At 42.0% G+C, this 72,089-nt stretch overlaps 1 protein-coding gene across 2 annotated transcripts; it reads right to left on the bottom strand.

The window, feature by feature from the left end:
• Positions 1 to 30,219: 30,219 nt before the first annotated feature.
• Positions 30,220 to 47,131, bottom strand: LOC147895359 (uncharacterized). Of its 2 annotated transcripts, none has more exons than XM_087383583.1 (7): positions 46,827 to 47,131; positions 46,493 to 46,730; positions 46,072 to 46,262; positions 45,660 to 45,895; positions 44,953 to 45,196; positions 44,713 to 44,820; positions 30,220 to 30,609 (listed from the first exon to the last, which is right to left on the bottom strand). In XM_087383583.1, exons 1-7 carry the CDS (start codon positions 47,043 to 47,045, stop codon positions 30,493 to 30,495), a joined length of 1,353 nt encoding a protein of 450 aa, XP_087239709.1. In that variant the 5' UTR covers positions 47,046 to 47,131; the 3' UTR covers positions 30,220 to 30,492. The 2 variants fall into 2 exon arrangements, with proteins under 2 accessions (XP_087239709.1, XP_087239710.1); XM_087383584.1 differs by lacking the exon at positions 30,220 to 30,609 and adding an exon at positions 33,659 to 34,036.
• Between the last annotated feature and the right edge of the window lie 24,958 nt (positions 47,132 to 72,089).

Below are 72,089 nucleotides of genomic sequence, written 5' to 3'. Positions count from 1 at the left end.
TAGATAACTCAAAATCAATCGCCTTATGCTTAGATCCTTCCATCCCTAAACCATATGTAGGATCAAAACAAAAGAGCATTCAAAAATAGTTCTAAATCTAAGAAATGGAACAACTTTATCATAGCCCACCATACATGAAATTGATATTAACTTATTAAAAAAAGAATAATCACATCACATCATGCATACCAAACAATAATGCTAGCTACATATTCACAACAGAAACTTTTAAAAAATAAATAAGCATATATTTCTGCCAGTTGTCAGCTACAACTAAGGAACTTGGTCCTAGGTCGTGGTGCCTCTTAGCCCCCTGCCTTGTGAGCACAGGAACCAGACACCACTTCCTGAACCAAGCCCTTATTTCATGTTTAACATCATAATACTACACTACATAAAGCATGCCAAACCAATTTCAACTTACTCTATACAATGCACCAATAAATACATTAAAAAAGAAAGAGCACATCACAGGCAATGATGCATATGCATATTCACAACAGAAACTTTTAAAAAATATATAAGCATACATTTCTTCAGCTTGTCAACTAGATCTAAGAAACTTGGTCCTAGGTCGTGGTGCCTCTTAGACCCCTGCCTTGTGAGTGCAGGAACCAGACACCACTTCCTGAACCAAGCCCTTATTTCATGTTTGAAATCATAATACTACACTACATAAAGCATAGATTTCTTCAGCTTGTCAACTAGATCTAAGAAACTTGGTCCTAGGTCATGGTGCCTCTTAGCCCCCTGCCTTGTGAGCGCACGAACTAGACACCACTTCCTGAACCAAGCCCTTATTTCATGTTTGAAATCATAATACTACACTACATAAGCATACATTTCTTCAGCTTGTCAACTAGATCTAAGGAACTTGGTCCTAGGTTGTGGTGCCTCTTAGCCCCCTGCCTTGTGAGTGCAGGAACCAGACACCACTTCCTAAACCAAGCCCTTATTTCATGTTTGAAATCATAATACTACACTACATAAAGCATACATTTCTTCAGCTTGTCAACTATATCTAAGAAACTTGGTCCTAGGTCGTGGTGCCTCTTAGCCCCCTGCCTTGTGAGCGCAGGAACTAGACACCACTTCCTGAACCAAGCCCTTATTTCATGTTTGAAATTATAATACTACACTACATAAGCATACATTTCTTCAGCTTGTCAACTAGATCTAAGGAACTTGGTCCTAGGTCGTGGTGCCTCTTAGCCCCCTGCCTTGTGAGCACAGGAACCAGACACCACTTCCTGAACCAAGCCCTTATTTCATGTTTAACATCATAATACTACACTACATAAAGCATGCCAAACCAATTTCAACTTACTCTATACAATGCACCAATAAATACATTAAAAAAGAAAGAGCACATCACAGGCAATGATGCATATGCATATTCACAACAGAAACTTTTAAAAAATATATAAGCATACATTTCTTCAGCTTGTCAACTAGATCTAAGAAACTTGGTCCTAGGTCGTGGTGCCTCTTAGACCCCTGCCTTGTGAGTGCAGGAACCAGACACCACTTCCTGAACCAAGCCCTTATTTCATGTTTGAAATCATAATACTACACTACATAAAGCATACATTTCTTCAGCTTGTCAACTAGATCTAAGAAACTTGGTCCTAGGTCATGGTGCCTCTTAGCCCCCTGCCTTGTGAGCGCACGAACTAGACACCACTTCCTGAACCAAGCCCTTATTTCATGTTTGAAATCATAATACTACACTACATAAGCATACATTTCTTCAGCTTGTCAACTAGATCTAAGGAACTTGGTCCTAGGTCGTGGTGCCTCTTAGTCCCTGGCCTTGTGAGTGCAGGAACCAGACACCACTTCCTGAACCAAGCCCTTATTTCATGTTTGAAATCATAATACTACACTACATAAAGCATACATTTCTTCAGCTTGTCAACTATATCTAAGAAACTTGGTCCTAGGTCGTGGTGCCTCTTAGCCCCCTGCCTTGTGAGCACAGGAACTAGACACCACTTCCTGAACCAAGCCCTAATTTCATGTTTGAAATTATAATACTACACTACATAAGCATACATTTCTTCAGCTTGTCAACTAGATCTAAGGAACTTGGTCCTAGGTCGTGGTGCCTCTTAGCCCCCTGCCTTGTGAGCACAGGAACCAGACACCACTTCCTGAACCAAGCCCTTATTTCATGTTTGAAATCATAATACTACACTACATAAAGCATGCCAAACCAATTTCAACTTACTCTATACAATGCACTAATAAATACATTAAAAAAGAAAGAGCACATCACAGGCAATGATGCATATGCATATTCACAATAGAAACTTTTAAAAAATATATAAGCATACATTTCTTCAGCTTGTTAACTAGATCTAAGAAACTTGGTCCTAGGTCGTGGTGCCTCTTAGCCCCCTGCCTTGTGAGCGCAGGAACCAGACATCACTTCCTGAACCAAGCCCTTATTTCATGTTTGAAATCATAATACTACACTACATAAAGCATGCCAAACCAATTTCAACTTACTCTATACAATGCACCAATAAATACATTAAAAAAGAAAGAGCACATCACAGACAATGATGCATATGCATATTGACAATAGAAACTTTTAAAAAATATATAAGCATACATTTCTTCAGCTTGTCAACTAGATCTAAGAAACTTGGTCCTAGGTCGTGATGCCTCTTAGCCCCCTGCCTTGTGAGCACAAGAACCAGACACCACTTCCTGAACCAAGCCCTTATTTCATGTTTAAAATCATAATACTACACTACATAAAGCATGCCAAACTAATTTTAACTTACTCTATACAATGCACCAATAAATACATTAAAAAAGACTTGCTACCTATGTGGCAGCAGATCTGCTGCCTATATGTCAGCCTTAATTCTTTTCCTACTGTAGTCAATCCTCTACAGCTACTGGCTATGGTGTATGAAAGACCAAAATTCAAATAGACATAGATAAGGGTCTATTGGGAAAGGTTCCTCTTCATCAAAGACTGCAGATTGAATTCCATTTTATGTCTTTAGAGGATGCTGCACGATGCTAGCTTATGCAGATGTATGCTTTTATTCCTATGTACTTTAAGAGTGGCTACTTTTTGCGAGTATTTTTTCTCGTTTCTTTTTTCTAGACTTCTGAGCATGTTGAGCAATGAAGGTGCTTCCTTCTACTCCAGATTTTAAGAATCACATCTGGTAAGCTTCATGCTTGATCGTTAAGCTTTGCCATGGCTCACACACCTATTTCTTAAGGAAGGATAATGCCCATTCTTTCCAGGGAATCACATGAATGTTATTGTGTATTACCCCCTTCCGTAGTATGTACGAAAGAGTTTGTATTTCTTTTATGCATAATGAGTTTGTATTTCTACAAGCAGCCTACAACTATGCAGATGAAGAGAGAACGTCACCAAGCTACAACATAGATTAAGAGAGAATTTTGTCAACGTGTCTCTACAAATATGCGAATTAATAGAGAACGTCATCATTGGAGGGTAGAGAAAAAACTTCAATCGCTAAGGGCATCCGTGAGCTTGTAGAACGAACCAAGAAAGAGGCAATGATCTGAGTTCTCACCAGATTTTGCCTGGCACAACCAACAACCAACAGTAGCTGATTTCAACACGTCAACAGCCCCTAATCTCCCTCAAAGCTCGACCTGTTGGCAGCCACGAATTCAGATTTATGTATCTGAATACATCTTCAATGCACTGATCAGTACTTTGGAGACTACCAAGCAACTTTACATACACTGCCACATAGAAACATAGCAGCCCCAACACTTGGATTATACAGTGAATTAACGACTCAAAGAATCAAAGAACTAGCTCAAAAAAAAACACGAATCGGACGAGAAAACTACACGTCTAAAATTAGAGGGAGAGATGCCTGAGTGGGACACTCATATACGAGAAATTGTGACGCTGCCAATCGAAAGATGCAGAAAAGATCGTCACTGCTTGATCACGAGAGAGAGAGAGAAGAAGGGTACCGGCCCTTCTACTGAGAGCAAGATTCGGGCTGCATCGATCAACGGGGCTGTGATCAGTAGTGGATGATCGATGGAGGGAGTCGATTGTCTGGATATATTATTATATAAAAAAGAAAAGCTCTGCGCAGTGCGGATTGTGCTCTCAATCAAAGGTGGTGTCAATGAAAGGTGGTGCACGATCAAGTTAATCTCATAGGGAAACCTCGATGTACTACTATTGACATATAACGTAATCCACAAAAGGAGATGCCAACAATGACTAAGTTTCGGTCTCGACACATAGTAATGCAGGGAGCAGTGCACCCAATGAAGGCAGTCTGAGAAATCCCTCAGTGCTTACTGCAGGAAATAATTGCAGAGGGGAAGGACAACAGTTGTTTTGGTCGATAGTTTTCAAGCCGACGTCCACACTGTGTTGAGTAGCTTCAACACCCTTAGTGTCAGTATCGATGCTGTTTCTTCCAAGCTCATCATGACGCTGGGCTTGAGGATCCATCAACCCCTTGTACTCAGATGTTTTGGGTTTACTGGTGCAACCACCCATGGTGCCTGCAGCTCGGTCCTTGGAGATGAACAAAACAATGGTCACACGGTGTATGGTGTGATTCCCTGAGAGGGAATGCTATTGAGCAAAAGCAAGCAGACGTGCGGAGAAGCTGAGGAAGCAAGCACTGCAATGCAGAGTGCGGAGAAGCTGAGGAAGCAAGCGCTGCAATGCAGATGAGCGAACTTCTGCCATCTGCGAACTTTCAGCACACAACGTAACTACGAACTACTAACGTGAATCGTGATTCGTGATCACGCCCATATTTTATGACACAGAAAACTACGAGTAACGAGACCATAAAACCACCTCCAGGCTCCAACTTACACAAAATGGCGAAGCGTCACGATAGAAAGGTGAAGCATCATGACTCACGATAGCTGTTTGTCCCAACTCAAGGATCCAAGAACAAGGTGTCGAGCATGGGAGACGAGAGGAAGGCAATCTACGAGAGCAAAGGCCAAGCTGCACTCTGTCACAACCTAATATCTCATAACGGCCTACATTATGACCACCTAAGTGGTAGCGCCGTTGGCTTTAACCCATTCCTTTAAAAATAATCAAATTAATTAATACACCTTAGAAAAAGGAATGCCCTCCTCCCCACCTCTAGAATTTGATACCATAGGTGGTCTCCTTTAAGATCTAGTGGGTAGCTCGTGGCAAGCCACCATGGTCTCATATTATATATATAATTCCACAGCTTTGCAACTACTTGTTTTTCAGAATTGTCAAATATAAATCGTTACGTAGTTTGAATTTATGAGCTTCTGTAATACAATTGAATGGACCCGAATCAGTTTCACTGGCAATGGATTCCGGGTGCCGTTACTACTCTATCCATGAAGATCCATGTACTTCTTCAAATCTGTGTCCATGTATTCAAATACCAGGTTCAGAAGCAGCTCACTCTTCTTCTGAACATGCTCTATGCATAGCAGGCTGCAAACAATGGAAGGGTTGCTCAATGTGCAAATGGAAGTAACAGGACACCACAGTTAGCGAGGAATTAGTGAGCAAAAGGAGACAGAAGAGAAGCTAAAAGTAAAAGAGGAGTTGTTACGACAAAAAGCTCCAACGGAAAGCCGTAGCTACTATATCAACACACAGAAAAGGGACAGCAGCACCAAGGTACTAGTGGATAGCCTAGCTGCCTATGAGAGCCATAGTGCTAGTAGTTGCAAGAGAGGGAAGAACGAGACCTTGCGAGTTGAGTAACGACCTTGAATGTGGAGTAAGTAGTAGAATTACAGAGGAGATAAGGCTGCAACATAGAAAATAAAGCCCACAGGAAGTTGGCGCGCTGATAGCCGAGCTACAAGTGGACACAAATAGAGGCTTGAATGAAGGGATGGGTTGTTTGTAGAAGGAGAGAACCTGTTTGAAGGAGGCATGGTAGGGAAGGCACTTGAGATGGTAAGAAGGAGGAGGAGGAGAGCAAGTCGGTTGATGAAGTTGGGATGTAGTGAAGCATAACCAAAGGAGTCGGGAGCTTAATAGAGATGGAGGAATTTCAAAAAAGGAGGCAAAGAGTAGGATGGAGTGCTCAGTGCACCAAAAAATAGGGGTTACAGAGGTGAGGCGCAAGTGCGAGGATGTAAGGATAAGAGCTAGAAGGTGGCAGTGCATAACGGTGCATAATGGCTCCAAGATGGCGGTGTATAACGGTTAGGGGGTGTGGTTTGGTGGGTGTTGTGTGTAACTAAAGGTGCATGTGGAGATAGATAGCACCTTTCATTTGCACTGAGTCCAAATGAGTAAGAAGGTACAACGATAAATTAAAAAGTTACATGGTAAACAACCATAGGAAATTAAGAAGGAAGCAAGTAAAGGAAAATAATCACTATATAAGTATATATATAGGGAAAGTATCTAAAGACTCAAATGCAAGTTTAAAATCACATATACCATAGGAGCTCATTAATCATGTATTTTAGATTACGGATTGCATTTACATTTTATGCAATATCAAACGGCTTCATGTTCAAATAGATAAAACCTCTACATTATTATCATTCTAGCAAGCATTAACTGTTAACACTAGATTATACTTGATTGCACAAGTCTTCTTTTGGTGCTTAATTCTATAGATCTACCCAAATTTTTAAATTGCGTATATAATATGTTGGCGAAAGTTTCCAAATAAATTTATCTATTATATAAAACTTTGGCGAATTTTCATGGACTTTATTTATAATTTTATAATCTTAAAGGCTAAACCTAGCTCTTTTTTTAATTTTAGTTTCAAATTCTGGCGAATATACTAAGCTCTTATTTTTATAAAAGCATATAAACTTTCACAAGCCATATAAAACTTTCGCTTATTAACGAAACTAATGCGAAAAAATCATCCATGATGGATACCGAATCTTTTGTGATGTATGGATTGATAGTTTGCATGACCATTATAGTAACCAGGTTGTTACATCAATCATGAAAGCAATAAGAAAGGTCAGAGATGCTTGCGGATGTTTATCTAACACATTGCGAATACAAGCTAATAATTGTTGGAGAGAGAACAAGAATAAATATATACATGCTTTATGCTCTATGCTGGTTGGTTTGAAAATATTTGAAGAAGTGGAAGTTGGCTTTCTTCTTGTCGGCCATACACGTGAAGACATAGATCAAATCTTCAGTGTTATCTCTGGTGAGTTGAAGTCAATGGATGTTTTGACAATGGAGGATATGCTATTTCGAATTGGGAAAAAAATTGGATAGTCTCGCAAGGAAGAATCAGAAGTGGCTATCTTAGAGAGGATGGTAGATTGGAGAGCATTCATAGAGCCACATTTACGAACAGGAGATGATGCCCTAATAGGACACACAAATCCACACTACTTTTGGTTTCACATGCATAACAATATTCCAGTGATGCAATGGAAGCACTACTCAGTAGATGGAGATCATTGATGGAGTGATTCATATGCTTTATTACAACAAATAATTCCATTGGAGGAAACTAGATTTGTTCTTGCAAAACACAAATCACTTGACATAGATAAAATGAAAGGCTCGAAAGCCTTCATTAAACATCTTCAAAGTATGATGCAAAAATATCCTGAGCAATCAACTAAGAATTTGGAGACAATTAAATCAACTGAAGCACTTATCCAATCTTTAGAAAGACAAGAAAACTTAATGAGCATTGAATACTATGAATCCTTTTGGGTGGAACAAGCTAGGTCACCAAGTTTTCCTTTGGATATAAATATGTTAGTAGATATGGAGGAAGCAAAGGAATGCCTTTTACCTTAAAAATATTGTGGCAGGAAGGGAGACAAACCCTTACTAGAGTTTATACCATCTAATGAGATTGAGAGGGTCTATTTATTGCAGTTTGGGCATCTGATCCAAATTCTGAGTTGGATGACCAAGGTGGCCCAATTTGGGTTGCAAAGGTTGCCAAGATAGAAAGAGATGACAAGGGAACTCCTATAACATTCACAGCTTTATGGTATGAACTAAAGCCATTGAAAAATCTCCCGAGAAGATATACAATAAAACAACTCTATGAGGGGTGCTTGCAAAAGAAACATGAATGGGTTCCAAATAATGAGGGATTAATAGAGGTGGAAGTCAATAGCATTATTCATTGCTGGAAATCAAGGACACAAAGTTTTAAAAAGAAGCATGGATACAATGTTGAAAAATGTATCACAATCCCTGATCCAAGTCGTGTCCATATTAAACATCATTTGACAAGACTTGACCCATCAAGCGCAAATACATTACATGAATCTGATGACTCTGAACGAGATTTAGATGCATAATATAATCTTTTTTATGATTTTTTCCATAAAAATGGTGTATCTATACACCACCAATAAGATAATGTATTGTATGCTTTGTTTTTCAAAAAAAGGGTGTATCTATACACCACTTATATATTGAATTCAACAAACTCTTTTCATATGGTGTCATATTTTCACTTCATAGTGTTAAAATTGAACTAGAGTTAGGAGACTACTATTATTATTATTATAGTTATTGGATGGGGGCACCATGCACAAGTTTGGGAATTATAGCTTCATTGAGCCTTGTTTTTAAAAATTAGAGGTCACCACTTGACTTTTTAGCTTAATAAGGCCATATTTGTATATAAGTGACCATTTAGTGCTCTAAAAAACCCAATTTTTGAGCTCACTAAGTGAAGTTGAGTGGAGAGGATTTGCTCCAAAAAAAGTCCAAACTAGGACATAAAATTGTCCAAAAATTTTGAATAGTGTGTTGTATGTCAAGCTCGGGGGATGCACTACTAAGAAACTGTATGTATCATGTGCGTTCAAGAGGTATTTAAAAAACCCCTTACATGCAACTTGCAACTCCTACATGCAACTTCTATATGCAAGTTCTACATGTAGAGAGAGAATGTCTTACAATTTCTACATGCAGAGAGAGAAGCTCTCCAACTTGTATACCTCATAATGGAATGAAGCCCAGACTCTTTGGGGCATTATGTTGAGTTCTACTTTGGTATTCCAAGAAATTGTCTCAAGTGTCCATGCTTCCTTGTTGCACTCCACATCCAAAAGAATGTCCTAACCTTGCAACTCCTCCTCCCTCTCCCCCAACCTTACAATCCATCCTCTCCCTCTCCTCTTCCCCCCCCCTCCCTACTCCTCCTACCCTCTCATCCTCCCTCCTCCTCCCTCCTCCTCCTCCCCCCCTCCCTCCTCCTCCTCTCTTCTCCTCCTCCCTCCTCCTTCCTCCTCCTCCTCCTCCTCCCTCCTCATCCCTTGTCCTCCTCCGTCCTCCTCCTCCTCCTCCTCCCTCCTCCTCCCTTCTCCTCCCCCCCTCCTCCTCCTCCTCTCCTCCTCCTCCTCCTCCCTCCTCCTCCCTTCTTCTCTCTCTCCTTGCCCCCCATGCTCTTACATCTTCTTCCTCTCCCACTCCTATGCTCCCTCTAAACCCTTAGTTCCTCAACCCATAACCTCCATGATCTTTGAGGGAGATGAGTAGGGTCATAAGGTCTATGGTTGTGAGTGTGTGAACACATGGTGTGTGTAGGTGTGACTGATGATGTGTCAATTAGTAGGTGTGAATGAGTGAATCTAGGAGTGTGATGTGTCATTGAGAGATAATTGTGGATCTAGAGATGCTCTCTTGAGCTCACATATGATGTCACTCTTGTGCCTATATATTGGGCATATCTCTCATGAATAAAATCTCTCCCTTTTCATCATCTTGCTCTCTCCATCTTGCCTCCATGCTACTCCAACATGTGGTATCAGAGCCACCATGTCCTCCTTGAGCCTTGATTTTGTGCCACGTGTCATCACCTCCTTTATCTTCTTCATCTTCCCCTTCATCTTCCTCTCCTCTTTTTGACTGATGTTAGAGGGCTTCATCCTTGAGATTCACTTCACCATTGCTCCTATCCTCTTAGTTGGAGCTTATTTACTCTAGGGCGCTTCTTCTCAATGGTGGATCTGCAAAACGCACTGCTCTACAATCTGGCATTGTCTTTACAAAAGTTGTCTTCTTTCATATTTCCCTCTTCTAGGTCGATTTTGCAAGTGCTTGATCTCCCAATCCACTCAATGTTTTGACAGCCCCATGATCTTCAGTCAAGGGCAATCCATTTGACCAATGGGATCAAGAGGAGAGTCCGCCATTTCACCATGGCTGCTCCTACAAGCTGAAGGAGAAATCGTGCTTGTTTTGCTCACTACCTCAACCATTGTTAGAATGCTTTCATGAGAGGTTGGGCAACCCTATTTCTAAGCTCCCTGCAAAGTTTGGTGAGCATTAGTCTTGATTTCGAGCTGTGGTGAGTGAAAAACCAGTCAAGTTTCTACCTCCAATGCTAAGCGACATCAATAAGAGTTGTGCCTTTGCTTCTTGGTGTTGATAGTCCTCAGTTTAGGCTTCAAAATGATGCTTTTAGAGTTTTTCTTGCTACTGTGTGTATGGTGCTACAAGTTTCTTCTCATACTCTTGGTTGTCATTTAGAAGTGATAGTCAAAGTTTGACAATGAGGTAATCCAAGAACTCTTGTCAGCCTTTATGGTAACCCATAGAGAAAGCACACCCTACTACCCCCAAGGGAATGGATAGGCCGAATCCACCAGCAAATTATTATGCATTATCCTCACCAAGGTAGTAGAACCATAGTGTTCTGATTAGGCAGAGAAACTAAATGCAGTCTTATGGGCATACCAAACCACTCAACTCAATACAGAGAATACACCTTTTCAATTGTTGTACAACCTTGAAGCCATGGTCCTACTAGAATTTGTAATACCAAGCCTATGCATAGCAGTACAAGAATGCATGGGAGATCATTCATCCTTGAAAGAAGGACTCTATCAATTGGAGAAGCATAAAAAGACCAGATTAGTCGCCTACCATGCCATGACAACATAAAAAGGCAAAAGAAAGGCATGGTTTGACAAAAATCTGAAAGGCTCCAAAGATATCAAGGAAGGTGACCTACTCTTGTTATACAATGCCAAAGTACACAAGGGAAAACTCAAGTGTCTAGGTCAAGGACCCTACCGAGTCAGAAAGATGAATCCCATTGGAGCTATGATACTAGAATCATTGGATTTTGTTATTCAACACAACCATAAACGAGAGACAACTGAAGCGCTACTATTTCAACACGCAAGCCATCCTTGACAAAAATGAAGATTTGGGAAACCCAAGTCTTCCTTAGTTAGTATTAGATTGTATCACGAGCACTCACTTGCATACGTACGTCTTCACACATATAGGTAGCATGAAATGATTTCAACCTAGTGCTCAAAAGTGATGGATGAGTCCTAGTTGCCCTATGAAATCCCAGCAACAACAAAGGAAGCATATAGTTAGTATTTACCTAGTTACTAGGTCACATGCACTCACATGCTTTTGCTTAGACACATAGTCGATTGCATGAATAATTGTGCCACACAATTTCATTCCACACTCTCAAAGCATGTGTAAAAATAAGATCTCTCACAAACACACACAAATGTCATACTTGCATGCCAACTAATCTAATGATCAATGGTACACCATACCCTCCAGAATTCGTAGCCATCTAGTTCCTCTCAACCATGATGACCACAGGCATTGGTTCAGATCAATAGCTCTGAGGAGGATTATGTGCATGACATGAAATCCCAAAAACAACAAATGCCACTCCAGTCACCACTGGCCTACACAACCATTTACAGGGCCCAATCATTGGAACTTGTGTGGCCACCTACATCGACTTATGCTCTTTTCAACACAATAACATCTTTATTAGAGTAAAGGGGTCTAGGCAGTTTGTATGAGAGCCTAAAATTCTTGGAGGATAGTCCTACAATGACCACATACATCAAGGACTTTCTCAATTCTTACCACTCTAGCGATGCACATGTTGGCAAGTATGGCACCATCACTGTACATCAGAGCCCACTCAACATTATCCTGGACAGTACAGTCATTCAAAGGGCCTTCTCACTCCCAACACAAGGTGCAAAATACCCTACAAGGCCTGTCGATGCTAAATTTCCTAAAGTACAACCTCTCCTCGCCAAGGGCACAATGTTCCATAGGGACGGCATATTACTTCGCACCATCATTAACCCTTGCCTCAAGGAAGCATCACAATTCCTATCCACAATCTTGGGGGTTAAGTGCATCAAGAATCGATCCCTTCCACTTTGCACATTTGTTTTGCTAAGTAGGAAACTAAAGCAAGACTGGATCCAGCACTTAGTCATCTTTTTCACAAAAAACCTAGATGGTTCATCAGGCTAAAAATGTAAAATTCCACACTTATTGGCTATATTAATCATTAATAAAGAGCTACAGGAACGAGAAATTACTCTATCCCAATCACAGAAACCTATTGAGGAGTTGGACATTCCCTTGTCACCAGCATGGGAGCCATCACCAACTTCTCCTACTATCACATTGGCAAATGCGGATACCTCAAAAGAAATACATATTCTGGAGGCCAAAATTGAGGAATTGCCCCACAAGATGCTACAGCTTGGTGCACAACTGCAACCAATATATCTCTAACAATAGTAGCAGCTAGAGCCTAAGTCAAGATTGGCATTAGAGCCTGAGGCCACATCGACACCAACACCACCCATCGATGCCATGCCAGTCCATAAGTCACAAGGGGAGCTAGTGCCAGATCAACAGTATGACTACTGTACCCAAGTTACTGAAATACCATTGGAACAACCCCCAACAAGTACTACAGAATCATTATGATGGCTACATGGGCATCAATTGTATTAGCAGTATTGCAAGTCCTCATCACCATCTGCCATTCTCCATCATTAAGCTAGCCACATGCTCCAAATGTTAGAACTAATCACTAGCTTGGCCAAGGAGGAACATGCACAAGAATTGGAAAGACAGACTGCAACAGCAATCAAAGACCAATTCCAGCAAATCACCAAAGAGGTTAGGGCACTTAAGGCGCAAATAGATGAAGAGGAGGTTGAAGAAGTGCGCATGAACCAAGCTCTTTAAGCTCAAGAGAAGGCAGTGAGAGATGTGACCTCCAACCTCCACCAAAGCCAAATATAGTTGACAATAGTAGTACAAGCTATGGTTGGGAGTGCTCTCAATGGAAGCAGAACGGAAGAGGGAGAGAGAGAAACAGAGAGCCACACAAGTTTTTGGTGGGTGCAGAACACCCTAATCTTCTTTTTCATTCATTTATATATGTGTTTGAGTATTGTACATAACTAGGGTAAAGGCACAGTGATCTTTAACCCCCACAACCTCCCACTTAAAGGACAATGTGCCGTCAAGGGAGAACAACTAGTGAGCATACTATCCAATGCCCATCAATACACGACATTACTCAAACCGCTGACTAGGTAGACTCTTCGTCAGCATATCTGTAGGGTTATCATCTGTATGAACCTTGACAAGCTCTATGCGCTTGTCCTCAAGTACCTCCCTGATGAAATGGTACCTGACCTCAATATGTTTGGTCTTTGCATGAAAGACCAGATTCTGTGCCAAATGAATAGCACTCATGGAATCTCTATGCAATGTCGGTACACCTATATGAATCCCCAAATCTCCCACTAGCTGATCAAGCCATATAGCCTCCTTGCAACCCTCTGTGGTTGCAACATACTCAGCCTCTGTGGTAGACAAAGCAACACACTTCTATGCACAAGACATCCACGACACTGCACCACCTGCAAAGGTGAACACATAACCAGAAGTGGATCTCCTACTATCCACATGCCTTGCATAGTCTGAATTTGTGTACCCAAGTACACGCATGTCTCCTCTACCAAAGTAGATGCACATCTCCTTGGTACCCTTCATGTACCTCATGATGTACTTAACTGCCTCCCAATTCCTCTTTCCTGGATTAGTCATATACTGGGTAACAACTCCCACTGCAAATGCAATGTCTGGTCTAGTAGCTATCATAGCATACATAAGACTCCCAATCGCTGATGCATAAGGAACTCGGCCATCATGGCCCTCTCCTCATCTGATTTGGGACTATCTGTATGACTCAGTTTCACATATGGAGGCAATGGAGTACTCACTGCCTTCCCCCCCTCCATATTGAAACGCTGCAATACTTTTGTAACATACTCTTTCTGTGAAAGCCAAAGGAGTTTCCTACTCCGATCATGCATGATGCGCATACCAAGAATATGACCTGCAAGTCCCAAATCCTTCATATCAAAGGCCTCATACAACTTGGCCTTTAATGCATCTAGCTCATAAGTATTCTTGCTAGCCAATAGCATATCATCCACAGATAGTGCCAGGAGTATCATGCTATTATCCTTAGCCATTTTAGTGTAGGGGCAGTGATCAATTTCACTCCTTCTAAAACCCTGGGACTGAATGAAAGCATCAAATTTCTGATGTCATTCTCTATGCACTTGCTTAAGACCATAGAGACTCTCCTTCAGCTTGCAAACTAAATGCTCTTTGCCCTTTTCTTCAAAGCCTTCCAGTTGCACCATGTAAATTTCCTCATGCAGATCCCCATGCAAGAAAGCTGTCTTGACATCCATCTGCATAAGCTCCATATCCTCTGCTCCCACTAGTCCAAGCATGCATCTAAGTGTGGTCATTTTCACAACTGGAGAGAATATCTCATCAAAGTCTACACCCTTCTCTTGCTTGAACCCTTTAGCGACCAAACGGGCTTTATACCTAGGCACATCATCACCTATGGCCTTCATCTTGTAGACCCATTTACATGGCAATGCTTTCTTTCCATGTGGCAAAGAAACCAAGTCCCAAGTCTTATTCTTCATAAGTGAACTCATCTCTGATTACATAGCATACTCCCACTTGCGTTGATCCTCGCGCATCATAGCCTCTCTATAGCAAGAAGGCTCCCCACAATCGGTAAGCATCACATAGTTTACCCCTGGAACAAACCTATTAGGTGGTCTAGACACTCTAGATGATCTTCTCAAGGGCATTTCAGCTTGTTGTCTCACCTGCATATCAACCACATTTGGCTCATCATTTCCACCAATAGATGATTCATCATTTACCCTTGATTGTATACCTATGGGAGTACTTGGTGGTACCATTTCTTGCACATTTGGTGCATGGACAGCTTGCTGTCTATCAACATATGCAGGTGGATTCACATACTGGAAAGTGATTCTCCTCATTTCCACATCCCTCATGCGTGCCTTATGCATCTTCTTCTCATTAAAGGCTACATCATGGATGCATCTGATCTTCTTTGCTTCTGGATCCCAAAGATGATAGCCCACTCTCCACTTTCACCATAACCTAGAAAGATGCATTTCCTAGACTTAGGATCTAGCTTCTTTCGAAGCTCTTTTGGCACATGTGCATATGCCTCACACCCAAATATATGCAAATGAGAGTAAGAGGGCTTCTTACCACTCCATGCCTCTTCAGGAATACCACCATCCAAACTCTTACTAGGTGATCTATTGATCACGTGCATTGCAGCCCAAAAACCACCAGAAAGACTTGCATTGGAAGGCATGCATTGCAACCTTTCTTGAATGGTATGGTTCAACTTTTTTGCAACTGGATTTTGCTCTAGAGTACGAGGGGATTTGAGCTCCCTCTTAATCCCATGTGTATCATAGAAATGCTGAAAGTCATGAGAGAGATACTCTCCACCATTGTCAGTCCATAGGCATTTAAGCGTTCTACTTGACTGATTCTCAACCAAGGCCAGCCATTTCTGCAATACCTGGAACAAATCACTCTTCCTAGCTATAGCATAAGCCCACACTTTCCTAGTTGCATCATCAATGAATGTCACATAGTATTCAGCCCCGCCTAATGACTGTGTAGGCATGGGACCACATACATCTGAATGCACCAAATCAAGCTTTTCAAACGCTTTCTTTCCCCTTCTTTTATGGGCTGATTTAGTCTGCTTCCCATAGAGACAGTGCTCACAAAATTCAAAATCAGAGAAACTTAAATGCGGTACATAACCCAAACAACATAAGAGTTTCATCCCATTTTGGCTCATATTGCCCAACCGGCAATGCTATAAAGAAGTGCTTGGCTGCTCGGTTATTGCAACAACATGATCAAACACCCCTGATACATGCAAGGGATACAAAGTCCCACACTTGGCACACCTGGCCAAAAGCATAGAGCCCTTATGAATTTTCCAATTCCCAGAACCAAAGATGGTGTGAAAACCAGCATCATCTAGCTGACCCTTTGAAATGAGACTCTTGGTCAGCTTAGGCATGTCTCACATTTTTCAAAATAAATGCAGACCCATTTGCAAAAGAAAACTTTATGTCACCTACTCCCACTCTGTCACATGCATAGTCATTTCCAAGATGCACACAACCTGTCTTTCCACTGTCATAAGTGGAGAACCATTCCCTATGGGGAGTAACATGGAATGAAGCACCAGAATCCAAAATCCAATCCTGGGAATATGCATCATCTGAAGTGGTAAGCAACTCTGCAGATAAACTAGACATGAAGAGAATGTCATTATCACTATCATGTGTGACTGCATTGATCTCCCCGATCATCACTTTTCCTTTGTCCTCCCTTGTACTCTCTTCCTTCTCATTTGCACCCCAATTTGCATTCTTTTTCTTATACTTTTGCTCTCTTTTAACCTTGTAGCAATCCTTTTTCATTCTTGCCACAATAGTGACACTCAATGTTTCGTGCCCTGGACTTGCTACAGGACTTCCCTCTTTCTTGAAACTTCCCCCTGGACTATGATCTGCCCCTTTGCAAATTTAAGGCTGCATCCTACTTGTTGCCTTCCATTGACTTCTGTCTAATCTCCTCGGCCAACAAGCTACCAAACACATCATCAAAGTTCAATACTCCACCAGGTGCAGAGTTACTGATAGCAGTACGGAAAGTATCCCATGAGGATGGTACTGAAGAGAAATATTGCCCTCATTTTCCCATCGAAATTCAACTTTTGAGCTTGAAGCTGACTGAAAATGATATTAAATTCATTCAAGTGCAAAGCTATGGATACTCCCTCTTTCATGTGCAGCTCAAACAATCTCTTCATGAGATAGACTTTGTTTGAGGCAGTCTCTTTCTCATATGTAGCACACAGCTTTTTCAATAAATCTTCTGTAGTCTTTTTAGTGACTATTGTGAAATAAACTGTCTCCCCAAGATGAAGTCTAATGGTAGACTTTGCCAATGCATCCAACTCATTCCATTCATCTGTGGACATAGCTGTAGGCTTAGCTGCAATCCCTTGCACGAGTTTTATCTCCTTCTTTTGAATAAGCACATCCCTTATCTGTTCTTTCCATAAAGAAAAGTTTGTCCCATCAAACTTTTTAATGCTGAAAAACTCCTTTTTAGACATGGAAGAGGATGCCATGATGCAAATAAAGTAAAATCCCAAATGCTAGTGCCTGCAAGAGAGAATCACACCAAATACCAGGTGCACCGAAATGTGTATGCCACAATAGAGTGAAATATCACCAAAACTCAAAGCTCAAAGAATCAAAAGATACAACTGACTCATGTGCATGTACTATGCATCCATATGAGCAAATTTGGCCCAAAAGAAAATGCAAACTGCAATGGCAATCCAAAATGCCAATAAGTGCCAAATGGCTCAAGCATAAACACCATCCATGGGCATATGCATAAACAATATCTCATCCAAGAGAGCATATCATTATTAGTGCATCAACTGCAATGTGTTAAAGCGATCCCTCAGCATAAAATAGCATCCATGTGCAAAGAGTCCATAAAAAATAGCATCCCACAAGGCAATCTGGGCCTATCAGCGCATCTAATAAAGATCGCAATGCATCCAAATGGCCTATAAATCATCCACTGCAACCCAGTGCACACCACGAATGAGTGCACATGGCTTAAACTGCAACCAGAGTGATCTGCATAAGGTATGCTTAGGAAATCATGGTCCCACGACAATGACCACTATTGAAAATAGAACCTGAGATCCCTCAAAACATGGGCGCCATTGCATAATCGGACTCAGCAAGACAATTTGCAAATATCTCTCTTCTGCTGGAACTCCAATATCCCAACCGATGAGTGAGAAATGGGAGTCAACACTTATCCACTGCCATGTGGCATAAATCTAAGGTTTCAAAACCTTATAATGAAAAATGCATAACATAGAGACGAAATCAAATGCACAGAGATCTATAACTCTGAAAATACTCCACCGAATCAGGCAAGAACTAATAGGTAGGGGTTTTTAGGCATCCGAAATGCAATGGGATAGACGGTTTTGGAAATCGTGGTCCCAATCACTGGGTCCACAGACTAAAAAACGTTTTTGGAAATTGAGCTATTTGTAAACTCCACCGGAGTGCGAATGATGAGCAACATAGAAGTTTTAGGACCTCCTGAGTCCACCGGAACTGACAGATCTGCAAATGGTTACTCCAAACTTAAGTTCCAACACCCGGGCAGAAAAACGTTGAAACTAACACAGTGAGTCAGAATTCCAACGAAATGATCCCTAATTCAAGAATGAAGGTGTTGTTGAGAGTTGTGGTGCCATGAGCACTTGTAGAGCAAAGGTATGAGCAAAGGATAAGCTGCCACATGGCATGGAGGAGATATCCCACATGTGAGCAAGCAAATGGATGTAAGTACCCTCACCTATAAAAGGGAGGTTCATTTGAAGGAATATCAATCAAGCACTTTGCACTATCTCAAGATTCTCTTTATGTGTCCAAGTTAATCTATCTTGGAACCTAATTGACTTGAGATACATGTCATGAGCACTCTCTTCATCATGCTTTCACTTAGGTTGCATCCTCCGTAGATTAGTGTTGCATTAGGATGTAGTCTTAGTAACTAGGAGAGTAGGATCCTCACTTTGTCATGGTATCAGAGCTTAGGTCTAGTCTCCTAGATTAGTTGTAGGTTGCATTAGGAGCACAAGTTTTCTCCTAGGTTAGTTTTAGTTTTTTGGATTGAGAGCAAATTTCCGTCCATTGATTCCTTCCATGGCATTGAAGGAATTCCGTCATTGAGAGAGATTTTCCATCCCCATTGTTCTTATGAGAAAAAGATAGGGAGAGAAGATTAGAAATCTGATTTTTGAGAGAAAGGTAGGCTTTCGAGGATTCAATCAAGGAGAGCAGTACCTTGACGAAACGACCTTCTAAGCTATGCCTACAACGACTACACGAGCAGCCCATGCTCATGCTCCATAGTCTTCAACAGCGCACCTCGAGCAACCAAACGAATGCTCAAAGCTTCATATGCCTTGCAACAAACGTTTCTGCAGCAGCGCGGCCTCTCTCGTGTTGGTCGACCAACGACCTCCACCGACGAAACCTCTGCATCGATCTCCAGAAGCCCCCTGCAGCTAGTCGCCAACACAGCCACGGCCGAACTACACCATCAGCACGACGAGCTTCTGCCATAGCTGCCAAGCGTCGCCATAGCCATCTTCAGCGTCGCAATGCACACGCAGCTCACTCCGTCCGCAGCTCGCAGCTTCTGAGTCTTTTCCGTCGCCGTCGTCGCAAAATCTTCAGAGATCTCTTTCTTTCTCCAAAGTTTCATTGATTGACACGTGTCAAGATAAGACTTAACTGTGGTTACGTTAATGATCACCATGGTTAGGTTTAGTTGCGTGGACCATGGTTAAGTTAATCTAGACTTGGGTTAACTAACTTGGGTTAGAAGGTTGCCACATGGCACAAGGCTACCTAAGCACACAGCCCCTGTTAAGCACAGTTTGTAAGCAGCATGTGAATCCCTGTGCCACATCATCAAGGCCCCCTTTTCTTCACAAAAGCTTCAACAAGCCATAACTTGCAATCCAGGAAAAATTTGCACACGCTCCAAAAAGGAAAAGTGATCGTCTTTTTGAGCTCTACGCGCCTGTCTGTTCAAAATCATTGTATGCAATTAGACACTGCCAGATTTGAAAGTATCATCAAACTGGTAAGACCTTTGCAATGGCAATCCGCACTCCAATTGTTGAGAAGTTCACCGGGGAAGGATTTCACACATGGTCTACACAAATGAGATATCTCCTGATGCACCAAAAGCTTTGGAAGATTGTAAAAGAAGACATACCCATTGCACAAAATGATGCTTGGAAGGAACAAGATGAAGCAGCACTATCACTCATTGGATTGCACTTAGGTCCAAACATAATTCATCATATAGACTCTAAAGATCATGCCAAGGATGCATGGGATGAGTTGAACACAGTGTTTGGTGCAAAAGCCAAAAACCAAGAAATCCATCTTAAAATTGAATTCTATGGTATGCACATGGGCTTCAATGAATCCATGGCACAATTTGTCAACAAAATCAAAAGCATTATGACTCAATTAGAGGGCATAAATGCAAAAGTAGGAGAGAAAGATGCACTTGCAATTCTCCTTAAAAGCATGCCTGCAGAGTATAGTGCATTGACAACCACTTTGAAGAATTTGCCAGATCCAAAGTTTGAAGAATGTGTATCCTCTCTTCTCGAAAAAGAAAGAGAGTTAAAGGCATCGACATCGACATCAACATCGACATCAACATACAACAGCTATAATGAAGAACAAGCACTATTCAGTAAAACATCAGTGAAATGCTACCATTGCGGAAGGATGGGTCACTATCAAAGTGACTGCAGATTGAAGAACAAACCAAAGTGTCACCATTGCAAGAAGCTCGGACACAAGGAAGAAGATTGCAGATTCAAGAATCAACAAGTCAACTACGCGGAGTCATCATCAAGCCATGAGCCAAAAGGTGACATCAATGGAATGTATTGAAAAGCAAAAAACCTTGCCAACCTTGCCTATGTTTTGTAATCAAGCCTGACCACCTGAGAGTAGCTATGAAAGCACCCAGGGGAGGTATTGACATGTAGAAGCCACACTTGACCACCTTAAGTAGCAATGTATGCACTAAGGGGAGGTGATGGAATGTAACTCACATCTGACCACCTTGCAGTAGCCAAAGGATTATGGCACCAAGGGGAGGTGTTGAGAGTTGTGGTGCCATGAGCACTTGTAGAGCAAAGGTATGAGCAAAGGATAAGCTGCCACATGGCATGGAGGAGATATCCCACATGTGAGCAAGCAAATGGATGTAAGTACCCTCACCTATAAAAGGGAGGTTCATTTGAAGGAATATCAATCAAGCACTTTGCACTATCTCAAGATTCTCTTTATGTGTCCAAGTTAATCTATCTTGGAACCTAATTGACTTGAGATACATGTCATGAGCACTCTCTTCATCATGCTTTCACTTAGGTTGCATCCTCCGTAGATTAGTGTTGCATTAGGATGTAGTCTTAGTAACTAGGAGAGTAGGATCCTCACTTTGTCAGGTGTTTCCAAGCCCTGAAGTGAAATAATCACCAAAAGCAGGCAATGGTTGCCTCTACAAGTCAATACGGAGTCTCTGTCATCGAACGGAATAGGGAAAAGCTTAAAAAATGACTTTTTCTTTGAAAACACTTAACAAGCTCTCAAAACCACTTCACAAAACCAAAGTGACTTTTCCAAAGGTTCCTTCAAGGTCTCTGCGCACTCGGATGTAGGTAAAGTCACCCACAAAGCTTCCCACAGAGCTTCTCCTTCCTCCCATAGAGCTGTTGACCTTCCACGCATTCATGCATGCTCAGCTAGATCACCTAGGCTCTAATACCAGTTGAGAGTGCTCTCAACGAAAGCAGAACGGAAGAGGGAGAGAGAGAAATAGAGAGCCACACAAATTTTTGGTGGGTGCAAAACATGCTAATCTTCTTTTTCATTCATTTATATATGTGTTTGAGTATTGTACATAACTAGGGTAAAGGCACAGTGACCTTTAACCCCCACAATGGCAATCCTACAGACCTCCTATAACTCCTTGGCCTCTGCACATGCTCAACAGATGGAGGCACTAGCACAAGCTCGACTCACTCTAATCCACAAAGAAGAAGAGCTACAGGATTGCCAAGACATGCAACAATCTTTGGCAATATGCATGTTTAGCATTGAAGAGCTTACAAGGGACTGCAGAATCTTAAAGGACCAACTTGCTACCACTAAATAGGCCAGCACTTCACAAGCACAAGTCTTGGACCAATGGTCCAATACACTGAAGTCATTCCTCAACAAGCATAAGTCACCTTGCAAATGAGAAATCTTAAGGAGGCATATACATCAATCTACCATAAATATAAAGAAAAAATGGATGAGATGCAATCCCAAAACATAATCATCTCCAAGCTTGAACTTGATGGGTATGATTTTGATGTGATACCACTTCCCAGTAACCCCATCAAGGAATTTTGGAGCAAATATCCTGATATAAAAAGTCGAGGTGGATAGACCCTAGACAACTTCTCTACCAACTGTCATCAGCGTCAAATTAGTGAAGATTGGGTAAGCAAGTTGGATCCCCAACCTGATTGGCGCCGTCCCAAGCTCTTTGATGTAATCTTCTTGAAAAAGTACCTGCATGCACCTCAATGTCTCAAAACCCATTCCAAGTTCTATGCAGTTCCACGACATCACAAATGGGAAGCCAACATACACACTTTGGGTGAAGATCGCACCATTAACTGGCCAATGATCGAACCATACTCTGGTGTAGAATGGAATATCCAAGGCATATTGATCCGACTACTTCCGCATAATGTGCAGCAACATTGACCACTTCCTTCGCCAAAGTGCTATCTTCTGCAAAACATCGGAATACATTTTGCAGGTCCCCAACCACATCGACCGCCATTTGCCTCCACTTAGCTTCAATCCCAATGAATGGATCGATGCTCAGATTACAAGCCAACTCTATCAAAGGGTCATCTTCTTATAAGCACGCCACATATCTCTATTCGAACAAATGCTGGATACAGGCTACCTAGAAACTAAGCAAAAATTGTATAGTGCCAAGGATTTATAGCAGGATCAGCTGGCACGACACAAGTTCCACAGGGATTTCATGCATTGCATCCCAGCTACATGATCACAATAAGCCATAACCCAAGGACGGGTAATAAAATGGATCCGGGAGTATGTTGTCTCTATGCCAACATGGACTTAGGTAGTACAAAATGTGTGTGTATAGTAGTGGCAAAGCTCCGCTTGTACTTGCATAAGGCTAGGAATAATCTCTCTTAGGAATCCTCAACAAGCATGTTCTACTTGCAACTCCTACATGCATGTTCTACATGCAAGTCCTACATGCGATTCCTACATACATGTTCTACATACGTGTCCTACATGCAACTCCTACATGCAGCTTGCAACTCTTGCATGTGACTTCTATATGCAAGTTCTACATGTAGAGAGAGAATGTCATACAATTCCTACATGCAGAGAGAGAATCTCTCCAACTTGTATAAATACCCCATAATGGATTGAAGCCCAGACTCTGTGGGGCATTGTATTGAGTTCTACTTTGGTATTCCAAGCAATTTTCTCAAGTGTCCATGCTTCCTTGCACTCCACGTCCAAAAGCATGTCCTAACCTTGCAACTCCTCCTCCCCTCTCCTCCAACCTTGCAACCCATCCTCTCCCTCTCCTCCTCCCTCCTCCTCCTCCTCCTCCTCCTCCCTTCTCCTCCTCCTCCTCCTCCTCCTCCTCTACCTCCACCCTTCTCCTCCTCCCTCCTCCTCCCTTCTCCTTCCTTCTCCTCCTCCTACTCCTCGTCCTCCCTTCTCCTCCCCCCTCCTCCTCCTCCTCGTCTTCCTCCTCCTCCTCCCTCCTCCTCCCTTCTTCTCTCTCTCCTTGCCCCCCATTCTCTTACATCTTCTTCCTCCCCCACTCCTATGCTCCCCCTAAACCCTTAGTTCCTCAACCCATAACCTCCATGATCTACAAGGGAGATGAGTTCTCCACCATTTACTCTACCCTGAACCTTGGATCCTCCTTTTAACCCTTGAACCTCTTCTAAACTCTGGAACCTCTCTCTGAACCTTGGAATCTCCTTCTAAACCCTGAACATCCCTCTAGCCCTTAAACTCCTCCTAAACCCTTCAACCTTCAATGAAGGTGAAAGCCTTCATTACCCCAACCATGATGATGCACATTCCTTTCACACATACTTGCACTATGTTTGCTTACCCCACTTAAGACTACATCTCTCATCGGAATACGATTCGAGGTCCTAAGCTTACAAATGACAACACCGATATATCTATAGGTGACAAAAAGCCTCGGAACCCTACATACAAAGAATACCCTGCTCTTCCTACGGAAGCCATGGGAAAGAGCCAACATTCATCAAACAGTTTTACCTCTACACTTCATCCTACAATCAGAGCTTTCTCCCTCTTATGTAGAATGTCAAAGATTGATGTGCTACACACTGGTTAAGAGGGGAGAATAAGTTGCTTGAAATTGTTATAGAAGCTTTCATGTAGTCTAATGCTTCTTGTGGCTCGAACGAGGGAGATCTTCCAAAGGCAAATAATAGAAAAGTGTTCTTGAAGACAACATGCAAAGGAAGCCACTTAGCCAGAAAAGAGGTAGTGCTACCGTTCGCGACTTTTCCCAAACAAATTACAGAAGTGGCATGGAATTTGGGTAGCAGTGATATCTTGTAAGGAGAACTGGTTCAATCTTTTCCATGCTACCTATAAAGACATTGCTAAGTAATGTAGTTTGGGGAGTGGGGGAGCTGGAAAATTCTATTATCTCATTTGCGATAAGAATGTGTAAAAGGGTTGCATGAAGGTGATTAGGGAAGCTATGTCGTAGATTGTGTTACTACAAGACACTCAATGTGAGAGGAACATTTTATTTTCCAAGATTTTAGGAACTAAAAGTTTAATTGTTTGTTAATCGACCTCTAAGGTTAAAGAAGGGATGATTGTGTTGTTTAGAAGCTCATTTTTTGCTAACGAACTACTCAAGAATAATAGCCTCCAAAATAGTTTGACCTCTATTGTCTCTCCTCCAAGTTTTTATTTCATTCTCTCATCTTGTTTAGATTTTTATACTTCTCAATCACTTCTCCACAGTTGTGCATGCATACACTTTCAGCTACAAGATGACATTCTCACTACTATCAAGGATTGTTATTTTTCTAAATCATATCGTCGCCTATTTTAGTTTGGTACCGATTCACATTTCTTTTGCAAGAGGCACTCATAAATTTGTTTCTATGAGTATTTCCTTGGGAAACTTTTCACATCATTTGGTCCATACCATAAACCTTATGAGGGTGCTAGGAATTCCTTCCTTAAGTACTACTCAGTGGAGATCATTTATCAAGTGAGCCAATTGCTTAATTAGAATAACTTTGTTGAAACAAACTAGATTTTCTTAATTAAAAAAAGAACTTAACATGGATGAAAGGGTTTGCAAGAATTCATTGAAAATGTTAGAAATACGCTATTTAGAATCATTTTGGCCGAAACAAGATGAGTCAAAAGGATGTGAGGCTCTTAGACATACCATCCCGGATAGGGAAGAAGATTATCAATGCCTTTTACCTCAAATAATTTGGGTAGGAAGGGTCACAAGCCCTTTCTAGAGTTTTTACCCTCTAACAAAATCCAAGAGGGATTTTTCAGTGCAATTTGGGCAATTGATGACATAGGTGGGTGGCAAAGGTTTCATGAATATGGATGGTAGCCTTAAAATAGTGTGAAATTTTGACAGTGTTCATCATTTGCTTCTTTTATTCGTGGCTCTATGAATTCTCTCTAATCTATCACTCAAGAACCACCAATATTTTTTCCAACTTGAGCTAATAATCTCCAGAGTCAAAATATTTCTTAATTTTAACTCTCTAGAGATAACACTAAATATCTACCTATGTTTTGCATGTATAAACAAGAAGAATAAAACAAGGTTTCAATTCTTTGAATCTGAGTCAAACCAATGAGCATATGGCACAAACCAACATGTGTATCTATTCTTTTTTCCTCCATCAATTATGAGCTTGTATATGTAATATGTGAGATAAACATCCATGCTCCTCTTTCACCTTCCCATTGCCTTCGTGATGATAGATGTAACCACTTGGTACTATCATGCTTATGTGAATTAGCAATCAATACATTACAAAAATAGGTTGTATCTATGTATTGATACTCCACACATGTGAGCTTCTAGTCCACATTACCCTTCATTTGAGTTGAGGTAGGCCTATGGCATGCCAACAATGGTGATGCGCAAGGACTTAAATTCATTGTTGAAATAGCTTCCTCCCTTTAATAAGCATACAACAATCTAGCATCATGCAGAATGTAGATGGATTGATTGCATTTTATACCTCCCTCAAAGTTTCTCACATTTACTATGTTCAATCCATCACAAAGCTTTCATCTTCACATCCTTTGTTTTGATGGTATTTTGACATTGCAAAATTGTCCATGCTAAATTATATTCTATCTCAGAATTATGCTTTAATGTCTATCTTGTAAGTTTCTGTCAATAATCTTTAGTACAACTTCGTTGTCATTCCCAAGCAAGATGAGGTTGGAATACTATGCCTCCATATGACTCTTTTTTTTGAAGATGACGCTATGGTAATGCATTGTTTATAAGAATTTTCTTTGACGATGCTACATGTGTGGTGCTTCTTTGTTGTTTGAACAAGTCGATGTTCATATGAATTTTGTGAATCAATTTATTTTCATCTCCAACCAAATGCTCCAATATGCACCATGTGATAGTCTAATTAATGCTTAATACCCTCGATTGTGTGATGGTCTAATTAATGCTTGATACCCTCGATTGCAAATAGGCGTCCCATTAACCATGGGTATCAATCAAGGTTTACAATGTGTTTCCTTCATAATGTGATGAGCCTCTCATAAAAAGTAAAAAAATTCCTTAAGAACATGGTCGTATGTATTGAGCCCTATCTTAATGCAAGTGCCCACACGGCCTTACAATCATCCTTTATTTCTAATTTCATTCAAAGTTCCTTACAACAAATTCTCATGAGATAGTCACTCCCATATCCTTTAGATAGAATTGCATGCTTCTTAGGTTCTTTGAATTGGTGCTATGATTCTTTATCTCCTAGAATTCCCATACTTCTTTTCTAAACTCTTATGTTCTTTCATTTCACGATTGTGAAATTATTACGTATTGATTGCATTTCTCTCAAATCTTCATTTATAGAGCCAAATGCTGAGTGGTGTGGATAACTATTTATTGGTTTATAATACCTTGGAAATGAGAATCTTGTAGACAAGTTGATTGAAGTCAAATGATCACCAAAATTTCTTGACTTGTCATGTGGTTGTATTGATTCTCCTTAGAGTTTGTTGCTCTACCATGTAGATGTCACTAGTTTCATGGATCCCCTATTATCGCATCACTTAACCCACCAACCCCTTTATTTATTTTCCTTTGTAATCCCATTTTATCTTTCTCAACATGACAAGTTTTCTATTCTTTTCAGCATGCTCGACTCTCTTTCAACACAAAAAATATCTTTCATATCAAGAATTACATCATTTACAACATCAAAAGTATCCTCAATATTCATTATCACCTCACTATGATCCTTTGTTGTTTGAATTCATTGATTTTGTGACCTTTAGCTTAGTTCTTTTCCTTTGATAAAAAATTTCCATGTTTATTTAACACAGCTATCTTAGGCAAGGGAAGGTATGCTCCATTGCAAATGTGAAGCATTGTGCATTGCATTTTGAATGATGCCTTCACATGCCAACTTAATTACCTCTTCCATACAATGAAGATTTAAAAGATAGCCTTTAAACTTAATACTTCTCTGAAGTAAGATGGCATCTCCACTTTTTCTCCTTCAAAGTAATTTTGTCCAATATCTTGTACGTAAGTCTTAGGTATGACTCCATCTCAATCCCAAAGGGTACACTATGAATATTCAAAGTCTCATATTGCAACATATCACCCCATGATTCACAATCTCCATTGTGGATATCTAAGTTGTACTTCAAGTTTAAGTGCATTGGTCATTATCACCACAACATTGAAAATGGCATAGACTTACACGATCAACAATATGTATTTGTCCCAAAGTCACCCCTTTATTGCTTTCATATAACACCACATTTAAACCCTCTTTTAGAATGAATATCTAAATTTTCAAAAAGTCAACAAAGTAAAGGAATACAAGTGTTGGTTCAACTTTGTTTGTCCATTATCTGTTATTCCCAACCCAAATACCTTCTTGTTATACATAAACACAAAGAATAAGAGAACAAAATAACCATTAATTGTCAACCGTTTCGAATATTATTAGAATGCATGGACACCAATTATGTACTCTTAATGCACTATCACATACCTCATGAATTAGTGTACAACAGGGCATATCATATACTAGAATGATTTGGACCATCATCTACTATAGACGTTATGATTAACTTGTCAAATGCTTCCATCAAGCTTATCATGGCAACATGGCTAAATCTCATCTCATCTCTCATAGGCCATTATTATGTGGTTTTTTATCATTGTTATGTAGTTTTCAAATATGATATCATTGGAAGATCTTAGAGAGATAAAATCTTCCTCATCATCCAATTAAATATATAATTATATCTAGATGCAAGAAGCCTTAAATCTTAATTAATAAAAATGGAGTGTTCTTTCACACAATGAAGGTTTAAACCAATGAGGGTAGGGAGATGTAAATACTCTAAAATATTACCACAATTGTCAATCAATTTCCAAGTAGTGAAAATCTATGGGGAAAGGACCAAAGTCGAAACCCTAAAACCCTAAACCCTTTTTTTTTAAAACTAAATTAAGAAAAATTTTAACTCTTGCAACATATTTTAAACCCTAGACCTTATAAGCACTCATTTTTATTACTTATTTAAGAAAAGCTCAATTCTTGCGACATGTTTCAAAAGCGCTATATGCTTACCATAATCTAAAACGTCAAAGGATTTGAGCAATAGGTTTAGTTACATCGAAGCTTTGCTTGAGCAATAGGTTGGTGAACGAGCCAACCTACTACTCAAGCAACACGTAAAGTGTAGCATAACCTTTTTACTCAAATCAAGAGTCTTTATATATCTAGATGAATGCAAGAACATGCCCAAACTCATCCTGTAAAAAGATAAGAGAATTTTATAATTTAAGAAGTTGTATTTCACCTCAAACATGTTACTTTAGTAAGAAGCAACATGCAACACAATCTAGAGCTAACATGTTGGTATTGTTAGGAGGTGGTCCCAAAAGCAAGAGCACAAGCTAGAAGTCTTGCATACACAGAGGTTAGAAAGAGTTGGCCAAAAGCAAAAACTTCAATTTTGAAAATAAATAGATAAATACTGAGCTTTTGTTCTGTCAAAATAGTACAAAGCAAGACATTTGAAGGTAGTTCACCTATTGCGACCCCTCGAAATTTTTCTCAACACTCCTAATATGTTGAGACATGCATAGACTTGGAACATGCAACACAATCTAGAGCTCTAACATGTTGGTATTGTTAGGAGGTGGTCCCAAAAGCAAGAGCAGAAGCTAGAAGTCTTGCATACATAGAGGTTAGAAAGAGTTGGCCAAAAGCAAAAACTTCAATTTTAAAAATAAATAGATAAATACTGAGCTTTTGTTCTGTCAAAGTAGTACAAAGCAAGACATTTGACGGTAGTTCACCTATTGCGACCCCTTGAATTTTTTCTCAACACTCATAATATGTTGAGACATGCATAGAATTGGAAGATGTCAAGAAATATTTGGAAAATATTTAATTAAAAAGAAAAACTTTAAATTATATAAAAACGCTTTCGCTCTGTTCTATCAACTCTTCACTCCCTTGTGCATTCTCATACACAAATCCTCTTCCTCACTTCACTCTATCCTTCTCTCATGTACATTCTCTCCTTCTCTCAAATAAGTTTCCCCCCCTCTCCTCCCTCTCCTACCTCCACGTCTCTCTCTCTCTCTCTCTCTCCCTCTCTCTCTCTCTCTCACACACACACACACGCACACGCGCGCATAGACGACATGCTCCATATGCAATAGCTCTCTCTCTCTCTCTCTCTCTCTATATATATATATATATATATACTATGAATTAAACCAAATCCTCTCTCTCACCCACCATAATCATATGTTTGAAAGATATGGTCTCTTCAATATTGATATGCAAACCCTAAATACTTAGAGACTTAGCACTTAGAGAAGCCTACTTACTTGAATAATCTTTTTCTTCCATGTTTCACAACATAATATACCATCAAGGCATCAATTTATACTCAATTTTGTATCTTAATCTAGATATACAAGACATGGTGCTTTATTTATCACTTAGTACACATTACGAATACTACTCATCTATTATGCAATTGCTCATTCAAATGTACAAGAATACTTGGATTAACTGCATTTAAGACTAAATACAATATTATCCATCTATCTTGCAATTTCTTGTTGAAACTTATACAAGCACTTGGATTAAATGCGTTCAAGATGTTAAAAGAAAACCAATATTAAAATGTTTTGGTGAAACTAGCATGGCGCTTCTTCCATAGCCCTGTTTATTCCCATATATGAGAACCATTCTTATATGTTAGTATAACATATTCCTTGTGATATCATTTGGGAAGACCTCCTTAGCTTAGCTTGGGTACACAATCTACGAAAACATCCTCTTATAAAGATGCAAGGTTTTTTGTGATTGAAAGAGTACCATTATAAGTGCATAGAGGTAAACTTCCCTTGCATATAACTTTTGGACCAAGAAGAGGACCTTGTTTTGGACGAATATCCTACATAAATCAAGAGATATCAAGTTGAAGGTCAAAATCAAAGTAGACATCCATTGGCATACTACTTTAATAAAGAAATATATCATAATTTACATTGCATTGAAGATTGTACTACTTGTAAGACACAACTAAGAAAAAACAAATAGAAATGGGAGCTAATGTGAAATTTAAAAACACTTCAAAGATATTGAACTTATATTCAAGAAGAAGATGAGTGCATTGAAAATTACAATCTGTATTCAAATATATTGAATTTAAAATCAAGAAGAAGATGAATTCATTGAACATTACAATCTCTTGAATATGCAAGAACATCCTGTAAGTTCTCAATGGGCTTTGCTTTTAGGTGGCTATACAATTTGTCCAACACAAAGGATTACAATGTCATAGGGCAAGCAATCTTGTTGGACAAAGTGAAGATATCAAGGGGAGTGTTAAGACAACACAAGTTTGATGCAAAGAGCTCAACTTCATAAAATGATAAGGGGGGACCTTCAAACGAGAGCTACTAGAACATAAAGTTAAAAAGAGAGCTTACAAATATAAAGCAACTTGATACTATAAGTAATAGAGTAAGAGGAAATAATGGTAAGAGCAAAAAGCAATTCCTTGGATATCTTTTTATACTTTGCTAGGTCAATGTTTTACACTTTGGACACTATTTATACTCTAGTTGCTTGGTTTTTGTACTTCTTAGATAGTATTTTCACTTACATCGTACTCTTCCTTCTCTTCCTTCCAACATCCATTGTCCTTGTGAAACCTTTGTTCGTTTAGATGTCTAGTTTCCATCAACTATCCCTTCACATGTATCTCACAACCTCTTACAAGGAATTGCTTTTGGCTCTTACTCTTGGAAATATCACAACTCTTCACATTTACATATTTTTACTTGGAAAAGTACAATTCCTTGGATATTATTGATACTCTGCTTGGTCAAATTTTTGCACTTTTCTTTGGACACTATTGATAGACTGGTTGGTTGGCTTTTGTACTTCTTCATAGATAATATTTTCAATTTGCCTATCCCTCTCACTCTGTCCCCTTCGCCTCTCCTTCTCCCCCCTGCGCCCTCCCTCTCCCCTTCTCCGCCCTCAGCCTCTCCTTCTCTGCCCTGCCTTCTCATGTGCTCCACTCACCTTCCCTCCATCGGCCTGCTTCCCTCAACCTCTCCCCTCCCTCAACTCTCTCATCTTCCTCACCCGTCTCTCTCAACTCTCTCTCACTCAGCCGTCCCCCCCCCCCTCTCTCTCTGCCTCGCTCTCCCTAAGCTCTCTCTCTCAAGTGTCCCCATCCCCATCCCCATCCCTCAAGTCTCCCTCTCCCCTTCGTCATACACTCGTTAACTGTAGCAATTTGTAAACTTCTGGACTACTGCTTCTTGATTTTCTGGACTTAGAACCTTCTCGTTAATTCACTATCAGACTAGGAAAGCCCATGGTACCGTTGTGGGCTAGGAGCTGGGTATTTTCTCTTAGTGTGGACCGTTCACGTAAAACCTCTATACAAGTCGAAAGGTCCACTTTTGCAGCCAGCTTGTGAGCATGATGAGGACCAGTGGTTTCCACAACATTCAACCTAAACCCTGCCAACGCCATCAGACTAGCTTGGCTGTAACCTCACTCGTCTCAATGCTTGCTTCGTGTTTCCTATTCTCAAGAGCAAGAGGACTAGTCACAATTGAAGATTCAATCCTTCACTAGTGATGTGACCATTCTTTAATTATGGTAATCCTGGATCTTCTTTATAAGGTGAAATCAGCTGCAACATCCCTCAGGCAAACAATTAGAGTTTGCCAACATCAGTCCTTTAAGAATATAAAGTCCCCTTCGATGTCCTTGCTTTACTTTTCACGGTGGTGTTGTTCATCATGTTGTAGCCGAGCACCTAAACAATCTATGAAGAAACAAACTCCCTATGGAACAATCTTCGATTGAAAGTATACATGCGTCCTGCGTTGCAAACAGTTCTTTTTTTTCTTTCATGAAAAAGACTTCTATCAAGTATGAAAAATACCCGCGTGAGCATGCTCAAAGCGGAAATACATCATGCTGTGCATGAGAAACCCCCCTGAAATAGGGAACATAAAACTCAAAATGGAGCTAGAAAGAAACCAGGTTGAGGCTGAAAATGCCACCTCAAACCTGCTGTAAAAGGGGCCTGCCCGGAAAGAACCTTGCATGCTCGCCCAACTGGCCATCAGTGTGTCAGCCCAAATACTGTCCAGGGTGTGCCTGAGATCCGTCTAAGGCCTAGCCCTCATAATTGCAAACTATTCAGACCGCAACAAAGATACAACTTACTGCGAACAAAGATACGCTCGAGATCGCAATCCTGAGCTCTTGGGTGGAAGCAATGCCCTTTCACAGTTCGTTGCATCAAGGCAACCGCAAACAGCCCATTACTTTTAGATGAGAATCGAGACCAAGCCAGTCCGTTAGTCTGGCAAATTCAACTTGGCCTTCTAAAAAGCAGTGCAGCGACCACAATCCAATTTCACCACAATTACTCCGGTGATGGCAACTTGTTGCGCATCGACCCAACATTTCTGCGCGTGCAGACATGCGCCGTCACTCTGTAAATTCAGGCTAGATGATCAATCAGGAATCGAGGTCTCCTGATTCGATAACCACATCACTCGATAAGGTTGCAAACAGTCAAATATGAAGCCTAATGAGGTCGCATTAACTCTCTCTGAGTTGTAATGTCTAAGTAATGTTTGGGCAAAGAGCTATTTTAAAGGCTGCTTGCTACGCAAGTTTATGTTATATGATGATATACTATTCCTTATTGAAGCAGATAGCAGTCACTGTGCAAACATGTCAGCTCACTCAGGGCCTTTAGCAGATAAAACCTTTATTAATCGTTCCCTTTTATGGCATTTGCAGGTAAGTGCTGCCACGCTTGCAAGGATGGACGATGGCATGCGTTATATAGTGAATGGATTTGTCATGCCTCAAGATGCTAGACACGGATCCTTTTGATTACCTTCTACAATTTCTTATACCCTATTACAGAAGCCATTCTGCATCAATTGTTTTTCCTCCGTTTTCCCTTACAATCTTGTTGATATATGCCTTAGAAATCAAATGGTTTCCAAGCCCTAGTGTGTTCCAAGCAAGACCTACTTTGGAAGGTCAAGATATCTATGTGGGTTGATCTACCTTGGATATCCAGTTTGAAACATGTTGGAGATGCCCTATGAAAGTGGAGAAGCATCCCACTATGGTTAAATCTTTCTTGCCCAGCGGTTTATGACAAATGCTAGGAAGATCCATGAATTTGGTCACTTTGAACCTGAGGAGCATACATTTCTGCCTAAGCATGTGATACAGCCTGGCCACGCTCCTGGTACCAGTTAGTATTGGTACTACTATGCCTCTCCCTAGTATGCATCCAAAGTCTGCCTCACTGCCATTGACAATACCTGTGTATTCAGGGGAAAATCAGGTGCTGCAAATACTACATTGTTATGTAAGAATGGGAGTTTCAACCTAAAAGAAATGAAAACTACAGCCCAAAGACTGAAACTAATGGACAACAAAGAGAAGACCCTGCCATTAGAGCTTCACAGAACAAGGCAATGCCCAAAACAATACATTGACACACCAGCACGCTAGCAACAATCATGAAGAAAATTTCACGCATGCAAACTTTTGAGGAAATGTTTTTTAGGAGAATGAGTACCAAGCAATGTATGGTCTCCATAGGAGGAAAATCAGGAAGACCACACAGGTGATAGCAAAGGATACCAAAATAGGTTTGTAAGCAAGAAAGTGAGCAGGTTGAGCAGCAAATTGAAGTAATGTATGATGGTTTTAGTCTTGAAGATGCATCACAAGATATTGACAAGCCACAGTGAGGAACTTATGACCTAGCATGGAGATGCCACAGAACTACTCAGTGCTGCTCACTAGTTGAATTTACGACGGAGTCTTACCTCTACACTTGGCAGCCATAATGAGGACAATGGCAGTCACGGAAGTGCTAAAAATGCAAGGACTGAACTGTAGGAAGGGATGGCCGTGATGAAAAGAGGACAATGAACTAAGTTTTGTGGGGTTAGTGCGAGGGGTCATATTAGTGGATGACAGTGGAGCTTGAAGGCAAGGACCTTGATGAAGGACGACCTTGATTCATTGCTCAGAGGAATTAGCTTTAGTGTCGAAAAGATTGTACCCAGACAAGAGAGGCTCAAGTTTAGGTAGACACTTTAAGGAGTGTACCACGTGGGAGGCTCAGGTTCAGACAGGTGTATGACCATTGACACTCAACCCTTTTTTTATCATGGCCCATAGATACCAGATCCCAAACTTTGATGAGACAAGCAAGCTCGACGGGACCAACTACCCATTGTGGAAAATGAAGCTCCGGAGCCACTTGGTGTTGAGAGAGTCGTGGGGGATTGCGACAAGGATAGAGCTAATACCTCAAGCCACCGTGGCTACTCCAACTACATCAACCTCAGTAGTGGTGGTGACGCCAACAAACCCTGTCACGATCTGTGACGTATTCCTTTCTCTTTCTAGACTTATGGATGGTTTAATGAATGGACACTTGTGGAAGGGTATGACCTTTCGACGGGACACTTGCCCATTCGACGGGACACTTCCTAAAGAGGCACAACCCTTCACAAGAGACATTCCAATGAAGAGACATTCCTATTGTAATGTACCCTCTCATCAAGGGTCACACCCTTCACAAGGGGTACACACCTCTTCATGCACATACCCTTTGGAGTACACACCTTTTCATGTGTGACTCTTCACTCTCTATATAAGAGAGGCCAAATTGTATGGATGAATCACATCCACCCTACAGACATTCAAGCAATACAAATATTCCTTGTTCTCTGCTATCTCAGTCTCTTTTATGTTCCTTAGCACAGTTCTAAATATAGTAAATCTAGGATTTCTTACAGTGGTATCAGAGCAAAATTCGCTCCTGCCTGTAGGAAATGCCCCCCACCTTCTAGCGCTGATCTGATACATTTTTGCCGCTAGAAGGACATCCGTGCACATTGTGCATGGAAGAGATGGAGAGGATGAGCGTAAAATTTTTAAACGCCTACCCGGCCTAAAGTCATCCTGGCCTCTCCATCTCCCTCACATCACAAGTTGATGTGAATGGACATGACCAAAATCGTGTCCTTTCAGGTGCTTGGGCTGTCCCAAAACCAAGGGACGCACCTTTTCCACCATGGAACACACCTTTTGGTGACGAGTCTCGACTCCTCACTCATGGGACATACCCCATCATGGGCAAAGGGACATACCTATTCATGCAGGGTCACACCCCTTTTAACAATAGGGTCACACCCCTTTTAACAATAGGGACACATCCCCTCATGAACAGGTGCACCTATTCCAAGGGTCACACCCCTTCGAATAGGCACACCTCCTAGGCCCCAAGTACCTACAAAAGGGTACCTAGAGGGGTAAAAAAGGGAAAAAAAAATAAACCCATCCCCTATCCCTAGGTTTACCCTAGCTACCTAGGGTTAACTAAACCCCCCATTTGATTTTTGGGGCAACTAACCCATTAGGCAGCCCTAGCGAAAAGTCGCAGCCTCTCCTTCAACAAAAAAAACTGTACGGACTTCCGTACCTTCTGCGCCAGCCGTACAGCCTGTGCAGCCAGCCATACAGCCCTGCGCCATCTTTCCGTACCTTCCTGCGCAGCCAGCCGTACAAGCCAACCGTACAACTAGCCGTACAGCCAGCCGTACCCCCTGCTCACAGCCAGCCCTGCATACGCGATCCCGCTACAGCCCTGCGCTGCCAAGACCCTGTTTCGCCATGCACGCTGCCAGCCCTGGTTACTCCCAGCCCTTACCTCGCCATTTTCGCTGACAGCCCCCCTCGCTATTTGCAGCCCTGGATACCTGCCTTTTCCTGACAGCCTGCTGCCCTCTCCTTGTTTCGCCATTTTTGCCCTGCCAATTCAGCACCAGTTGCAACTATTCTCGCGATGAAGACAGCGCGTTGACAGCCCGGACCAGACAAGCCTCAAGCACTCCTCGCAAAACACTGCAACATGGACCTCCGGACAATGATTTGCAGCCTTCTTCTACACAATAACTTGGCAGATTAAAGTATTGCCAGGTGGAGTCTTTCCAATCTGCTTTTTACGGATTCTCTTTAACAAATTACAGCAAATGAAAGAATCCACATTAAAGCATGGAAACCCCTGGTAATTCACCCGGCCTTTCAAGGACACCTCAGGCACCTGCTACTACACAATATCGTGTTCAAATTGCACAGCCAGCCCATTTTGGAGCCTTTGCATCTTGGGTCTTCTGTGTCACGTGCCCTCCAAGTGACTTGGATCACATCCTCTACCTTCTGCGTGAGGCACCTCAGTTACATTATTTCCTCAGCACAGTACAGGTTGTGTTCCACGAGACACGAAGATATCCGGAACACGATATTCCTCAGGAGTTTGCTGTTCATTTTTGGAGAGAGTTTTACCCTTCACCTTCGGCATCCCCAGGGTACTCTCCACCTCCTTCAGCTCCCAGATATCCTCCTCTACAGGTTGTACCTTCTCCAAGTCAGTATTTACATTCTGAAGGCACTCCCTCTCCTAGATATCCTCCTCTTCCGACAGCAGCTCCTTACCCTTTTTCAGATCCGTGGACTCTGCTACCTACCCCTGTCTTATCACGAGCAGTAACACCTTTTTCAGAATCTCCAGTGTTACCTCCGACAGGACCTCCCTTACCAGATTTCCACGGGTGGTTCCATCCTGCCTCGCCTGCCCCCTCCAATATGAGAAACCTCAGGGAGCAGCCCGAATCCTCTTTCAGGGATGGTACAAACTAGAGCGCAAGTTCGCGCTTTTCTCACAGGGATTTCCGACATGTCGCACCGCTCGCGTGAAGCCTCTCCAGAGATTAAAGAATCAAGTCCCAAAAAGACCCCTGAAGGCAACGTCCAAAGTGAATCTCTATTGCAACTTCAAATATCTCAGCTTCAGGACAGCATCTCCGACCTGGTTCAAAAAGTTCAACAACTCCAAGATTCTCGAAGTCCAGCACATACAAAGGATGACGTGACGCAACCCGACGACGATGCGGACTCTTTCCCACCAGAGGTAGAAAACACTGAACTGTGTGCTCTCTACCGATTACTTCAAGCTTCCAAAACTAAACGACTTGACGTCAAACTTCCGGAAGCCTACACTGGTCAACGTAATCGCCGAACAGTTGACCAATGGCTCGCTAAAATGCGCATGTATTTTGACACTGTTGACCTCACGGAAGGCAAAAAGATCGCCTTGGCAGCCTCCCTCCTAAAGGATACAGCATTTCTATGGTGGCAAAGACGCTTAAAGGACGGAAAAAGTGTGTTAACATGGGAACGTTTTGAACACGTGCTTCGTAAGCAGTTTGTACCTGCCAATGCGGACTTCCAAGCACGTTCAAAACTCCGACAGTTGGAGCAAACGGGTTCCCTGTCTTCCTATATCTCTCAGTTCACCACATTGGTGCTGGAGATTGATGGTTTAACTGAGGATGATCGCCTTCATGCTTTCATCTCAGGCCTAAATCCCTCGTTACGCATTGATGTTCTTAAAGCAAACATCACCACCACAGATGGCGCTATTGCTTACGCAGAGCGCATTACAGATTTCCTAAACACAGGGAAGCAGAGTGCTAATCGCACACAGAACTCTCCTATGGCCAAAGGTGCTCGCCCTCAAGATAACACCAGGTTTCGAAAAAACTTCGGTAATCAAGGTCAGCGACAGTCTCAAGATCCCCAGAAGCCTCAGAAATCATTTGCTGGATTCCAACAGAAGCACTCTCCCAAGGATCGCGCTTCTTCTTCTTCACAAAGTCATTACCGACATCCCCAACATAAAGGTGCGGCCACTGACAAGAAGAACAGCTCCAGCACAAAAGGACTTTGTACCATCTGTACAGGCGACCATAGATGGTTCGATTGTCCCAAGCGACCAAAGCAAAATTCTAATATGGAACCTAGCACTTCCCCAAAAGAAGATGCTACCTCAGCACAAGACAAGAAAGGCAAAGCTGTTCGAATGGCGAATACCATCCACCTGAGCCTTGCCAGCAACCCCGAACCTTCCCTGGCCACTCAAGTACTTTGTGTTCAAGGATCGATTCGTGGAACAACGGTCACCATCCTCATCGACAGTGGCTGTTCTCATAATTTCCTAGCCAGTTCTGTGGTCGATAAACTTCGGTTGACCACCAGTCCTAGTCTCATGGACTATCAGATTGAACTCGCAAATGGAACTACTTTCTTGTGCAACATCAGGATCAAAAACTTGTCTTTTCGCATCCAACATTATACGGACAAGTTGAACTTCGACATTATGCCTCTTTCTCGGTACGATGTCATACTCGGACAACAATGGCTCTACGACTATGATCCATCAATCAATTTTCGCAGCCATACTATCCAGTTTGTCCACCAGGGAAAACTTATTGAGCTAACTGGTTCTAGGGATTCTCCTTCAACCCCAGTTGCCTCTGCCCTACAAGTAAAGAAGTGGGTTCGTAAACGCCAAGTAAAGACTTCACTTCTGTTGGTTACGGCAGTAGAGGAGACATTAGCTAAGGATCCTCCTGAATACCTCAACCAACCTTTTTTCCAGCCTTACCTGGATCTTTTTCCACAGGAATTGCCAAAGCAGTTACCACCTCGACGACCAGTGGATCACCCAATCGAACTTATTCCCGGCAGTAATCCACCGTCGAAGCCTCCTTATCGGGTTTCTTACACTCAAAATGAAGAAATCCAAAGACAGGTCACCGAACTACTCGACAAAGGTCACATTCGGCCCAGTCGCAGCCCTTTCGGATCTCCTGTACTACTTGTGGAAAAAAAGAATAAGTCAATGCGCCTTTGCATCGACTACCAAGCCCTCAACAAGCTCACTATCAAAAACAAGTATCCATTGCCTCGCATTGATGACCTCTTCGATCAACTTCTACATGCAACACAATTCTCAAAGATTGATCTTCGTTCAGGCTATCATCAAATTCGTATACGAGAAGGCGATGAGTACAAGACAGCTTTTCGAACAAAGTATGGACACTATGAATGTTTGGTCATGCCTTTTGGGTTAAACAATGCCCCGGCCACATTCATGAAATTAATGAACGACATCTTCAGGCCTTTCCTCGATAAGTTCGTCATCGTTTACCTCGATGACATCCTCGTTTTCAGCAGATCCCTACATGAGCACAAACAACATCTTCACCAAGTTTTTGAAGTTCTCCGCGCAAATTCTCTCTACATAAACATTGAGAAGAGTGAGTTCTTCAAGACCCAACTCGAATATTTGGGACATGTTATTTCAGCTCAAGGTATCTCTGTGGATCCCAAGAAGGTCGAGGTAATTCGAAACTGGCCTACTCCTAAGAATGTTCATGATGTCCGCTCTTTTCTCGGATTGGCAAACTTTTACCATACAAAGGTCTATCAGTTTTCCGAAATCGCAGCTCCTATGTCCGAATTATTGAAAAGCACAGCAATTTTTCAGTGGCTTCCTGAAACAGAGTATAGTTTCCAACAACTCAAGCAAGCACTCACTACCACACCAGTTATGGCTATTGCTGACCCAAATCTCCCATTTGAGGTCATGACCGACGCTTCCGACATCGCTACAGGAGCAGTCTTGATGCAAGAAGGCAGAGTTATTGCTTTTGACAGCCATAAACATTCTGATATCCAAACCCGATATCCGGTCTATGATAAGGAGTTTCTTGCTGTTGTACATGCTTATCGCTCTTGGAAACATTATCTCATGGGTGCCGACTCTGTGGTCAAAACAGACCATCACTCTTTAAAGTACATCTTTACTCAGCCAGTCATGAACGCTCGACAAGCCCGCTGGGTTGAGTTTCTGGCCAACTTTCACATGACCATTGAGTATATACCAGGACTACGCAATGTAGTTGCAGATGCTCTCAGCAGGTTACCTCTAGCATCAGCCATGGTAATCTCTACATTATCTGTGGATGTTCCGAATTCATTCAAAGGAAAGTATTTCAATGATAAAGACTTCGGCACAGCAGTACAGGTTCTTTCAAAAGATCAACCTTCGACTTCCGAACAAAAGATTTTCTCATCCTATTCTTATACAGACGACCTTCTGTATTATCAAGATCGCGTCTGTGTACCACATGACAAGGATGTTCGACGTCTTTTGTTAAAAGAGCATCATGTAGTTCCTTATGCTGCCCATCCAGGCATCAATAAGACTTATCGGTTACTCAGTGCAACATACTACTGGCCTCAGATGAAAAGAGATGTTATCAAAATGGTTACATCTTGCTTATCATGTCAACAAATGAAAGCAAGTCGACGACTTCCAACAGGACTTCTTCAGCCTCTTCCAGTTCCAACTGAAAGGTGGGAAAGTATTTCCATGGATTTCATTACAACACTACCACGATCCTCCAGAGGTAACACTCAGATTATGATAATTGTTGATCGCTTGTCCAAAATGGCACACTTTGTTGCTTGCAAAAGCAGTGCACAGGCCCCGGACATAGCCAAACTCTTTATACAACACATCTTCCGACACCATGGATTACCCAAGAATATCATATCCGACAGAGATCCTAAGTTTACCAGTCACTTTTGGATTTCACTGTTCGAATCTTTGGGTACAACTCTACTGTTCAGTTCAGCTTACCACCCAGAATCAGATGGCCAGACTGAAAGAGTCAACCAAGTTCTGGAAGAAATGCTTCGACATTATGTTCAGTCACGCCTCGCCGCCTGGGAAGAGTATCTACCACTCCTTGAGTTTGCTTATAATAACTCTTTCCATAGTGCCATCAGCATGACTCCATTCCAAGCAGCTTATGGACACACTCTGATTGTACCAACAAATTTTGTACTTCAACATCGAGTGGCCCTAGCTGATCAACTGGTTCAAGAAATGCAAGACATTCTACTGCAAGTCAAGGATCATATGCGAAAAGCGCAAGAGCGGTATCAACGGTCTGCCAACAAACATAGACGTCACCTGGAATTTAACACTGGTGACATGGTGCTATTATTTGTAGCCCCACATCGCTATAAGACGGTTAAGTCTGTGTTTCCTAAATTGCGACCAAGATACTATGGACCTTTCCAGATCGTCAAGAAAAATTCACCTTTAAGTTACAAATTGGAATTACCACCATCATGGGGTAAAATCCATCCAACATTTCATATTTCTTGGCTAAAGACGTACATTCCAGGCGATGAAGCAGTTCCTCCTGCAGGTGATTATGTCCCAGAAATCGAAGACGATTATGTTCTCCTTATTCCTGAGTGTATTCTGGACCATTGACAGCGAGAGACTCGACATCGACTTATCACGGAATTCCTTGTTCTTTGGCGAGATCTGGACGACTCCGATGCTACTTGGCAGTCTGATGAAGACTTACAGCAGTACCCTGATCTTTTACAGCAGTATTTTCAGAATCTACCGTGATATTTTCTACATCAGTTCATTATCTCCACCAGGGTCTTCTTTTGAGTGAGAGGGGATGTCACGATCTGTGACGTATTCCTTTCTCTTTCTAGACTTATGGATGGTTTAATGAATGGACACTTGTGGAAGGGTATGACCTTTCGACGGGACACTTGCCCATTCGACGGGACACTTCCTAAAGAGGCACAACCCTTCACAAGAGACATTCTAATGAAGAGACATTCCTATTGTAATGTACCCTCTCATCAAGGGTCACACCCTTCACAAGGGGTACACACCTCTTCATGCACATACCCTTTGGAGTACACACCTTTTCATGTGTGACTCTTCACTCTCTATATAAGAGAGGCCAAATTGTATGGATGAATCACATCCACCCTACAGACATTCAAGCAATACAAATATTCCTTGTTCTCTGCTATCTCAGTCTCTTTTCTGTTCCTTAGCACAGTTCTAAATATAGTAAATCTAGGATTTCTTACAAACCCTATCTTAGTGAGAGCATGGCATATCCGAGATGCGGCAGCCTTGGCTATCATTGTGGGTACGACGGCGGATATGGTGTTGCCACATATTTAGCTGGTGGACACTTCTTTCGAGGCCTGGACGAATTTGAGGGATATGTACAAGCTCAACAATAAGGCGAGAATCTTGGACCTCGAGACAGAGCTGTATAGCATGAGTATGGATGTAGGGAAATCGGTACACGAACACATCACCAAGATGAAGGTGGCGCAGGATCAACTTGCGGCAGTTGGTCAAAGGACGAGCTCGACCAAGATGGCAGGACTGTTGCTAGGAATGCTCCCTCCGAGCTATACTAGTTTTGTGACTACGATGACTGCAGGACATAGGGCGATGCCAGTAACTTTTGAAGAGCCAAGATGTCAAACATTGAGGATTAGTCAAAAGAGGAGTCGGGATCCTTTGTGAAGGTGATGGACAGCGACGGGTGCCTGGAGTCATCTGGGTGCTTGGCTGGTGTTACTGAAGCAGAGAGGAATTCTTCGCCAGGACCTGAAGACTCAGGGTCAAAGGTGGCTGTCACTTAGGGAGGGACAACAACATAGAACCACAGTTGGAGCTTGATGGTCCAGGTAAACTGGATTTGTGCATGGGATATGATGTCTCGAGTATGTTGTTTGGTTGCAGACCTAGTCAGATGGAGGATGGGTTGAAACAGAGCCTGAGAGCTTGGTGCATGGAGTGACTTCAGGCTGTTCACCCATCATGAGGGGGACAGTTGGAGGATGCTAGTACTTGGAGAGCTCGAAATCAAAAGGCGGGGTCGTGACTGAAGCTGGTGGTGCCATCAGCTGCTGCCAAATATGGACCTTGTACTAGACTGGTGTGTGAAAGCGGAACCGAGCTGGCAGAGCAGGAGCCACTGGTTGAAAAGACAAAGAAGACCGATGACACCGAATTGTTCCAAAGGGCTACCACGAGGGAGCTGTTGGAGCATCTTCAACCAATTGGGATCGGGCCAATATGGGTCGGCGAGAGGGGGGTGAGAGGGGGTGTTGGAATATGAATGGTCACCTCCCCACTTGTGAGCCCCCAAATGAGGTGTGCATCGGGGGGGTGGACCAGAGAGAGAAGAAAAGCATGGGGCTGCCACACAGGCAGCACATAGGCTGCCATGTGGGCAGCACAAGGCAAGGGAAAGTACCTGGCCATCAAGTACTGGCTGGAGCCAAGAGTGCACAGAGAAACAAGCCCCAAAAAAGAGGCGCTGATGTCAGCGATAGTAGATAGTATGGAGGCATGATGCTGGCAGTACAGAGCTGAGGCACACATGTGCGGGCAGGACATGGTGCTGGCAAGGGGCTGCAGCATGGCACAGACATGACGGGGAGCAGGAGCTGGGTCGGCCACTGGATGGAGCTGGTGGGGCTGGTTGGAGCCAGCCAACCATGCCAGCACATGGGCAGACCTAGGGGCTGGGCCCCTGCATGGAATGAAGGGCCAAAGGCCCGGTTTGAGAGTTCCACACAGTTGGTGGGGGGCAGAGAGCAAGTCGGCCAGAGGGGTCGGTACAAACCCCTCCTAGGTCGGTCATTTTGAGGGGCATCCTTGCCCTATAAAAGGGAGGCCCCTAGGCCCAATTATTCATCATCTGGAGCAGCCCTCTGAGAGCAGACAAGAGCAGCAAGAAGGATCCTTGGGCGTATTCACAAGAGGTGAAGGTGAACCTGAAGTAGCTGCAGACTGAGCTTGAGTGGCAGCCCACCTAAGCTGAGGTTCCGGACAGCAAGGTGGAGAGATCCTTTGGACAGAGAGTCTACATACACTCAGTGGAGCACGTAGGCTCAGAGATCTAGAGGTGCTAGTAGGAGAACCTTTTGGTATTGTATCTTGTCCAGTTTGTGCGGTGCTTCTATATTAGTCTCTGAGCACAGTCTATTTGCTAGTCTACACACACACATGAATGTTGTGCAGTACACACACTTGATAAAGCATTGATTCCATAGTGAAACACTTCCACATGCAATTCCTGGGTTAAACTATCAGTCTTCTGCTGCGGGATACCCTCTGTGTGAGAGTTCAACAGGGCATTCTCACACAGCATCCAAAGCAAGGGCCAAAGAAAAGCCACCACCAAGTGCTCACTTTAAAGTGCAATGTGAATACTACGCATACCTGGTCAAAAATTGATGTGGGAATTGCAATGGTTGCACATGCATTGGGAGTATCAACGATACCGGATATTCGACCCTCACAAGGACATGCTGATAAGAGAATATAGGCCTAGACACATGCAAAGCAAGGACATGAGCAACCACAAGAACAGTTAAGCATAAAACAATTTGCCCGTGAACTTTGCAAAGGATATTTTCTTTGCTGATAAGATCATAAATGTTGTTGAAGAGAGGGGAAAACCTGTTCTTTTGTATAGCCAAATTTGGCTAGATAATCAATGGCATTGAGCACCGCCCTCTTGTATGCCACCGTTGCATCAAGATAATGCTGCCGGCCTGTCTCATCTACACTGATACCTTCGAAGACCAACCACTCTGAGAAACGTGGCTCTAAGGGTCCAATCTCAAAAATTGGGCTCACGTGCAGCTTGGTTGGCCCAAATGGTGTCACGTACTGCTCCATTCCATTACGCAAAATTTCGCATCTGGAAAAATAAAGGCACAATTTAAACCCTTCTAGACTAAGCAAATTCTTATATCGTTGCTTCAGAAACTGCTTGCTTCTCCCATATGACTTCCATGGATCTTCACTGGTACATAGGGATGAACAAATGCCAAATTTGACTTTCAGCACTCAAAGATCTAGTATTTAAAAGATTGAAATGTTCGAATGCTGCAACATGAATGCATTACCCGACACGCTATTATGCATTATGCAGCAATTTTTGCACAGCAAAGTTAAATCTATTCCATAAAACGGCGGATGAAAAAGGTGAAGGATTGAAAAAGCCCCTTAAGTCGGACCAACAGTTCAAAAGTGAGAAGTGAAACCAAAATATACTCACATTCATACTTTTCGACCCTAGTTTTTGCTCCATCAAGCATTTCAGTGATGAGGGACACCCAAAAAACTGGTCAGAAGCACTTGACCAAGCTGCGAATACGTACTTGAGCTCCAGAAAACCGCTCATTTCAATTGCCCCGCAATAAGCTATCTCCCCATCGCCCTGGGAGAAGTGCATATCACCCATACTTAGATTGCCACCTTCCACAAACACAGGGAGGTACACTTTGGAGCCCAGACTCAGGTTTTTGATGTCGCAGTTGCCCCCATTCTCACGGCCAGGTATGGTTCTTGCCGCCTCAGCTGCTATTTTCTCCCATTCCGGTGTGCCGGGCTCAATCTGGTGAAACCATATTATGCTCAGTTTTCGCAATGCAACGGATACTGTCTATTAGTCTTTCCACATGCTCTCACGCACCTCCTTTCCCTTTTCTCGTATGCCTACAAATGAAGCAACATTTTTGTCTCCACATAGGGCATCAGTGCTCTCAAGAAGTGATCGGAGAGTATACGAACCTTCCCAAGGAGGGCACCCTTTGCTATGGGCAAGGAAGATAGCGGCCGCGTATGTAGAACATCGCCGAGTGAGCAAGCCTCAGGTCCATTGTTCACCAATGCTCTCTCCCGCTCGTTCCAAATGTCGAGAAGCTCTTTCGAAGGGGCGGTACCAATGAGACCCGGATGCGGAATTCCTGGAAAGCGGACTCCTGGGCCAAGCAGAACCCACGTTTAGTTCCAGAAGACAAATTTCCGTTTATGCCCTGAGACGTATCTCACATCGTCGCAAGTTGTGATCCTCCATAGGAGAAAGAAGACAACCAAGCGATCCACCAGTATTCATATAATACATATAACATATTGTGCTTCCACGAAGGTTATACTATTTATCCATGTACATTATGCCTAGATCGCAAGATGAAAGAGCAAGGCGATGTACCTGGAATGTGCCGAGAGGATGCGTAAATGCCCTCAAAATACCAAATCGCCTTCCCAGCAGCAGGGAAATGATCAGTCAAGAAGCCACCTCCGTTGTCTCGATCGAAAATTCCAGTGTAGCCCCATTCGTGACCCGGAAGAGGGCCAAGATTACATATCTCAACCTTAATAAGGTCGCCCGGCATGGCAGGCACGCCTTCTAAGTCCGTAACTCGAACTGGACCGCTGAGAAAGTGCACCTACGAGAAGATCAATCGATTAATGAGCATCAATGCAGCGGCTTCTATTCGCCAAATGGGAGGGCGAAATTGACATCGAAGAGGATGGGAGCTTACCCCGTAAGGAGGGACATGCTTCATGTCCTCAGCTGAATCGTTGTCTTGTATGCTACCGCCATTGCAGTCGAGCATTTCGACGCGGAAGAGCTCTCCCTCAGAGACAGTGGCCACGGATGGGATGTGAGGGTGCCAACGGTTGTGCAAGGGGATGGTCTGGTGGGATGGAGATTTGAGAGGATCGACAGAGATGATGAGGCGAGGGGTATTGGGAGCCATGGAGGGAGAAAGGAGCTTGAATTTCACAGTCTGGGAAGCTCGCTCACGATCGCCATAGCTGGAGCTCAGTGTAGGTGCAAAGGGAGTGTCACTCCCCTGTCTCTTCCATCGAGTTTAGATCCCAACCGTTGGATCATGAAAATTCCGTAATCGTAATCCTATCTAAATCGATGACCGGCTAAATTACAACCTTTTCCATTAAAAACATAAACATTAAATTTCCAATTAAAATAAATATAGCACATATACAAAATATAGAGCAGCACTCCATAACATTTTATTCCATTGGCCAGATATATACAAAAAACCGGACAAACCGGTAAACATTCTCCATCAAAAACTCCGTCATCGGATAACAGATTCATAACATAATTTACCCCAAAATTTCGGCCACCGAAGCAACAAACAACAGTAACGAAGCAACTAATACTTCTTTATGAATTGATCAGAGCAGTTATTAAAAATTACGCCATGCAACACAGCAACAGGAGGACCACGATAAGTAAGCCCCAATGCACGAGCAACCACCAGAGAAACGCGAGACAACTCCAACATCTCAGAGTCATCATCATTGCCATACAAAGCCCCATAATCAACATCAGAGCCCGGAACACTAGCAGACACCTCCCCAGCAGCAATAGCACCCGCAGATCCAACAACACGATCACTTGCAGAAGGATACTTTGAACCAACACAACCAACAGATCCACCAACATCTGCCCCGCTAATAGCTCGAGCAGGACGAGACGAAGCCCCACCAAAATGAAAACCACCACCAGCAACACCATCAACACCACCATGATTACCACTAGAAATTCCTCCAATAACAACAGCTTGACCATGTACAACACCAGCAGCAGTAACAAAACCAACACCAACAGCAGCAACAGAATCTGCAAAGACAATAGCAATTAAAATCCACAACATGCAAAAAAACAACAACAAACAAACTACCAAAACACGAAATCCATACCTTTACTACCAAGTTTACCCATCAAACCACCATCACTCACATTAACAATTCCATCCACCTTCTCCGAATAAACTTTCATATTCTCCTCTAATACCTTCGGGGAGATCCTCAGTGCACTAGAATCATCATAAGGATTAGAAATAATACTCTGAGCAACAGCAATCTTAAGAGAATCTCTTGTCGTACTTTCTATAGCTTGAAACCCTCTTATGCCTAGTAACAAGCTGCCCCACTTCTTCAGGAACTTGGCAAAGACTAAGCCTAGTCACAGTCGAGGACCTGACGCTCTTATTAATTCTTTTCACACCAGCAAGACCAACAATTCCCAACATCGCATGCACCAACTTATTCAAAGACTTCTCGGACACCCGATTGAACCACACCTACAACCAACAACAGAATCATAACACAAACAAAGACAACCAAAATAATAAAAAACATAGAAAAAAATGGAACATACCTCAGTACGAAAATTTTCAATCACTTGCAAGAACAAAAACTTGGAATTCGGTGAACACTCGTCAAGAGGCGGCAAATGACGCATAAGCTGACTATACATACTAACAACATCACCTTCATGCACACGAACTGCAGGACAAAAATCAGTCTTCTAATAACACATCAAAGTCACAACATAGTTTTTACTCAACCACTCATTGTACTTGCACAAAAAACAAGAAGCACATAAGCCCTTGTACAAACAGAAACTCAAAACAACACCACAACAAAAAAACATAGAACACTTACCCCACATAATCACAAGAAAAATCAGACAGCACGGAATGAAGCTCCTTTCCACAACGTATGCAAAAGCGAGACAAACAATAATAAGCAAACCTCCTCTGCACACCATGCGGATGAAACATGGAAAAATCGATGTCGTCGAGAATCTTACGATCCTCACCTACCCCCACAACACAATCATTCTCTTCTCATTCGAAGCACTCTTCTGAACAGAATTATTCATTGACACCACAATAACATTTTGAGAAGCTTTGAATATCGGATTCTTCATGATATCAAAAGGCACCTCAATCACACCACTACATGCAACTCGAACATCCTATGCCTGCCTCTGAATACGTCCAAAACATCTAAACATTCCATAATAGACTCAGCAGGGTACAAAGATCCATCACGCTTTACAACTTGCAAGAAAAAGGTCTTCAGCACCGAGTTAAACTAGCCCAACTCCAAATCCTCAATCCTCACACTCCAATCCAAACCATTAACTCTCCTCCAAATATCAAAACGACGCCGTGCCCACTCCGTCCTTAGCCAAACTCCGACTAGAGCCTGCTTCAACAACCAGCCTCTCCTCTTCTTCATCTAACGGCAAAAACAGAACCTCAACACCCGTCGCAGATACTCCAACAAAAACACCAACAGATGCAACACCAATGGCATGCTCATCCAAAACACAAGATGCACCCCAAGCAGAAACGTTAACACACTCAGAATGCTCACCCGACACACCCAAAGAAAAGGATGGAGCACAACCCCGTCCATCACAACAAAAACACCCCAAAAGAACCATGTAAAACATCCCACAAACAAACACATATATAAAGTCCAAAACACCAATAACAACATCAAGGAAAACTTCAAAACTAGCCCGCCATACGAAAACCAATTAAAAAACATCGCGCAAAAATGAAAACACAAAACATTGACCAACCCAAGAGAAACACTGAGAGCCTTCAAGACACCAACCGCAGAACTCCATACCGCCATGCACAAAAGCCTCAAGACACCACCCACAACCCATCGGTGAAACACCCACACACAAACAGAAAAAACACTCAAACAGACGAAACACTCAAACAGAAAAAACACTCAAACAGACAAAACACTCAAACAAACGAAACACTCAAACACTAAACACACGAACCACAACCGTCGGATCCCAAGAATCCAACGGTCCAAATCCAAAATCCACAAAGCAACTCATAACACCCAATCGACAAACAACACATGCACCAAACAAAACACACACATATGCCTACCAACCCACACAACATGCACCCACTAAAATAAAGCCATGCGTTCCCACTCCACTAAACATGTCGCCATGTGTAGCCGAGCCCTCCCCACATCTGCTGACGTGTAGCCGCTCCCTCCCCACATCCACCATCCATGACAAGTCACCACCACTCGCATCCACATGCGCAAACCCGCCGCCAAGTCGACAAACTGCCACTCGACATGCGTCAAACAAAAAACCAAACAACCCAATCGTAACTGGACACATGTGCATCCCCCTCCCCCAACTGTTGATGGTCAAAAATCGGCGTCAATCATCGATGTCGGGCCACCGGCTCTCGGCCTATGGTCGGTCGTTGGGTGGCACTGATTTCCTCTCGGGAATCAGCTCCTGACGTCGATTCCCTACCCCATCATTAACACACATTGGATGCCACCTGCAACGTGCTACATGTTCCCTGTCTCTCATCCCCCCAACTTCTCGCTCCTCACGCACTGTGTCAACAAGTTTCTACCACGGTTTCAAGCCTGTGTAGGGGACTACGAGTAATCCAACTAGTGGACCATGGACACCACCCACAGTTCATGGACAAGCAAGATTGCCCAGTCCACGACCCAGATGCATTTAATACACCATTGGTGGGCATGGGAAGCTCTAGTCTATAAACACCCCTTACAAAGCATTCGCACAGAGCCGTAACTCTCTCACTCTCTCTCTCTCTCTCTCTCTCTCTCTCTCTCTCTCTCTCTCTCCCTCCCCACATCTGCTGATGTGTAGCCGCTCCCTCCCCACATCCACCATCCATGACAAGTCACCACCACTCCGCATCCACACGTGCAAATCCGCCGCCAAGTCGACGAACTACCACTCGACATGCATCAAACAAAAAACCAAACAACCCAATCACAATTGGACACATGTGCATCCCCCTCCCCCAACTGTTGATGGTCAAAAATCGGCGTCGATCCACCGGCTCTCGGCCTACGGTCGGTCGTCGAGTGGCACCGATTTCCTCTCGGGAATCAGCTCCTGACGTCGATTCCCTATTTCATCATTAACACACATTGGATGCCACTTGCAACCTGCTACATGTTCCCTGTCTCTCATCCCCCCAACTTCTTGCTCCTCACGCACTGTGTCAGCAAGTTTCTACCACGGTTTCAAGCCTGTGTAGGGGACTGCGAGTAATCCAACTAGTGGACCATGGACACTACCCACAGTTCATGGACAAGCAAGATTGCCCAGTCCACGACCCAGATGCATTTAATACACCATGGGTGGGCATGGGAAGCTCTAGTCTATAAACACCCCTTACAAAGCATTCCCACAGAGCCGTAATCTCTCTCTCTCTCTTTCTCTCTCTCTCTCTCTCTCTCTCTCTCTCTCTCTCTCTCTCAAATGGAAGTTTTGTTAGAGACATTCCTTAAGAATTCACTGTGATTATTCATTTTTTGGGGGAATTTTTGAAATTCCCAAGCTCCAGTTTTGGATGAGTGAATTCCCCTTCTTGCGTTCATTCGTGCTTATATGGAAGGGGGTTTATATTTGGCATTGTCTTGGAAGGTGATGATTTTTGCATGGTTGAAAGCTTTTCAAGCTCTGAGATTTCATGGCCCAATCTCTTCAACCCATTTCGCCTCTCGTCTCCTCCCCCAACCCAATTTCTTCGATTCTCCAAATATCTCCCCCCTGCCATGCTGACTGATTGATTGATTGATTGATTGGTTGGTTGTTTTTTAAATGAAACTATGAACGAACCAATGAGTGATGAGATGAAGTGAATTATTGATAAGTTTTAGGTTCAACTTTGTAGCTGGATAGAGCGAAAGTAGTTGTTGATGATCGTCTTCCGCTTTGCCACTTCTTCTACATTATGAACCACTCTTATATGGCTAGCAAAAATGCAACACTAAACGAAAGCAAAAAGAGTGATTCGTAAACTCAAACGATGAGTGGTCGTCGCATCAAGCTCGCCTCTATACTTACAATCTACATCAATCTCCCTTTATTCCTGAGATTTACATCCAACGTCCTCTACTACTATGCTATTGCCTGCCTAATGGGTTGGCGACGCATTTGGCAGGCAATAGCGCAGTAGTAGAGGATGTTGGCCGACCCATTAGAGGACATAGAGTGTCCTCTAATGGGTTGGCCAACTTCAAAAATCCATAGCTAGAAATGTGCCTGTCATTCTCGACCCTAATCAATTGCAAAGGATTCCTAATTTTGTGTAGAAAATTCCTAGCGAGCTGAGAGAGGAGAGGGAAAGATGGGGAGGGAGAGAGGGGGAGCATGGGTGGGCTGAGCAACAGCAAAGAGGGGGAGGGAAGCTGCCTGAAAACTCTATTGTTTTGTTGTGTGCAATCGTGAGCAATCTTGCTGCATGCAATCTCCCTTAGGTCCCCACTCTGCTCCCCTCTCCACTCTACCTCTCTTCCCTCTCACCCTTCCTTGCTCAGCCACCCCTCACCCTGCGCATATAAAGGAGCCTTGAAGCGACGGAAGCTTCCAGAAGGAGGAAGGTTCGAGAAACCGCCCTCAATTCGAACCTTTGAGATACATTCAATCATTTGCGATGCCTTAAATTTTCATGTTACGTCAGCCATAATCCCGGGAGTGTGGATATGGTGAAGTGGGAAACCAGAGGGCTTGACAGTGCAACGGTGGACACGCGAATTAATGCCTAGCATTATAAAAGGATGCCAAGAGGGGTCAAAAGATTAAGGTCCTTTGAAAGGACACTTGACATAAAAGGGGTCCACATGGCATGCATTGGGTTCAGGGGAGATTTCTAGAGACAGGCTCCATAAAGGAAGAAAACTAAGGGAACTCTACGGGAGTTCACATATGAAAGAAGTCTGAAGAAGGAGCTCTCTGGGAATCGTGGCTGGGGGGAGAATTCGAGTTGAGCCCTCTTTACGGTGTTGTTTCAGTGGTATGAGAGCGTAAGGTTCAATGATGAAGGAAAAGATGAAGAGTCAAAACTACCATCTTCAGTAGCCCGCAAATCAAGTCAAAGGTGTGTGCAAATTAAGACGTCTCATTGTCTCAGGCTGTTAGCTTTGCTGTTGTGCTACAGCCTACTAGTAGTTATAGATTCACTAAAAGACTTACAAATTGAAAAAAAGGCATGGGCTGCTACGAATCAATGAAAGTGGGCTGGTACGAATGGATGGAGGCTGGCCGCATGCTTTAGAAGCACGAGTAACTTGACCCATCTACGACAAGCTAGCGACCACTCCGCCGGGTCTCAAGATGCTAAAATGTCTGAAATCAACAATATAAGAAAAGAAACATTTAAATGCAAGCAACATACTCTAGCCAAAAAAAATCTCTATGATGTAGTACTTCAAAATATTACATCCGAAAGTGAAGCCAGAGAACTCATTGATATGTCCAAATACACATCCGCAAACAAAGTCATAACTGGACATACAAAATCCACAATAGACACAAACATCCCTAAAGGGAAAAGTCTGCGGCAATGTACTATAGGGAAAAGCCTGTGCCAGCCATGTACTCCACATCCGCCACGTCCAAAAAAAATTCTCTATGATAGAGTACTTCAAAATATCACATCCAAAAGTGCAGTCACATGTCTGAACATGCAATAGCTACATCAAAGAACTGATTGATATATCCGAATACACAGCCGCAAATAAAGTCATAACTGAACATACAAAATCTACAATAGACACACAAACATCCCTAAGGGAAAAGTCCGTGGCCATGTACTGTAGGGAAAAGCTTGCGATGGCCATTCACTCCATGTCCACCACATCTGCCGCATCCACCACGGCTACGGACATACAACGGAGTACCAAGAATCGTATCTGGACCAACATCACATAGAAAGATAATTTAGGAACTATAACTATTGAGCCATGAAACTTTTATACATGTATGTTGGTAAAACCCAACTCATTCTTTAGAGTACTTACTCAGATGCAAAGGGCTATCAATAATGCTCACAAAGGTGTACGTGTAGTCCCCATTTTGCCCTCGATAGAAAATTCATGTCCGCACACATTCATAGTATCCCAGCCAGTGAACAGTCTGTGGTCCATCATCCCTATGAAGCCGGCAAGCCAGGACAACATAATATCCCAAAGGGACTCATTTATCCAAAGGATTGTGGATGTAGAGATTCATTAGAAACCTTGAATCAGGAACAGTCCTAAAAGACAAACAATAGCATGTTTTCCCACTCACATATAATCCAAAAATAAAGCAACAAACAATGTACACGGTTCTTGCCCAAGGTAGCTCTCTAGCTCAAGCAAGTCCAACAACAATTGCGCGCTCTCTAGAGATCCCCAGCCCGAAGGATCTGCAATTTTCTAAAAGTGAGTGACTATACTATTAAACATGTCAACATAAAACGTGGTTGTCAAGCAACTATGTACCTTGCACCTGTGCTCCTGTTTCAGTGACAAACATGAACTGCTTAGACATCCTCTCACATTGCACAAAAGAACGCACGTGTCAATCTACATATACTGGAAAAAACTATTCTTTGAAGTGGAACTAGCCTGTACTATATTGCAAACCCATAACTCAAATGAAAAATGAAATCCAAACATTATCAAGGACAAAGTCATGAAATATTACATCTCGCTTCATATTTGTATAAATAGTCAACATTCCCGAAGACCTATGACACTTGGAATATTGAAAGAACTTAAAAAAATCTATACAAAGATTACTGAAATGAAGATTTGCCACCCAATAAAGTCTGAGGAGGGCTTGAAAGAGCAATGTCATACTCCTAGGTTCTTGCTGTTGCCAATTGCAAAACTTCCTAATACACAACATTTGTGGTAGAAGTATTATCCATCTCCTCGCCCCTGGCATTAGACGCACTCTGCAAAATGAAAACCTTAACAGTGTTTGATGCTCGGATATGTGAAAATGCCATGTATAGTTGGCCATGATTGAATACCAGTGTCACGAAGTACAGCCCCAAAATAGACAATGTTTGGCCCTGTGACTTGTTGATTGTCATGCCAAATGCCAATCCGATAGAAAATTGCCGTCTCCTCATGTCAAATGGAAGTTTAAAGTTGGTCAGAATGAATGTTATCCTTCGAATAAACGTTCTATCACCAGCATTGGTACCAGTAATGATTTCAGCCTCTAACACTTTCATGTGAAACTCTTTCCAAATACACATCTGCAAACAAAGTCATAACTGAACATACAAAATCTACAGTAGACACACAAACATCCCTAAAGGGAAAAGTCTGCGGCCATGTACTATAGGGAAAAGCCCGCACCGGCCATGTACTCCACATCTGCCACGTCCAAAAAAAAATTTCTCTATGACAGAGTACTTCAAAATATTACATCCAAAAGTGCAATCACATGTCTGAACATGCAATAGCTACATCAAAGAACTGATTGATATATCCAAATACACAGCCACAAATAAAGTCATAACTGAACATACAAAATCTACAATAGACACACAAACATCCCTAAGGGAAAAGTCTGCAACCATGTACTACAGGAAAAAGCCTGCAACGGCCATTCACTCCACGTCCACCACATCCACCATGGCTACGAACATACAACGGAGTACCAACAATCGTATCTGGACTAGCATCATATAGAAAGAAAATTTAGGAACTATAATTATTGAGCCATAAAACTTTTATACATGTATGTTTGTAAAACCCAACTCATTCTTTAGAGTACTTACTCAGACGCAAAGGGATGTCAACAACACTGACAAAGGTGTACGTGTAGTCCCCATTTTGCCCTCGATAGAAAATTTGTGTCCGCACACATTCATAGTATCCCAGCCAGTGAACAGTGATGGTCTGTGGTCCATCATCCCTATGAAGCCGGCAAGCCAGGATAGCGTAATATCCCAAATGGACTTGTCCATCCAAAGGATTGTAGATGTGGAGATTCATTAGAAACCTTGAATCAGGAATAGTCCTAAAAGACAAACAATAGCATGTTTTCCCACTCACATATAATCCAAAAAAAACCTTTTGTTTTAACAAAAATAAAGCAACAAAGAATGCACACAGTTCTTACCCAAGGTAGCTCTCCAGCTCAAGCAAATCCAACAACAGTTGCGCGCTCTCCAGAGATCCCCAGCCCGCAGGATCTACAATTTTCTAAAAGTGAGTGACTATACTATTAAACATGTCAACATAAAACGTGGTTGTCAAGCAACTATATACCTTGCACCTGCGCTCTTGTTTCGGTGACAAATGTGAACTGCCTAGACATCCTATCGCATTGCAAAAAAAGAATGCACGTATCAATCTACATATACTGGAAAAAACAATAGGCTTTGAAGAGAAAATAGCCTGTAGTGTATTGCAAACCCATAACTCAAATGAAAAATGAAATCCAAATGTTATCAAGGACACAGTCATGAAATATTACATCTCACTTCATATTTGTATAAATAGACAACATTCCCAAAGACCTATGATAGTTGGAATATTGAAAGAACTTAAAAAAAGCTATACAAAGATTACCGAAATGAAGATTTGCCACCCAAGAAAGTTTGAGGAGAGCTTGAAAGAGCAATGTCATACTCCTAGGCTCTTGTTGTTGCCAATTGCAAAACTTCCTTGTACACAACATATGTGGTAGAAGTATTATCCATCTCCTCGCCCCTGGCATCAGATGCACTCTACGAAATGAAAACCTTAACAGCGTTTGATGCTCGGATACATGAAAATGCCACGTATAGTTGGCCATGACTGAATACGGGATTGATTGTCTTATTAACAATCAATGTTTGGCCCTGTGACTTATTGATTGTCATGCCAAATGCCAATTGGATAGGAAATTGCTGTCTCCTCATGTCGAATGGAAGTTTAAGGTTGGTCGGAATGAATGTTATCCTTCGAATAAACGTTCTATCACCAGCATTGGTACCAGTAATGATTTCAGCTTCTAACACTTTCGTGTGAAACTCTTTCCAAATACACATCTGCAAACAAAGTCATAACTGAACATACAAAATCTACAATAGACACACAAATATCCCTAAAGGGAAAAGTCTGCGGCCATGTACTATAGGGAAAAGCCTGCGCTAGCCATGTACTCCACATCCACTACGTCCAAAAAAAATTTTCTCTATGACAGAGTACTTCAAAATATCACATCCAAAAGTGCAGTCACATGTCTGAACATGCAATAGCTACATCAAAGAACTGATTGATATATCCAAATACACAGCCACAAATAAAGTCCTAACTGAACATACAAAATCTATAATATACACACAAACATCCCTAAGGGAAAAGTCTGCGGCCATAAACTGCAGGGAAAAGCCTGCCATGGCCATTCATTCCACGTCCACCACGTCTGCCACGTCCACTGAGGCTATGAACATACAACGGAGTACCAACAATCGTATCTGGACCAGCATCATATAGAAAGATAATTTAGGAAGTATAATTATTGAGCCATAAAACTTTTATACATGTATGTTTGTAAAACCCAACTCATTACTTACTCAGACGCGAAGGGCTATCAACAATGCTGACAAAGGTGTACGTGTAGTCCCCATTTTGCCCTCGATAGAAAATTCGTGTCACACACATTCATAGTATCCCAGCCAGCAAACAGTGATTGTCTGTGGTCCATCATCCCTATGAAGCCGGCAAGCCAGGACAGTGTAATATCCCAAATGGACTCGTCCATCCAAAGGATTGTGGATGTGGAGATTCATTAGAAACCTTGAATCAGGAACAGTCCTAAAAGACAAACAATAGTATGTTTTCTGAAGCACATATAATCCAAAAAGCCCTTTTGTTTTAACAAAAATAAAGCAACAAACAATGTACACAGTTCTTACCCAAGGTAGCTCTCCAGCTCAAGCAAATCCAACAACAGTTGCGTGCTCTCCACAGATCCCCAACCCGTAGGATCTGGAATTTTCTAAAAGTGAGTGACTATACTATTAAACATGTCAACATAAAACGTGGTTGTCAAGCAACTATGTACCTTGCATCTGTGCTCTTGTTTCAGTGACAAATGTGAACTGCCCAAACATCCTATTGCATTGCAAAAAAAGAATGCACGTGTCAATCTACATATACTGGAAAAAACAATAGGCTTTGAAGAGAAAATAGCTTGTAGTGTATTGCAAACCCATAACTCAAATGAAAAATGAAATCCAAACATTATCAAGGACATAGTCATGAAATATTACATCTCACTTCATATTTGTATAAATAGACAACATTCCCAAAGACCTATGATAGTTGGAATATTGAAAGAACTTAAAAAAAGCTATACAAAGATTACCGAAATGAAGATTTGCCACCCAAGAAAGTTTGAGAAGGGCTTGAAAGAGCAATGTCATACTCCTAGGCTCTTGCTATTGCCAATTGCAAAACTTCCTTATACACAACATTTGTGGTAGAAGTATTATCCATCTCCTCACCCCTGGCATCAGACACACTCTGCGAAATGAAAACCTTAATAGCATTTGATGCTCGGATACGTGAAAATGCCACGTATAGTTGGCCATGACTAAATATCGGTGTCGCCAAGTACAGCCCCAAAACAGACAATGTTTGGCTTTGCGACTTATTGATTGTCATGCCAAATGCCAATTGGATAGGAAATTGCCGTCTCGTCATGTCGAATGGAAGTTTAAGGTTGGTCGGAATGAATGTTATCCTTGGAATAAACGTTCTATCACCAGCATTGGTACCAGTAATGATTTCAACTTCTATCACTTTCATGTGAAACTCTTTGCATATCAACCATGTCCCATTGCACAAACCCTGGCGAGGATTCAAATTGCACAATAGAATTATAGGGGCATTCCTTTTCAAAACCAACCGATGCAGGGGATATCCACCACCAAGATCAAGACTGTTCAAATACTCGACTGCAAACAAAAAGGAATCTCCCCCTAAGTTTTCCACTGAGTCTGCACTTAGGTACTCCCTTTCCTCACCAGGCATTGCCTTCAATGCTATAGCATTAATTGCATCAACCTCGATGTTTTGAGGTGCAAGAATAGCACGCTCTCGAAAGTATGGTGCACAGTCCAAAACAGTTGCAAGCCCTCGATACGTCCATCCAATGAGGCCTTCCATGGACTTTGACTCTAAAAGCATATGCGATGGAATCACAACAGTATCTTATTTTGTACATCTATTTATTCCATTGCCAATGTCCAGAACCCATTGCATGAACTCTTGCTCAACACAATTATCACCATTCCGAAGGACCCGCATATTCTGCATCAACTTCAATACTGTAGTGTGACCCCAAATCCTTGAGTGGCATAAGGTAGCATTGACAATGTCCTCTCGTCCTGCCTTTGGAAGAACTGGCAAACTTGTCTAAAATCCCCCCTCCAACAATACCACCTTCTCACCAAAAAGTTGCTCATTGGACATGATATCTCACAATGTTTTGTCTAGTGCCTCAAAAGCAAACCAGTGAGTCATGGGTGCCTCATCCCATATTATTAGCCTAGCCATCTTCAAAACATCTACGAGTTGACTATTAACCTTAATATTGCAACTGCTAGTACCATCTAGCTCCAATGGTATCTTGAATCATGAGTGTGTCGTGCATCCATTGGCTACTAGCAATGCAGCAATCCCAAAAGATGCACATGCTAAAGCGATGAGCCCCTCCCCACGCAATCAAGAGAGCAAGCAATTGTAGAGAAAGGTCTTTCCAGACCCTTCTATACCATTGAGAAAAAAGACCTCACCACCATCTCCATAGACCCTTGCCAAAATTCGATCAAATGTAGCATGTTGATAGTGATTCAAGGACATTTCCATTTGCTAGGCAGTCTGTGCTTCTTTCACACAATCAAACATTCTTTCTTCTTGCAATAAGCCATTTCCATCTTTTGACAAAGATGTTCTATCTACAATAGGCATTCCGTCAAACTCAGCCAACCTTCGCCCATGTTGTTAAAGAATGTGCTCCAAGTGCAATACAGGCTTCTTTATCACTAGTTCATGACAACCAATTAAATTCCCCATACTTGATTCCAATATATTAAAAAAATCATCCGAAAGCTTAGCGGAAAATTTTTCCCACAAAAGTTGAGGAGACGTTGGCTCACAGAAAAACAATATTGTGACAAATAGGTGTCTCAGTTGTGCACTATTTTGATAAAACACAGCCTCTTGCATACACATAAACCATTCATCATCACTCTCCAACAATCCCCGTGCTATGCATGCTGCCTTGAAAGTAGGGTACACTTGACTATCAAAAGTACGTAGGTCATCAAAGGACTTGCATCCCATGCACACATTAAGAAGCATATGCATGAAGTAGAGCTCACCAGCTAAGGGGGATATATTGTACATCCGACCGATGGTATTCCCCTTTTGTCTTCTAGTCCACCGCTTATTGGTTTTATTCCAAACAAACTTGTCTGGCAAGTCACCATACAGCAAGTTGCTTGCATCATATTGCAACTGATTTAAGTGAACCATTATGTGAGGGTGGTCTTTTGATTTTGTTCCTTGCCTACAACATCTTGCAAATCATCATCATCTCAAAAGATGACGTTATTGCGCATCGAAAGATGAACTTGCAATCTTTGCACATCGGGGTTTTCATCATGCATGGCATACTTGTAAATCCGCCAACATGCTTCTGATGATGACACGTAATGTGCATCTAAGTAACTACTAATCTCATCAATGCCACCGTCAATTGTGTTGTGCAAATGCCCTTGCTCTGCTGCATTATTTAGCTGCATCTTGATAATGGCTCTGTCATGACCTTTGTACACATATTTATACAAATACTTAACTGCAGTGATTGTGGAGCATATTTCAACATTTATGTGTGCCTTGTACTTCACGGAGAGGAAATGATTAAATGGCACAATCCAACAATTATCAATCACACCCCCTTTCACTTGTATCTTTCTACCATCATCACGATGCATGTAAACTAGATAGCCATCGTTCCCAACAATAGTAGTCTATGAGAATCCATGTGGATAATGACGAATGCATTTTCCATCAACCATGCAAGCTGCAGATGGATTTAGTGCACCACACGAACCATCATGCAACTCCGGGAACATTGCCTTATCTGGCAACTCTGCACACACTAATCGGTCATAGTGACCGATCTCCACGGGTTTGAAACCACATTCTAATATCAACAATATGTGTGAGTGTGGTAGACCTCTCTTTTGAAACTCTATCACACTCACATATCCAGCCACCTTCCCAAACAAATTATGTTTTGTAATTGATTGCATCATGTCCTTATGCTTTTGGAAAAACACACGGGCTGTCAAATCTGGATGGTCTTGCGTAGTTTGCCCCAGCAACAATGCTATAGATATTTCAGGCCATTTGGGTTTACAGGTGAATGTAATGAAGAAATCAAGTTTGCCTCTTTTCCTGACAATTGCCATAGCATCTTGGTATTGCTGACACATATACCGAGCCCTCCCATAAAAGAAGAAGGCAACACCACCCTACGCCCTACAGCATTGCCAAGCAAAGTACGTGTCCCATCAGTTGTATTCACCATGTCCATCAACCCTTGATAGACTTCAGCGCATAGGGAATCTTGGTTGTTTTGTATCCACACCAATCTGAACTCTTCCATGCTACTGTAGGCATCAACCATGTATTGCTGCAACAATCTACCCCCATGCAAAAGACATGCATTTGTATTATATCACACTTGCAAATGATATGTGTAGTATTGTCTCTGGGTGACACAACTCTGTCCACGTATCTTGTGCAATGCTGTGTGATTAGGAACATCACTATATGGGATATATGGATGCCAACCATCTTCCCCCCGAGGGAACAAAAGAGCATACATGAGAGGCATGTATGATCGGTGCAAATTAGATATTCTATGCACAAACCCATTGCGGCTAAAAATCTGAATGTCCCGATTTCCAATATCAAAGTCATCCCCTTGTCCTGGCATGATTGCAGCAACCTCGCTAGCCATAGGAGCCAAGTACTGCCTTGAGGTGGAGTGGCTCTCACAAATAACCATCCTCAGGTTTGTATGTGGATTGTTCTTAGCACTTGCCCAATAGCCATCAATGCACTGGCATATGGATTGCACTCGTGCATCATCCTCTACAACAACTCCAAAATGCCTGGATCCAAACTAGGCATCCCATGCAAACGGTGTTCTAGTTCATGATCAGTTTCATACACGTACAACTGTGCAAAACATGGCATCTCTTGCCTAGCCTCATTGGACAACAAATTTCCAACCCGATGATACACACTACCATGGACCCGAAAGTTTTGTATACCCCCATTCCCACGGAACATTTGATCAACATGGCTCCCAATGAAATAAATGCCATGGCACTATTATAAGCCCTAATGTTTTTCTTAAATAGTCTGCTTCTAGCATCATGTCCATGTAGTAGAACTCTCAAAATCTCTGGTGGTTCTTCTAACGGCAACAATGACACACGACCAACTTTGCAATAGTGCTTGCCCACAACTTGATGCATATGCATTCGCATCTCTTGTTTCCATAGTTGCTGGCAAAAGCTGCATGTATGATCCATGGATCTGAGTGCATGAAGAGAAGGAGCATTGAAGACCAGCGGATACAAAGATGAGTGCTCTACATTTTCCCTTAACAGAAAAGTATGCAAGATAGAGCGGCTCCCCGCAGCACCCAAAATCATAGCCTTGTTGTGAACAACATGCCTTCGGGCTCTTAAATGAGTAGCATCCCTGGTTGCATCCATTTGAGTAGTTGTACGTACTACTGGAGCAAGTTCATGCTCATTACCTACTATTGGTGAAGTATGGGGGTCCATTGTATTTTCAGCAATGCACGCTACATTACTGTGCCCATGCATTTGATTCTATTGTCTGCATAGGCCAACTTCTACATCCATAGATTCCACTGCCACCCTCACACTTCTAGCAACTTGTGTTCTTGACCTTGTTCTTTGTATAGCATAAACATGACGGGCCGCCCGCATTGAATCCATTTGAGTAGTTGTACCTATTACTGAAGCATGTTCATGCTCATTATCTACAGTTGGTAAAGTATTGATGTCCATTGTATTTTTAGCAATGCATGCTACATTACTGTGCCCATGCATTTGATTCTGTTGTCTGCGAAGGCCGTCTTCTACATCCATAGATTCCACAGCCACCCTCATGCTTCTAACTCCTTGGGTTTTCGACCTTGATCTTTGTATAGCATAACTACGACAGGCCACCTGTGTTGAATCCATTTGAGTAGATGTACCTATCACTAAAGCATGTTGATGTGAAGATAGTGGGAGAGAGGGAAGGAGTCTCACTTGCAGCTTTCTCACATACACAATGGGGGAATACACACAAACGTGGAGGCTGAAAACAGTTTTCCTCTTCTTAGTTGTGAAAGCCAAAAGAACTCTAGTACAAAGAAATGAAGAACCCTATATGTGGGTCTCAAACCAAACTCAGCTAGCTAAGGTGGCATACTAACTGAGCCACAAACTAGAGTACATAAGGATAGCTGTCATCCAGCTATTATTCATGGGCGATGTACCAACCGCATCTGCAGCTAACAAGTCGGTGACATAAATGCACAACGGTCACCCTGGCATATCACGAGTGGAGCTCGATATCTTAACACTCCCCCTCGAGCTCAATCCCAATTCCTGCACACCAAGCAGGTCTCTGAACTTGTGCAGCTTCTCTGCCCCAGTGCCTTTGTGAATATGTCAGCTACTTGATCCTCTGTACTGACATAAACTAGATTAATAAGACCTAGTAAAACCTTCTCCCGCACATAGTGATAATGCACCTCAATGTGCTTTGTTCTAGCATGATAGACTGGGTTATTTGCCAAGTGTATACTGCTCATGTTGTCACAATAAATGACAACTGGCCCATATGTAGACTGATGCATATCATAAAGTAGCTTATGCAACCAAGCTACCTCACATGCAGCCATTGCTACACCCTTGTACTCAGCCTCTGTGCTCGACAAGGCAACTGTAGACTGTTTCTTACTGCTCCAAGTGACTGCAGCACTCCCAAAAGAGAACACATATCCAGTGGTAGATCGTCTATCAGAAATACTACCAGCCCAATCAGCATCAGTGTATCCATGCAACTGTATCTGAACTCTAGCCTCATAAAATAGTCCATATTGCGATGTGGACTTCACATACCTAAGTATGTGTCTAGCCGCATCCAAATGCAGTTTCCTTGGAGCCTGCATAAACTAACTTACCAATCCAATAGCATAGCTCAAATCTGGCCTAGTAATAGTCATATAAATCAAACTTCCTACTATGCATCTGTACATAGTAAGGTCTTCCAGAAGCTCACCTGCATCTGCGCTCAGCTTCACATTCTGCTCCAAAGGAATTGAAATAGGCTTATAGCCTGTCATCCCATATTTGGACTGCATGTCCAATCCATACTGCCTCTGCAAGAGCTGTATCCCACTTGGTGATCTAATCACCTCAATGCCCAAGAAATAATCCAGCTCTACCAAATCCTTCATCTCAAACTTCTGCTTCAATAGCATTTTCACATGAAGGATATCTTCATTGCTATCACCTGTGATGATCAAATCATCAACATAAATGACAAGCAGCATAATACCTTTCTCTGTTTTTCTCACATAAAGTGAGAATTCTACCTTGGAAATCTGAAAGCCTAATAGTGACAAGATACTATCCTATCTTCTTAGACCATGCTCTAGGTGCTTGCTTCAAGCCATACAAGGCTTTCTTCAACCTACAAACAAACTCAGAATTTACAACATGAACATAACCTGGTGGCTACTCCATAAAGACCTCTTCTTGCAAATCACCATGCAAGAAGGCATTCTTTACATCCATCTGATGTAAAGACCATCCCTTTGATGCAGCCATCGCAATGACTGCTCTTACGTTTGCCATCCTTGCAACTGGACTGAATGTTTCTTTAGGCAAAGGCACCAATTTCCATGTAGCATTTGCTTCCAAGGCATCCATTACTTCATCCATGGCTTTCTCCCATTTTTCTTTCCCCATGGCTTGCTCAAAAGAAGTGGGTTATGGTTCCTGTATCACTTTGACCATATAGGCATAGTGAATGGCTGTAAATCCATCATATTTAGCCTATCCACAGAATACCTAGCTCTGGTAGACCTGCGCAAAATAGGCTCACTTCCAGGTGCTCTCAGAACATCCTTGGTCATCCTTACTCTGGGTGTAACAATAGAAGGAATACCCAACTCATCATCAATGCTCTGTTCTGAGCCATTGGAGTCACAATCCACATAAGAGTGACCTGTATTCACATCAAACGTGGGCTGATCTATCTTCTCTTTTCCTTTTCATGATACCTGCATACAACTATCTGCATTGCTTTCAGGAGATTCTCCTGATCTCAATATACCTATCCATGGTGAAGTATGTGAACCACTACTAGAGGACACTATAGGTCCACTAATATTTTGTGATTGCTGTTGTGAATTTTGTGCAGCATTACCATTTTGTGCATCTATATCATCAATCACATTTGCTAGTTTATACCAGCTACTCATCTCATCAAAAACATCTCTGCTCACTGTAAACTTACGAGTAGAAGGGTTATAGCATCTATACCCTTTCTGCTGCAAAGAATAACCAATAAAGATGCACTTCTCATCTTTTGGATCCAACTTAGACCTCAACTTATCTGGCACATGAACATAGGCAATGCAACCAAAAATTTTCAAATGAGAAATATTTGGTTTCCTACTAGTATACATCTCCTCTGGCGTCATGCCATGTATTGCTATAGTGGGAGTCCTATTCATTATGTAAACTGCTGTAGCAACTGCTTCAGCAGCCCAATAATAGTCTGGTAGGTCTTTTTCATTTAGCATGGCCTGAGATACCTCTCCAATATGCCTGTTTTTCCTTTCTGCAAGTCCATTTTGCTGTGGGGTATGACTGCATGAATATTGTTGCTTTATGCCATGCTCTTGCAGGAACCTTGCAAACTCATTTGAGAGGTACTCTTCCCCTCCATCTGACCTAAGGGATTTTATTTCCAGGCCTGTTTCTTTTTCAACCATAGCTTTAAAAGCTTTGAAATTCCTAAACACTTCACTTTTCTTTTTTATAAAATGCACCCAAACTTTTCTATTGCAGTCATCAATAAAAGTGACAAAATAATGACAACCTCCAATAGATGCAGCTTTAGAAGTCCACACATTAGAGTGGATTAATTCCAATGGCTTCTTACTCTCTTGAACATGTCTAGGAAATGGTTTTCTTGCCTGTTTTCCAAATTGACAGGCTTCACATATCTTATGCATTTCTGCAACCTTGAATTTAGGCAATCCTACAACAATATTTTGGGCTTGCATTGATTTAAGTCGCTGTACATTAACATGACCAATGCGTTTATGCCAGATATCAATATCTGCAACTACACCGATCTCATGTGCAAACATTGCTGCACTCAATTCAGGCATGTCAGAAAAATAAAGTCGCCAAGGGCTTTGCCCTTACCTGCAGCATATATTGCCCTCTTGCCACACTACAAAGGGTGTCTCAATCTGAGACAATGCACTCTTGCACTTTTCGGTTGTGCTACCTGCAGAGATTGGCTCCCAAACTCGAAAAAGGAAAGCAACACTGGTCCTATTACTAGGACACCGCGAACTTGGTTTGATTTCTTGAGGTCCTTACCACGAACTGTGCTCTGATACCATGTGAAGATAGTGGGAGAGAGGGAAGGAGTCTCACTTGTGGCTCTCACATACACAATGGGGGAATACACACAAAGGTGGAGGCTAAAAATAGTTTTCCTCTTCTTAGTTGTGAAAGCCAAAAGAACTCTAGTATAAAGAAATAGAAGAACCCTATATGTGGGTCTCAAACCAAACTCAGCTAACTAAGGTGGCATACTAACTGAGCCACGAACTAGAGTACATAAGGATAGCTGTCATCCAGCTATTATTCGTGGGTGGTGTACCAACCACATCTGCAACTAACAAGTCGGTGACATAAATGCACAATGGTCACCCTTGCATATCATGAGTGGAGCTCGATATCTCAATAGTTGATGCACTCTACCTATTGTTATTGAAGTATTGAGGTCCATTGTATTTTCAGCCACAATGCATGCTACATTACTGCATCCATGTATCTGATTATGTTGACTGCAAAGTCCTACTTCTACACCCATAGATTCCACAGCCACCCTCATGCTTCTAGCACCTTGTGTTTTAGACCTTGTTCTTTGTATAGCATAAGCGTGATGGGCTGTCCGCATTGAATCCAACAATCTTCTCTTATGAGAACCTATTGAATGTAGCCTCTCTTCTATTTGTCTTGCCATCTTCTATATCCACTCAACCAACTACATAAATATCTATTCCTCAAAGGGAAAAATAGCTTAATCAAATAACTTATGCATCATCCTTAACCATGACAAAATTGATGTATCTCAACCAATGTGCCCTAAGGAAGAAAATAATTTAGCAAAGCAAGAAGCAAGGTTAATTAGCAAAGCCATCCTTTTCCCATCTATCTAAAATTGAGAGCGGACCATCTATGCATTGAACTCATAGTGTCCCATGACCAAGTTTTAGTGTGTCACTATCTTTGGTAAGAGTAATGCTCATATTTTTTCAACATATGAGCAAAATACAATGCTATAGTTCACATGACATGAAACATACTTGATGCTTTACTCTCGTTGAGAAGCAAGGCTAGCTTCTCAAAAGGAAGGTTAGATTAGATCACTTAGGGTAGACGGTGCAAGCTTATCTTATTGCCAGGTCATCAAGATGCTCCTAGGAAAGATACAATTACATTTAATGATTACTGTTCCAAGCACATCATGGCCTTGTCTCTAACTAATACACTAACTTATTTCACTTCTAGCTTGCTAGCTCATCAAGATGCTCTTAGGAAAGATACAATTACATTTCATGATTACTCTCTGGTCCAACTAATACACTAACTTATTTCACTTCTGCCCTACCATTATATTTTTCCGCCCTCCCTCTTTCTCTCTCTGTGTGTGTGTGTATGTGTGTCTATGTGGCCCCACCTATCATCCAATCACCTCACGTCTCGAGCTTAGTTCTCATGGCTATAGTCCAATGACATGAAACATACTTGATGCTTTACTCTCGTTGAGAAGCAAGGCTAGCTTCTCAAATATGAGGTTAGATTAGATCACTTAGGGTAGATGGTGCAAGCTTGTCTCTAGACATACTGCTAAGTCATCAAGATGCTCCTAAGAAAGATACAATTAACTTCGGTGATTACTGGTCCAACCACATCATCGCCTTGTCTATAACTAATACACTAACTTAATTCACTTTTGTCCACCATTATATTTTCCCTCTCTCTCTCTCTCCCTCTCTCTCTCTCTCTCTTTCACCTCCATTATTTTTTAGTTCTTCCATCTCAATGACATAATCATCTACAAACTATAAGATCATAATGGTTTGGATGATTTTAAAAATGTAGCTTGTCTTAAATGATGCAAATATAGCTTTAACATATGGAGAGATAAATCCATCACTACTCTCTCTCTCTCTCTCTCTCTTGCTTCCATTACCTTTTTGAAAAAAATTGGTTCTTATTTTAGTTTTCCCCTCCCAAGAATCTAAGTATCCGCAAATTATAAGATCAGAATGTTTTCAATGAATGTAGCTTGTCTTAAATGATGCAAACTCACACACATACACACAATGTGTCCTAAGGAAGCAAAGAATTCATGAATTATCAGATCGGAATGGTGCCAATGATTTTTGAAAATGTAGCTTGTCTTGAACGATGCAAACACACACACACACACACACACAATGTTTCGTAAGGAAGCAACAAATTCGTGAATTATGAAATTGGAATGGTTTCAATGATTTTGAAAATGTAACTTCTCTTAAACGATGCAAACACACACACACACACACACACACACACACAATGTGTCCTAAGGAAGCAAAGAATTCCAAATAGAAAGCAAGGTCAATTGGAAAAAAAGTAATCACCTTCCTAGATAAACAAAAGTTGTGGAGAGAAGCTAGTGCTAGTCCAACAATAAAATGAAGCACCTGCAAGAAAAACAACCCAAAAAAAAAGTAAAGCTAAGCGAATTGTACATCTCTCTCTCTCTCTCTCTCTCTCTCTCTCTCTCTCTCTCTCTCTCTCTCTCTCTCGCCTCCATTATCATTTCAAATTATGGTTCTGAAATCAATTTCCCCCTCCCAAAACAGTAGCAGCGCCCATGAATTATATGATCAAAATGGTTTCGATGATCATCACAAAGAAATATGTTTAATGGCTTTAGATTCTTGTGAATGAAGCTAAGCCAACCTATTAAAACACAATGCTTAGATGCCTTCTCAAGTTCATAGATGGTAGGTTCATCATCATTCAATTGGCTTAGAGTTCCTAAGGATGTGCAGAAGGAGGTAGACATCATGGGGTGTGTCAGAATGAAAAATCCAATTGCAAAGCAAATGGCTATAGCCCTTGATTTAAAAGTAGAGGAAACCCTCTCGAGATGTAGCTTCACCTAATATCCAATCGCCTCACCTCTCGAGGTTAGTTCTCATGGCTATAGTGCACATGACATGAAACATACATAATCCTTTACTCTCGTTAAGAGGTTGATTAGATCACTTAGGTCAAGGGTGTAGGCTTGTCTCTAGACATACTGTTTTCTCATCAAGGTGCTCTTGGGAAAGATACAATTAACTTTGGAGCTTACTTATCCAACCACATCATGGACTTGTCTCTAACTAATACACTAACTTATTTCAATTCCTCTCTTTCTCTCTCCCTCTGTGTCTCTCTCTCTCTCTCTCTCTCTCTCTCTCTCTCTCTCTCTCTCTCTCTCTCTCTCTCTTTCTCGGTCTAGACCCACCTATCATCCAATCGCCTCACGTCTCGAGCTTAGTTCTCAAGTCTAGCTTCTCAAATATGAGGTTAGATTAGATCACTTAGGGTAGAGGGTGCAAGCTTGTCTCTAGACATACTACGAGCTCATCAAGATGCTCCTAGGAAAGATACAATTAACTTCAGTGATTACTGGTCCAACCACATCATGGCCTTGTCTCTAACTAATACACTAACTTAATTCACTTTCCCCTCTCTCTCTCTCTCTCTCTCCCCTCCACTTTCTTTTAGTTCTTTCATCTCAATAATATAATCATCTACAAACTATAAGATCATAATGGTTTGGATGATTTTAAAAAATGTAGCTTGTCTTAAACGATGCAAATGTAGCTTGAACATATGGATAGATAAATTAATCACTACTCTCTCTCTCTCTCTCTCTCTCTCTCTCTCTCTCTCTCTCTCTCTCTCTCTCTCTCTCTCTCTCTCTCGCCTCCATTACATTTTTGAAAAAATGGTTCTTAGTTCATTTTTCCCCTCCCAAGAATCTAAGCGTCCACGAATTATAAGATCGGAATGGTTTTATTGATTTTGAAAATGTAGCTTGTCTTGATTAATGCAAACATACAAACACACACAATGTGTCCTAAGGAAGCAAAGAATTCACGAATTATAAGATCGAAATGGTTTCAGTGATTTTGAAAATGTAGCTTGTCTTAAATGATGCACACACACGCACACACAATGTGTCCTAAGGAAGCAAAGAATTCACAAATTATCAGATCAGAATGGTTTCAATGATTTTGAAAATGTAACTTGTCTTAAATGATGCAAACACACACACACACACACACAATGTGTCCTAAGGAAGCAAAGAATTCCAAATAAAAAGCAAGGGCGATTGGAAAAAAGGTAATCACCTACCTTGTAGCTTGTCTTAACTGATGCAAATGTAGCTTCTCTCTCTCTCTCTCTCTCTCTCTCTCTCTCCCCTCTAATATCTTTTGTAAATATGGTTCTTAGTTCAATTTTTCCCTCTCTCCTCCAATATCTATTGTAAAAACGGTTCTTATTTCAATTCTCTCTCTCTCTCTCTCTCTCTCTCTCTCTCTCTCTCTCTCTCTCTCTCTCTCTCTCTCTTTCGGTGTAACCCCACCTATCATCCAATCGCCTCACGTCTCGAGCTTAGTTCTCAAGGCTAGCTTTTCAAATATGAGGTTAGATTAGATCACTAAGGGTAGAGGGTGCAAGTTTGTCTCTAGACATACTGCCAGCTCATCAAGATGCTCCTAGGAAAGGTACAATTAACTTTGATGATTACTGGTCTAGCCAGATCATGGCCTTGTCTCTAACTAATGCACTAACTTAATTCACTTTTGTCCACCGTTATATTTTCTCTCTCTCTCTCTCTCTCTCTCTCTCTCTCCTCCATTATCTTTTAGTTCTTCCGTCTCAATAATAGTGAGAGAGAGAGAGAGAGAGAGAGAGAGAGAGAGAGAGGGGGTCAGGGGAGGGGGAGGGTTTAAATGACTAATGACACTATCTCTCAAAATGCACATCTCAACACACACACACACACATAAAAAAACCCAGAGCTAGAGGTGTTAACACATACGCACACATAATCTCTCTCTCTCTCTGTCTCTGTCTCTCTCTCTCTCTAAAAATGGCATGTACACTTCTATGGATGCTATAGATAGAGGCTAGAGGCACAAAAATACAAAACTTCAAATGCCACTATCTCCCAAAATGCATGTAATATTGGCACGTAAGACTATGTGTGTGCATGTATGTTGTGTGTGTGTGTGTTGTGTGTGTGTGTGTGTGTGTGTGTGTGTGTGTATGTGTTAACACCTCTAGCTACAGGTTTTTCTGTGTGTGTGTATTGAGATGTGCATTTCGACAGATAGTGTCGTAAGTCATTTGCAATAGATAGAGGGTAGAGGTACAAAAGTGCATGCTTTTCTACCCAAGTAAGAGAAAGATAAGTGGAAGAAGGGGGGGGAGAATCTCTCTTTCTCTCTCTCTCTCTCTCTCTCTCTCTCTCTCTCTCTCTCTCCCTCTCCCCCCCTCTCTCTCTGAAAAAAAAAAAAAAAAGAATACAATGCTTAAAAAACCTCTTGACGTATGATCCAATGCAACTTTGCATAAAACAATGCATTGAAGCTTTTTAAAAAAATAATAATAAAGTTTTACATCCAAGGAAGAGCAGGAGAGAGCCTTCAAAAAGAGCCGTTGAATAGAGATAGACTCACAAACTCCAACAGAGTACTGGAG

This window comes from Dipteris shenzhenensis, chromosome 13 (assembly GCF_047967505.1).
Source record: "Dipteris shenzhenensis isolate YYH24624 ecotype China chromosome 13, Dip_SZ_1.0, whole genome shotgun sequence".
NCBI lineage: Eukaryota > Viridiplantae > Streptophyta > Polypodiopsida > Gleicheniales > Dipteridaceae > Dipteris > Dipteris shenzhenensis.
This window is presented reverse-complemented; position numbering and strand designations above follow the sequence as displayed.

Excerpts from the sequence above, each read along its gene's own strand:
- LOC147895359 (XM_087383583.1), bottom strand. The coding sequence starts at position 47,045 with ATGGCTCCCAATACCCCTCGCCTCATCATCTCTGTCGATCCTCTCAAA. Across the intron at positions 46,263-46,492 it reads ATCCTCTCGGCACATTCCAG|GAGTCCGCTTTCCAGGAATT; the intron begins GTACATCGCCTT and ends TGCTTGGCCCAG. Across the intron at positions 45,896-46,071 it reads AGGGTGCCCTCCTTGGGAAG|ATTGAGCCCGGCACACCGGA; the intron begins GTTCGTATACTC and ends TGGTTTCACCAG.